Here is a 72089-nt window from a genome sequence, read left to right on the forward strand (position 1 = left end):
AAAATATTTGGCAGATGGTGGCAAGAGTGCCCCTTACCCCAGGATGTGCAACCAATTTAGAGGAATGACCACACTGTAGGACGGCTGGACGCACAGACTCGGGGATAAATAATAGCTCCTTAGAACAGCGTCGTGGTGTAGTGATATGAGTAAGAGATCGTTTGACTAGTCACTCGACTCCCCAGACAGTTGCTCCGACCACACAACCCCGAGGTAAAATCTCCTACTTGGTCGAAGCGCCTTCTGATGAGCCAAACTGACGTGAGAGGGCGTCAAGTTTAATGTTCTTAGAACGGGTCTGTATGAAATGGTGAAATCGAAACGACCAAAGAAAAGCGCCCAGCGTGCCTGAGCTTACAACCTCTTGGCTGACCGAATATACTCGAGATTTCTATGGTCAGTCCAAACTATGAACGGAACGGACGCAGGTCGCAGTTCCCCACATCATAATTGCGTTCTGTAACAAATACGACTTTGGGTAAATTTGAATTAGCTCAAGAATATAGGGAATTTTGGAAATATTAATAATTATGACTCATGGTCATAATTCATAAGTCGCATGTACATTTATTTTATCAATTATAGAGATTAACTTGTTCTGTAACTGATCTAATCGTTATTCGTCCAGCGAATAAAGGTGAGATTATCACAGTTAAGAAGGGGTATCTCTTTACAAACTCCAAGAAAGCTTAATCTCCTGGCCACGGACATCAAACCTTCTGAGTTTATTAATTAAAACTACTCACTGTAGTCTATCGAGCGTGTAGCAAGATCTTTCGTCTCATTGACTTTATAAAAGTGGGCTTTCAAATACAGAGACAGTTAAAAGGATATATGGATTTTAATAATTGTAAAACTAAAGATTATATGAGCTACAAATACAAACGTACGTAAAAATACAAACAATAAAACAAACACACATTTAACCAAACAAGAAAATACGTGATCAGGATAACATGAAATGAAAGAAAGAAAGAAAGGAAGAAAGAAAGGAAGAAAAGCTAGTAATTATTACATACAGAAACCTAGATTCACGAGACACCGGGAAAACAGCTTTTATCAACTCAATATACTTGCAGAATTCTGTGCTCTTTCTGATGAAGCTGAGGCAGGAAGCGGACAGCGTGGACGTGTCCTGTTCTGCTGGGTCTTCCAGTGCCGCGGAAGTTTGAAAGGCTTACTGACTGTAATGTTACCGAGAAAGTTCATCTCCCGGGACGGGAGAGGTTTAAAGTCTTTGTTGCAAGGGACGCAGCTGCGACTCGGACATGTGCTCGCTCGATAGAGAAGACTAAGGCCTTCTTCAGATGTTCCTTGGAGAAGCGCTGCGCCGGGGAGAAGAGGAGGAAGGGTGAGAGGTCAGGGATGAGAGCGTGCCTGGAGAAGAGAAGAGAAGGATCAGAGGGGGTTTCTGCCTTTTAACAGACCTCTGTTTACGCCTTCTCTCCGAGGCTCAGCAAATCAGATTGCCTTTCCTGAAGCGGGAAAAATTCTCTTTGTGTGAAGAAAAACACGCCTCCTTTGACCATGTGTTTTATGAGGGAAAGGATCATATTTAGAAATATGATATTTCCTGGAACAAATGCATATTATTGTACTTTGCAGTCAAGATTCGTCTCCGTGAGATGGAGAGGATTACAGAGATATCGCTTATGACAGATAAAGCTTGGGGAAACATAACGTTACATTTATATGCATAATTACACACAAATAAAGTTTGATTAAACACACAATAAAGTTGTCAGTGTTCCTGTTATGGCAAGTGATGACACTTTGAGAAACATAGGAATACATATCAAACATCTTAGGGGTACTTTTCTCTGAAAAGCTCCATGAATGTTGTGTGTGTGTGTGCGTGTGTGCGTGGAATGTGTGGAATGTCACGAGGCCAGCCGAACTGGCGCTGGCAAATTGCTCCTCGTGGGGCAATTATTAACCAGTACGGACACAAGACGATGTGTCTTCCCATATGATCACTTAATGCGAGAAGCAGATGTCATTGTTGCTACAGTTCTGAGGGCGAAAGTCGATGAGAGAAGAATGCGCAAGGATGAATCTTATCGTTGGATGAAGAGCATTGTGAAAGAACCGCCCCCACGCCTACTTCTGAAGCATCCACTTCTACAATAAATTGTCTTTTAGTGTCAGGAGTGATTAGAATAGGAGCGGTGGTGAATAGGGTTTTGAGACACTCAAAAGCAGTCTGGGCTACTTCTGACCAGACAAAACAAGACTTGGCTGAAGTGAGTGCTGTCAGAGGGGTGGGGAATATTCCTGGCTGAAATTTCGAATGAAGCGACGATAGAAATTGGCAAACCCCAAAAATCATTGGAGCGCGACTCGAGACTCGGGAACTGGCCAATTCGTGACAGCTCGTACTTTAGCAGGGTCCATACTGATCCCTTCCACCATCACGACTGAACCAAGGAACGTAACAGACTGGGCATGGAAGGTACATTTCTCCGCTTTAACGAAAAGGCGATTCTCCAAGAGACGTTGAAGAAAGCACCGAACGTGCTGAACGTGCGCCTGGAGAGAGAGTGAGAAAATTAGTATGTCATCTAGGTAAACGAAAACGAAGATAATAAGCATATCTCTCAAAACACTGTTTAAAAGAGCCTGGAAAACAGCAGGAGCGTTGACGAGCCCGAACGGTAAAACCCGATATTCAAAGTGCCCTAGAGGTGTGTTAAACGCTGTCTTCCACTCGTCTCCCTCCCTTATACGGACTAGATGATACACGTTGCAAAGATCCAACTTTGTGAAAATCTTTGCTCCCTGCAAGATCTCAAAGACTGATGACATAAGTGCCAAAGGATCCCGGTATAGGCTATAGGCATCATGCCCCGAGCACGACGTCGCAGTTCAAAACGTTTATCGAGGCGAATGGCCAATTCCCTGATCCTGGGTTCAGGGATACTGTGAGTCTTCTGGGAGGACGGTGGATCCAGGCGAAAGTGATGAAGCTGCGTGATGAAGTCAGTCACCTGGGCAGCCAGACTCTCCACAGCATGTCTGGCCGGAGACAATTTCTCCTCGTGTCTGCCCAGCATGGCTCCCTGAACTTCGACCGCTGAATGGAAAGGTGCGTCCTTCGCTGGGTCCATGATGGCCAGATTATTCTGTCAGGATGAACAGAGGACCCAAGAGCGAATGCAGGTACAAACAGTTTTAATGAAAAGAGAACAAAGGCAGTCAGCCGCCAGACAGGTGCAGAACTGGTTAACAGAAATATTCCTGACTTGGCTTAATGAAACAGAAACAGCAGGAGTCCCTGGGCTGGATAGCAGCGATCAGTGAGGGAAACTCAGTTCTGGACCAGTAGTTGCTGGACGGCAGGTTGAGGAGTAGTCGAAGGCCACGGGCAGCAGGATAGAATAGCAACAATAATCTGGCACTGAAACAGGGAGAAAGGTAGCTAGAAGTAGCAGGCAAAATCAGGAGGAAAGAGAAAACAGTTGTGGAGAAGATCAGCACGAATGCTGATTGCGATACGGATCAGCTGAGAGAGCGAGTGGGTGTGTGTGTGTGTGTGTATGTGTGCGTGAGCGTGTGAGAGTGTGAGAGAGAGAAAAAGGAGAAAGATCAATTCTGGTTCATGACATTTGGTCAATTTGAAATGGGAGGAAAATTTCTCCTCTTCTCCTCCCGCCGATGAAGGGAGAAGAGCCTCAGGTCTCCTGGCTAGGCTCACCAAAACTGTTGTGGAAATCCTCAATAAGAATACAACCAACTAAATCTGACTTCTTTAACACAGACAATTCAAACAACTTCCAGTTGTTAATATAATAAAATAATATACTACAGTACCTTGAGGTAATTCCCTGAATGCTTACTATATAATACAATATTCCCCTGAAGTATGGTGATGGAATCCTGATAAGTAGCTACTATCACTACCTCAATCACACATGAGCACACAGGTTTCACCATCCTTTTTAGGTGTATACCTTTAGCATATACCTGACACGACTCCCAAGTTGCTCTTTGTAGAAATGAAGTTTTATTCACGGCCGGGAGATCACTGGTCACAACAACCAAGCGAGTCTCCTGAACAGAAAGATACATGTACATTTAAATCTTACAGTTGAGTGAAAATCAATGTCACTCAAGTCTTCTTCACTGTGATTTTTTCTGGTGATTGGTTTGTTGTGATCTAATCGTATGTCTGGTAGTTCTACTGTGTTAAGCTCTTTTTGGGTAAGTCTACATGGTCTCTGACCTAATCCTTAGTCTGCATTATTTTTTGTTTTGTTTACATTTTATGTTGAAAATACCTTTTTGACCACTTTTGAGGCCATTACATAAAACATTTCTACCACAATCCCTTTACATTTACATTTACATTTAGTCATTTAGCAGACGCTTTTATCCAAAGCGACTTACAAATTCGGACTAAATTAAGCGAGTCATCATGAAGAGGCAAAAACAACAACAACGCAAGAAGTGCTCAAAATACGAAGTTCAGGCATTATTCAGAGTAGCATAAGCCTGATAAGTGATGTTTCAAAGGGAAAGGAATTTTTTTTTTTTTTTTTATGAGGTTAAGTACTCACGGAATAGATAGGTTTTCAGCTGTCTTTTGAATGTTGTCAGGGATTCTGCATTCCTTTAACATTTAAGGCATGCAACACTTCCTGGACTTTTACATTAAAAATCATTTATTCTTATACAAAGCACCATCATTCATGAGATACACTAAGAACTTAAATAAATGCAGAAAGAAAAACCTGCATAGGCAAAAACAAATAGTAAAATCAATTGCCCTCCATCCTTATTAGTAGGTTTTTAACTAATAGAATCAAGATCAATTCCCAGAATCAATTCCTTACGACATCAAAAAAGAGCTACAATAAATCATGTCTACATACAGACAACATCTTGTGTTTAAAGTTTTACTTTGAAATACAATCTCAGTATATCCCAGTATACCTCTATGCATTTATGACATCTGTGATGGAAATGCAGTTAATTGTACACAAAATATATCAAGTTACCAATCACACTGAATAGAGTAACAAACTATTTCTCACTATCAATGTACAGTGCTGATGTTAATTTACCAGGGAAATGGCTTTTCAGCTACATAGAACTTAAACATCTTCTCCACCTTAAATGTAATTTGCACTTAAAGACAGATATTGGACCATCTGCCTTGTCTATCCCAAACGTACATACGTTTGTCTATTTTTGTACAGTAATGTTATATGCAACAGGTCCTTTAAAAGTGAAGCCCAGGTAAAATGTGACATTCTCATTGTTATAGGGTACTGAGGATGAATGGAGAGCTGGGATATGAAATTTCATTCCTTTGGGACCCTCTAGAAAAACCTTCTCATCCTCCGTCCAGCCTGTGACACATCTCAGCAATTTAGAGATTTCTGGCATTTTCCATACCTCTCCACTAAACCATTTCAGGCGTTTTTCTGAAACAGACAGTAGTTTTGTGATTTCAACCTTGCTCTTGTGGACAAACTTTTCAAATCCAGTCCCATTGCTCAGGAAGAAATGAGTGTAGATCCTCTTTTTCCTTGGAGGGATGTCCTTCAGTTTCTTGTCATAGTTTCTCTGGAGATATTCAACAGCAGAGAGAACAGTTTCATACTTGTGTTCTTTCTCCACTTCTGTGTCATGCTCTTCTGGCCAGAAAAGTAAGACAAGTAAGAAAAGAGCACGTGGCAAGCATCTCTGTTTCTCTTTAGGAAATTGGTCACTCAGTCTTTGCAGATCCTGAAATTCAGCCAGCTTAGAAGACTGAGCTGAGAGGCAACTTAAAGCAAAGTGGGATACAATGTAGTTGACAAGGTCCGCTTGTGGCATTTGTGCCATCATAGGATTGCTTGGGTAAAGTGAAATAATGTGCTCCAGAACACTTACAGAGTTACCATCTTTCTGGTTTGTTAGGAGGGAAAAAATTGTTGTGATGTTTCCCCCACCATGATAATAAATCAACATGCGTTTCATGAGAGGACTTAACTTCTCTTGGTTTTGATCTGTAATAAGAGAAGCACCACTGAAGTATTTGCCATAAGCAGAAGTCTTATTCACTAGCCAGTGCATGGGATACTTTATGGTCCTCTCAACAGTGTCAGATGTCTTCTCCTCATCAGTGTTCAGGTCAGTCTGGAAGTAACTCAAGTCTTCCGAAATCCATTCCAGTGCTTCTAGCATTATTTTTTGGAGGTTTTTCAGCTTCCAATGAAAATGTGCCCATGGTTCTTCTATCTCAACAGGAATGTAGTCTGTAAGGAGGTATTTAATTAATTCTGAAGAGTTTCTTCTTGAGAACACATGAAGAGTGCGCATTAGATTCAGCAATGCACATCCTACCTCTACTACTCCAAAAAATCCAGCATTGTTGATGGTCTCTTTGTCCTCAACTGCTGCATTCTTACATTCCTGAAAACATTCAATGGCTTTTAGTGCCGTTTCCAAAGCATCTACTGTGTTTTCAGGTGTTTTTTCACCCTGCTCCATGGCTTTACATTTTGCTGCGAACCACTGCCTGTACACCTGACCTCTGGTATCAAGAATGTAGGAATTTTTTGGTATTTTCTCTACTGCAGTTTTTGCCCACTTTTCTGCTTCTTCAAATCTGTCATGTTTGTAATGGAGTCGAGCCAGTTGCTGAGCAAAAAATGCATCCTCATTAAAACGCTTGTAAGCCTCTTTTAGAAGCTCAATGGCTTTATCTGGACACTCTTTCTCTCTTACATGCTCAATTAGGGGAGAGAAAAAGCTGTCAAATTTATCACCTTTGCTGATACTGTGACGTGTCATGAACAGACCTCGCAAGAACTTCATGTAATGATCTTTACCAAACCTGTGCTCAAACAGCACATCGTTGTTGAGAAGATCCAAAGCAAGATCACTTTGTTGTTGTTTGTCACCCAGAAATTGTTGGAGGATTTCCTTTGCAACCAGTGGATGAATGATTCTGACGGAGTTAATGTAGGTGTTTTCATCCCTTAAGTGTATCAAGACCAATTTAGCTTGCTCACTTAGAGAAGTCTCAAAGACATGTCGTCGAAACCTATCCACAAAGATGGACAGAGCCAGGAGAGCTTCGCAATGTGACTGAGAGATGAATGAGTTCTGCACATAAGTGTTGAGCAATGCCACATACAGAACAAGCTTAGTAACCACAGACTTGTGGTCAATGTCTTGCAGTAAATGCTTGACAAACTTCTTCACATATTCAGCAATTTTGTGGCTCTCAAATTCCTCACTCATCAGGACAAATGTTAGAATGAATTCTGGCTTGAACTGCTTTTCAAGACTTTGTCGTTTTTTGGAAAACTGCTTTTTCTCAGTCTCTGAAAGTCTATGAGTAATAGAAACATTCTGTAGAGGTGATTCCTTGCACATCTTCTCTGGATTGTGCGATCGCCTACAACTTAGCAGAATGAAGCAGAGAGTTCCACGTGCTATTTTTTTGGTATTGACAGCCACTTCTAATTCATTCTTTACATCTTCTAAATACTCTTGATCACAGTCTTCAAACAGCAGGAGAACAGGGAGACATTTTTGGGGATCTTTTTCTTCGTATTCCCGAAGCCAAACGGCATCTTCTGAAACAACCGATGCAGATTTTGAATGATTTACAACGGCACACCTTAGATCCCTTCGGTTATTCCATAGTACCTGCCTTGCCACTGTACTGCCACCACTGCCAGGATGATGGTATATGTTGATGCAGCTGATGGGTTCCCGATCCAAACTCCAACAAAGACAGTCTTTCACCATACTGTTGACTTCATTATAAGCATCTCTTTGAATAACCTCCCCAATGATTTTTTTATCCGCAAGCCAGAGATTCATCCAAGTTAATTTTCCTCCATGGTAAAACTGCTGCTCAATCGTCTCCTTTTCAGATTCCATGACATCCGGACTAGTTTCTTCACAGTGGTTTAGACTCAGAATCTCCAATGAACATCTTGTTTCCTCCTCTCGAGTATCAAGGAAACACTCCCCTTTGACATTGATCGGTAATCGTTTGGTGGCCCTTGTAGTAGTAGGCTGGACCTGTTGGAGGGTTGCGTTTACCTGACTTATTGTCATCCCAACAACACTTGAACTGTATACTGTTTCCATGTCACAGGATCCTAAAGCAAACCTCTGCCAGTCGTTGAAATTCTCCTCTGATTCAGCAAGGCAGATAATGTCTTCATGTCCTTCCATGTCAGTGAAGAACTCATAGAACGTGTTTAGGAATGGTATGTCAACAGGGGAAGTAAGAAGGAAGATCACTTGAAAGGTTCCTTTTGGCAAGATATCTTTGCAGATCAGTGACACACAATCTTTTAGAAGGGTTCTTTTTGTTTTGACCCAGGTCTTCTCATCACAGGGAGGCTCGTTGCCTTTATAATCGCTCCGCCCATTGCAAAATATCCAGCTGGTTTGATCAAACAGACGCAGATGACTCTGGAAGTCTCGGATGCTCAAGCCACTGGGAATTTTGTAGTTCTGCATGAAATGGCGATTCACTACATGGTGCTTATTGTATTCATGGCATAACCCAGACACATTGGAATCTGGATCAAAGTCAAACACACAGAAGATCTTCATGTTCAGCAAAAAATGAATGTGTTGCAGATCCTTCTCCTGAAATCGATTGGTGACAAGTATGTGCCATTTTTCCTTGTCCATTATTTTATTTCCATCTGTTATGAGCATTTTGAGCTTTTTTCCCAGGTTCTGGCACAGTTTTGGTGCTGTGAAATTATCAGTTTTCTCTGCCTCTTCTCTCTGAGCATCCCTAAAATTGATCTGTTGGTAGAACTCATTCAGGTCAGCCACCGGTTCAGTTTTAGAACCCACTCTCCGATAAGCGGTTTTCTTCTCAAACTGAACTTTGTTTGCAGTCTCATTAAAATTTGGCAACCTAACAGAGAACACCTTATTCTTCACTATGCTCACTGCTGGCTTAATATCAACCTCCACAACATAGTGTTCCACACTGCTGTTTGAACAAACTACTTTAACAAACTGAGGGTCACCAATACATAGTCGTACAAGTTCGCTATCAGAGCTAGAGAAACTCCTCTCAATGTAATCTAATGAATCATAGTATACATCTTTTTCCTCGACAGGAACACCAATGATTTCACCATGTACATAACCAGTGGCACCTCTACTGTCCATGACACCAAAATGTATTGTGCCATTTGTACGAACATTCATACAACCAGTAGCAAACTTCAGCACTTCGTTTCCAAACTTGGCCTGTAGTCTTTGGCGGTCCAGTGTTGCAGCAGTGGCCAATGACTTGTACTCATGACATGGACTAATAAAATCACTAACCCCTGATTCTGGTAAGAGTACACTGTTCTTAACATATGTAAAATCAACACCTTTCATTTCAAAAGGTCGTGGTTTGGAATCTTTCTTTGTAAGTACAGAATCTTCTTCTTTGTTATTCTCTTCATTGACATCGGCTCTTGTGTCAATACTTTTAATTGCACTTGCTCCATGGTCATTTTTTCCAGAAGACTGTTTGTGTAAATGATCATGTTGTTGTTGGGCTTTTTGTGAATTAATTACTAACTCATCTCTTTTTTTGATTATCAAAAGCGCAGGCCCGGATTTCATTCCAGTCTCTTTTTTCAGATATTCTTCTGATAGTTCACGTAGAATCCGACCATCTACTTCCTCTTCATGAAGTTTTTCGATGTATGTTTCTTTAATTCCTATTGATCTTAACCAGATGCTCACCATAGACTCAGTCCATGTCTCCAGTGGAGGATCCTCTGGCATTTCTGCAAACCAAAAAACAGCCCAAGGTGAGATATTTTACTTCAAAACAATGACTGGTAAGTGTTATAAAACAACATTATACTTGCCCATTGTTTAATGTCTTCTAAAGATCATTCACAGTGCAAATACAGACACCTTTACATTGCAGACCTTGAAGAACAGAAATTGCATTGTTAAAGCAGAGACATTTTAAAGCCATCAACAATACATTTATCTATCAAAAACTGGGATGCATTTCAGATTAATTTCATTATTAAATAAATGCACAACAAGGGGTTTACACATAGACAGGTGCATTCATTAAATTTTACAGTTTATTGCTATTGTATCACATCTACATTAACAAAGTGCATGCTATAGATGCATAAATAGGCATAACAATAAACAGGAGCATGGAGAAAGTTTAGGTTACGTCTAGGGTACGGGGACATTACGTCAGAACTGAACTGACGAATTGGGATCTCGTCTGAGAGCCCAGTCACCTTTGAGTGTAAACAAAACAAACCAATGGACATTGGCGAGTGAGATTGGCGAGTGAGACCATTCAGCGGAAATACAGCAATTTTGGTGTTGGGATGTAACGTCTCTGTTCCCTCCTTCAGGGGGGACTCCTACTGAACTGACGAACTGCAAACCTGACCAAAAGGCCACAATTGCTGACCCTTCAAGCGCCCCAAGTAAGCCTCCTCTACCCCCTCACCTGTTGCGACGGAAAAAGGGACAGGGCTTTACTCTGAGATAGCCAGTCACTGCTGTTCCTTTGACCCGCACAGTGAGACTATTGGATAACATTGGGAAAGTGTGCCTATTCCAAATGGAAAGAGATGCTATGGAGACCACATCCTGCACGTAGAGAGGTAACATGTGGAGATTACACATATGGACAGACCATTGGGGCAGTGCTACATATGGAAGGTCTCTGGGGTAGAGCAAGCCTCGCTAAGGGTGGAAGTCAATACCGGCAGAGCAAACTCTGCCAAGGGAAAGACACGGGCTCACCGACAGGGAAGCCATACCGTGGAAGAATACACATGTGGGATCACCCATGGGGAATCACAAGACATGGCCACCTAGTCTAGTACAGGGACTGGCCTTCTGGACATACACATGACTGCTAGAGCTAGCGCTAGATGCTTTTGCAGTGTCTAACTGCAGAGGGTGCTGGAGGAACACTACCAGGCTTCACCAGGTGGGGAACTCAACCGGGAGCAATATAGGCGTTTGTATCCTGTCCTTGGAGGGGAATGGCACAGCAAGTAAGACACAGAGTGAGTCCCCTCCTCTACTAGCTACTTGAAACCAGTACATGGGATGAAACCGGCTCTACACAGAGATTGTAATACCTCGCAAACATGTTAGGTGTCGCCCAGCCTGCAGCTCTACAAATGTCTGCCAGCGAGGCTGCGCCAACGCCCAGAAGGAGGCAACACTCTTAGTGGAGTGAGCCCTCACTCCGAGGGGGCACGGCTTGTCTTGATCCTGATACGCTAAGACAATGGCATTCACTATCCAGTGGGCCAACCTCTGCTTGGAGATCTTTCCCTTCTGCTGGCCTCTGTAACAGACAAAGAGCTGGTCTGAGGTTCTGAAGCTCTACGTGTGGAAGCTGATTCGTAACGTGTGCAATATCTCACGATCTCCCGAGTGTCCGAACTCGCACCGTGTATAATTATTTACATAATTATCTAATTTCAACACTGCATCAATGTTACTTTTACTGTTTGTAGTGTGGACACTACAGGACTTCCCTGTGGGGTTGAAAGGGTTATTTAACAAGCGGTGACTGTGTAGTTGCTGATGAATAAGTTCACAGTAATAATATGCTCACATTATTAGTGCATTATAAATATTAGTTTATAAATTTAAGTTTTAAGTTAGGTCGAGATAAATCGAGTTTTAATTTAATGCATGGTATTTTAACAGTAACATACTGTAAATTACAGTAAATAACTACAATTAACAGTAAATTAATGGCAACAGTGTTGCAAGTATTTACCATTCATTTGCGGGACAATGTTTTACAGTGTGGGTTGCGTGTGTCTTGGTCCAGACTTGACTGACGGGGTTTGCAACAAGTCTCAGGGTGTATTCACACCTGACTTGTTTGGTACGATTGAATCGAACTCAAGTTCGTTTCCCCCCTTGGTGCGGATCTTTTGGGCAGATGTGAATACAGCAATCGCACTCGGTTGCGGACCAAACAACCAAACCGAGACCCAGCTGAAGAGGTGGTCTCGGTACGGTTCCAAACGAACTCTGGTACGGTTCGTTTAAGGTGTGAACATGAACCGACCCAATTGCAAAAAGCACTCCACCTTTTTTGACAGGGTCAGATTTTTACTATGTAATTTGGGGTGATGAAATGCCTATAGGCTACATTAATCTGTAGTGAGAGAGAGGCACGTTTCAGACAGCGCTCGAACATCGAATTGATTCTTCTTTTGCATTTCCTTGCCCTTGAATGGACACACATGCACACAGAATTATGTTAAAAACTCGTCTAACCGTCTCGGCAAGTATTTTCTCGGTAATATGTCATAGTTGATGTTTGTAATTTTTTTTCGGTCCATGCATTCGGTCTTAAAGTGACAGCAGACACCCAATATTCCTACTGTTGTCTGTGTCATTTTTAATATTAATAAAATAACAAAATACAACTTTAAGAAAGATAAAACTATATTTCATTTCTTCAGTGAACAAATAGTGTTATTTTACATTTAGGCTTAATAATTTCTGTAGCCTACCTGAATACTACTGTTAGACTTTTTATGTTATGTGGATGAAGGTAGATGAACCCAAAAGCAGACAGAATGCTCACACTAGATTTATTGTAGACAATAACAGGGAAAACAAAGCCCACGAGGGGGCAAAACAAGACAAGACTGGACTACGAGTGACTTAACTAGACTATGACTTGACAAAACTAGACTACAAATAAACAACTAATACAGGAACAGAACTCTCTCTTGACAGGGTACTCACAGTGAACAAAGTTTCACAATGAATGATAGCAGATAACATGAAACACTCAGGAAGGAATCACAATGAACCGACACAAGACAGCAGACAAGAGGGGATTAAATAGGGAACTAATGATACACAACAGGTGACAAAGGTGAAGCAATAATGACAAAACAGGGATAACAAGGGGGGCGGGGCTAAGTGACGAGACAACACAAGCACATGGCCCAAACAAATGGCCATGTGCTTGCACATAAAACATGGGCCTGTCATGATCCTGCCTCAAGACCAGGGAAAATCAGAGACAAGGCGGCAGAATCATGACAGAACCCCTCCCTTAAGGAGCGGCTTCCAGACGCTCCCTAAGGGAACACTAAACACGTGACATGACAGACTGAGACAAGGACACAAACCAACAAAACATGACAAACAACAACAACGGCAAACATGAATAAACAATGACAGGATTGGGGTGACATAAAAATAATAAACAGGGCAGAGGAGGTGGGGGAAACACAAAGTCCTTGGGGGGCAGTCCAGGGTGGATCGGAGGACTGGGGGGAAACAAAAAGTCCTTAGGGGGCAGTCCAGGGTGGATAGGAGGACTGGGGGTCTTGGGTCTCCATGACGAGGACTGAGGACGGGGAATCCGGGGGAACTTGGTTGGAGACATATGAGGAGATGACTTGGGGGAAACAGTCCGAGGCTGGGAAATGACAGGGGTGCTATCTGACAGAGGAACAGAAACAGAAAGCGGCGGGACAGGAATCTTGACGGGGGACACAGGAGGCGACAAGACAGGGGATGCTGCGGGTGACTGTGGAGCAGAAGCTAGAACTGAGCTCCCCGAAGACGGCTCAGTATCAACGCTCCCCATCTCTGAATCGGGGAGATCGTCGTCTGCAGCTGACTGGGGTACGGCGCTCACGGCAGCTGACTGGGGTACGGCGCTCACGGCAGCTGACTGGGGTACGGCGCTCACGGCAGCTGACTGGGGTACGGCGCTCACGGCAGCTGACTGGGGTACGGCGCTCACGGCAGCTGACTGGGGTACGGCGCTCACGGCAGCTGACTGGGGTACGGCGCTCACGGCAGCTGACTGGGGTACGGCGCTCACGGCAGCTGACTGGGGTACGGCGCTCACGGCAGCTGACTGGGGTACGGCGCTCACGGCAGCTGACTGGGGTACGGCGCTCTTAGACTCAGTGGACACAGGACTAGACATGACTGACTTGACGGGGACTTCAAGAATTTGGACAAGACGTTTGAGGTATTCTGATAATGTCTCGGCAGCGACGAGGACAGGCATCTTTTGATGAGCTGAAACCGAGCGCAAGACAGCTTCAGCAGCTGAATCGGCCGCGACCCTCTCTGCAGTGCTCACGACAGAAGACTCTGGAACCGTGCCTTCAATAGCTGGTTCCGGGACAGCGCTTGCAGTAGCGGGCTCCGGGACAGCGCCTGGGACAGCGCTTGCAGTGGCGGGCTCTGGGACGGCGCCTGGGACAGCGCTTGCAGTAGCGGGCACTGGGACAGCGCCTGGGACTGTGCTTGCAGTAGCAGGCTCTAGGACGGCGCCTGGGACAGCGCTTGCAGTAGCGGGCTCTGGGACGGCGCCTGGGACAGCGCTTGCAGTAGCGGGCTCTGGGACGGTGCCTGGGACAGCGCCTAGGACAGCGCTTGCAGTAGGAGCGGGCTCTGGGACAGCGCTTGCAGTGGGAGAGTGCTCTGGGACAGGTAGAGATGAAGGATGAGAGGAACCCTTCCTCCTCTTCTTTCTCCTAGGTCGCGGTGCAGAAGTGATAGCCGGACTAGTGACCGGTTGGAGAAGCTCAGCGGGATCTGTGACTTGAGTAGAAAGGGCAGTCTCAGGCAGCGCTGACTCGGTCGAGGATGACTCCGACGGAGAATCCCACGAAGTCCGTCTCCCTCGTTTGCCACGAAGATCAACGGGAGTGGATGAGACCTCGGGAGAAGTGGAGTGAGCCTGCTCCCCTTGAGAAACAACAGCCAGGACCCGACCCTCCAGGATCACGGGCAGCTTGGCTGGTGGCGACATCACGGCGGGACCCTGCGGCTCCTTTTGACATAGACAGTTCACCATGTCCCGGAACGGGCAGTGGACCAGCTTCTCCCGTTCAGACAGAGGTGGGGGAACCTTGAGGCCAGCAAGGAAGTAGCGATTTAGGAGGATGTCAGGTAAGAAAAACCTCCTTTCTTCTGCGACTTGAGCGTACTCTTTTAGCAGCAGCTCACCCTGAGGGGGAATTGGGAGCTTGCCCCCCCTCGAATCAGAAATGGTCTTAAGCCACCAATCTTTAAGAAGATCCAATTGCTGATCGCCAGGGGAAGGCAAACTGTCTGCTGGGTTCTGCTTTGGTCGGTTCATTCTGTTATGTGGATGAAGGTAGATGAACCCAAAAGCAGACAGAATGCTCACACTAGATTTATTGTAGACAATAACAGGGAAAACAAAGCCCACGAGGGGGCAAAACAAGACAAGACTGGACTACGAGTGACTTAACTAGACTATGACTTGACAAAACTAGACTACAAATAAACAACTAATACAGGAACAGAACTCTCTCTTGACAGGGTACTCACAGTGAACAAAGTTTCACAATGAATGATAGCAGATAACATGAAACACTCAGGAAGGAATCACAATGAACCGACACAAGACAGCAGACAAGAGGGGATTAAATAGGGAACTAATGATACACAACAGGTGACAAAGGTGAAGCAATAATGACAAAACGGGGATAACAAGGGGGGCGGGGCTAAGTGACGAGACAACACAAGCACATGGCCCAAACAAATGGCCATGTGCTTGCACATAAAACATGGGCCTGTCATGATCCTGCCTCAAGACCAGGGAAAATCAGAGACAAGGCGGCAGAATCATGACATTTTAACTTTGTTATTTAGTATTTATCTCTGCTTGTAATTTGTGTATTTGTTCTTATTTTATTACTGACTGTTCACTTGTTTTTAATAATGTTTGAACTTTATCAGTTAAGAGCGTGCTCTCTCCACCAGAACCGTCTTGCAGCACATCTTCGTTTTCGCAAAATCCTAATTACAAAAAATCAGTAAAAGAACAAATATTGCATTACGAAATATATGAGCCTGTTTTTGCACTTTGCACTGCTTTTCCCTGCTTGAGAATTCCTGTCCAATTAATAGACGACCTTAGTGGTTTTGTTTACAAATTTTGGTTCACTTGCAAAAAGAGCAGTGTGAAAGCAAACCATACCAAACAAAAAAAATCAACATTGTATTTGGTCCGGACCAAAGCAAGTGAACTATCAGACTTTCCTGGTGTGAATACACCCTCAGTTTTCGAGGGTCGAAAACTCCGGAGTAGTGTGGACGCCAGGCGACTTATTTCCACAGTCTGATTGGAAACTTATGCCCTTGAGCCAAATATGGTTCTTTCACTGAGTACCTAATGGCTCAAAGGTAGTGTCAATTCAATTAAAAATAAACATATTGATTATTTTAAAATATTATGTCAGCTCCAGTTTAAATCCAGCCTCTTATGAAGACTTTAGATGCTCCAAGAGACAGCGCCGACAACTGCAAAGACTTTCTATCTTGATCATTTTCAACAATCATATATTCATTACTTCAATGGGCTCATTGTTTCTGCCTTAAATTAATATTAACATTGTTTAAATCAATATATTATTAGCCAACTATGTGATTTGTATATGTATATTTCTGAAATACATCACTTCTGATAACAGATCACTCAATATGTATTGTGAAAAGTACTATACAAATAAATGTGAATTTAATTCAGTTTAATCAAAATATTATTCATTGATAGTCAACAACAACAAGTTTTAATTTTACTGGACAATGTGAAGTGGAGCGGTAATTTTCCAGTAATTCATAAATCGGTTAAAAATCACATGGACAGACAAATTTACATAAAGCGATCTGAATCTGCGTCGTTGAAACAATGGATGTTAATTGAATACAAAGCACTACACAAAACCAGAACCAAAAGGCGCATTAATGGTTTAATATTCAAGTTGTATTTTGCCTGTTTATTGATACACCGTTTACCATTTGATCAAACTATCATAGTTGGTTAAATTAAGCCCAGGCGCCACCTACAGGCCTATTATGTGAAGTGTAGGCGGACAACAACACATGAAATGGTGATGTAGAAGGACTTTATATTACCATTTTTGACAATTATGTAGCAATAGTATATATATAATAGTACAGTGACGGTCAAAATTTGGACAAATTACTATTTTTTATGTTTTTTTTTGTCTCTTATGTGCATCAAGCCTGCATTTATTTGATCAAAAATACAGGATTTGTTTTTTAAACAATGCTTTTTTAAGTTTTTTTTTATATACGTTAAAATATAATTAATGGGTGCTTGCCAAAGGCAAGGCACTCGCTATTGTTCTTCTCCATATTTATTTATTTTTTTATTATTTCGCCGAAAGTTTGACGCGCTACTCCTGCCGCGGCTTTTGTCACAGACTCACGAATGAGGCATCAAACCGTGCGGATTATTCGGGAATGGTGTGCTATGACTTTAATAAGCGATCGGGTGTACGGTGTTCGCCCCAGGGGCGAAAAAGCGGTCGAAAAATCCCATATACTTAACATTCCGACAAACTTTGACGAGTCATAGCTCCGAGCGTGGATTTCGCAGAAACGTGTGATTTACCACATTTGAAGAGGCTTGCAGGCTCTGTAAGAACGTAACCTCACAATGGGGTAAAAGTTGCACCCCTGGGGGGCAGGAGCAGCCCAAAGTTTCCCATTGACTTACTATGGTGTAGGACGGCCCATGAAACCCATGTGTTTTTCCTACTATGGTAAATTGCATAGGGATTTTGTATTGAACATAGCTCTGGATCACAGTGTCATAGAGACAAGGGGGCGGGCTCATTTTACTCAAACGACCAATCAGTCTCTCAGGATCATTCATAGGTGTGATTGGCAAAGGACAAAAAAGCAGGAAAATATACGGCGCACCTACCATGACACCCCCCCCCACACACACACACACACAGTGACATAATTTATATACATTTAATGAAATACAGTGCAAACTAGCAAAATATTATATTATATTATATTTTATAACGTCCTATAATGGTAGTCTAATGCAATGTTGGTATTGCGCCAAAGGGATATCTCTGTATAGAAGTGTCATAGAAACACGAGGGTGGTCTTGTTTGAATCAGGGCAGCAAACAGCCAATCATGAATCACCTCACCACTTTCTGGCCATGGGCTAATCATGCTAGCATTATGCTAGCTACATGCTAATCATGCTAGCATCTTGTTAAAAACATGTTAGCAACATGCTAATCATGCTAGTATCTTGCTAAAACATGCTAGCATCATGCTAACAACATGCTAATCGTGTTAACTTCTTGTTAAAAGAATGCTAACAACTTGCTAATCATGCTAGCATTATGCTAACCACATGTTACTCATGCTATCATAATGCTAATTTTGTAACCATCTTGATAAAAACTAGCTAACCGCACCCTAGCAACCGAGTGGTGAGTTTTGCCACTGCAAGCACCTACTCACATTTTCTTCAGGAAATGTACATTCTAGTTTATTTTTTTGTGATGCAAAGCTGAATTTTTTAGCATCATTACTCCAGTCTTCATTATCACATGATCCTTCAGAAATCATTCTAATATGCTGATTTATTATCAATGTCAAAAACAGTTGTGCTGCTTAACCCACCTGTGATGCTTTTCTAAGGATTCACTGATGAATAAAAAGTTAAAAAGAACAGCATTTATTCAAAATAGAAATTCTTTTATGTCTTTACTATCACATTTTATCAATTTAGCACATCATTGCTGAATAAAAGTACTAATTTCTTTAAAAAAAAAGAAAGAAAAGAAAATTACTGACCCCAATTTTTTTAACGGTAATGTTACAAAAAAATTGTTCAAAAGAATTCTATTTTAAATAAATGCTGTTCTTTTTTTCTTTTCTTTTTTAAAAAACGTATTATTCATCAAAGAACCCTGAAAAAAGTAGACAAGTTTATAAGTATATTAAAATAGAAACCCAATATTTTAAATTGTAGTAGCTAATATTTCACAATATCACAGTTTTTTCTGTATTTTGATCAAATAAATGTATGTGTCCAAATTTTTGACCAGAACAAGATCAAGCAACTTTTTCAGGCCATTCAGATTCAGACGTTTCTTTATCTGAAATATGCTTGTTTATAATTTGGCATGGATAACCAAAACTTCCCTACAAAGTTCACCACAAATCGCATGACAGACTTATTTGGCAAAAAAAAAAATTGGTCATTTAACATTTCTATCCTAAAACAGCGGTCAAAAGGGATTTAGGTTTAGTTTAGCTACTTACATTTTAACTCGCAATGACCGTTAACTGGAATTCACGCTCAGCACAGCAGATTGTGTGTAATTAAAGCCCTCCTACTTTGATTTGATTGGTCATCTCAACTATTTTGACATTGAAGAGCGGTGACAGACCAATGAGGGAGCTCAGATGACACGCTCTTGTGCTGTGTAGTACCAGAGCCATATAGAGAGAGATTCTGCTGTGTACTATTTATAGGCTATTTCACAACATTATATACACCACGGCATATACAACGTCCTTGGAATACGAAGCTTGCTAAACTGTATTTTAGGATATATTTTGGGATTAAACAAACAAAGTTGTCGAGTCTCTCCTGCACTGACCGGAGTTCAGCCGTCTGTCTCCTCTTTACATCCATAAAAGACGCATCTTCCAAAGGGACAAACCTTTGAACAATGTAAAGCAATGTGTGATATAAGTGTAAATAAAATATATCTTAGACATTTTTTAGATTATTTGCACATCACAAGATTTACCCAATAATCGACGAGCGTGAGAGTGCAGTGAAATGCAAGACTCTGTTTCAGCAACAGCAACAGCTGCGTGTGTGTGTGTGTGTGTCGCAGGGCGGAATTTCTGCTGGAAAAAAAACGGTCTTAACTTTCGATTTCCTGAGAATCAAAGGAAACGTTTCCTGTATGGGCTATACACTAAACATATAACATATAACTATAAAATATAAAATATTAAAAAACCGAACAGAACATGAAACATAGTAAAATGTAAAAAAAAAAAAAAAAAAAAAAAACAATAAAAAAAAAACACCCAACCATAAAGCATTGTTAGCATTTTTGTTAATTTAGAAGTTTTGGTTACACTTTATTTTATAGTGTAATATTATGCAGGCCTACTACAGGGTTAGGATAGGCTAGTTGCATTTAATATGCATAATTGACTGTTATTACTATAGTAAGTGCATGTAATGTGTAACAAGGGCGCACTGTAAAATAAATTATGACCCAAGTTTTCATCACAATAATTTCTCAGCTTTCAAATGTGTGCAGTCCTAATCCATACATGACATTATCACCAAAACATGGTTTTCCAGGTTAATATTGTGCATATGGACTCTCTATTTATAAAAATGGCAATCAATTAAAAAACATAATTGCATAATAAACAGATTAAACAAAACACAAATAATCACATGCATTAAAATTTGCTTGAGAAGGGTCTCCAAATGAAGATAACTCAAAAAACATTATATTATTGCAGATAATTGATAGGAAAATGCTTTATTATTGATTCTATTAAATTGCTTATCCACAAAATTACAAATCCCACAATTACTAAATTCATAAATATGAATCAAGTTACCAGATAATTTCTTTAGGGAAAGCAAAGAAATATTTAGCTATTTTTTTACAGAAATAAAATTGCATAAAGTGTTTTATACTCCAAGTATAGTGAAGAATAAGTGAATTGATTGCATTGTTTTCCACCACACCAGAATATTGTGCATTGCGAGTGTATCTATCAGAGTGAATATATATTGATCATCATCACTGTTACAACATCTAAAATATGATGTATGTTAATAACATATTTGTAGTAAAATGTCAGCAAATGACTTGACCCTTGTGCAACCTTAAGGACACTTTTGTCTTTTTCAGTTATTTATTTATCATTTTGCTTGTGTTAATGTCAACTGCATAGATTTTGGCACAGGTGTGTATTTTTATTGGAATTTTACTATTTCAACCCCATTTCCTTTAATAAATCTATTTTACACTAGTAACACAAAATACTTTTGGACAAAAATATCACCATTGAAGCCCATTAAAACGGTATTTTTGAATCACAGGGCCAATAAACTATAAAATGATGCAATCTTTGTTAAGAGGCTTTCATTCTTTTGGTAAGGCTTCAAAATTTAAATTTTTACTATTTTTTTAACAGATGGTGCCATTTTTTCAGGCTTGGCCTATAAAGCAATTTATCGCTTTATTCCTGTTTTCTGTTTCTGCATATTATAGAGCCAACTGGATAAATTATGAAGCTATAATTGTGTGTGTGTGTGTGTGTGTGTGTTGGTATGGATGTCAGATTGTGGTTTGTATGCGTGTAATAAAACATTGTGTGTGTGTGTGTGTGTGTGTGTGCATGTAATATTTGAGAGAGAAAAATTCAACTGTAAATCCCAAATCCAGCCACTGTGTCCCAGTGAGATTTGCTGCATCTAATGGGGAAAATCTGGTTCTGCGCCAAAACTAACTCTCACTGAAAGCTCATTTCCTGAGATATCAACCTCAAACTTGAAACACAACTTATTCAGATTTTCTAGTCGTTTTAGAGTTCAACGTGTTTCATACATTATGTATTTTATAAAAAATATTGTTCATAAATCATTTTCATAAACTTAAACCTTTTTTTTTTGGTTTCACTTTTTAAACTTTTTTTACTTCAACAATAATCTGTCAAGGGTCTTCTTTAAAATTAGACCAAACTTAAGTCTGTGCTCCTGAGCTTCACATTTTGATGACAGTTTTTTGGCAGACATTTTTGTCCTCTATGGACCTATGTGTAACTTTTTTTAATTGATGCACAAGGGTTAATTTGTTTCACTATAGTACTTTCTAGATATTTACTTCCCTGCCCTTACCTTCCATTCCCATTGGACAAAGACCAGAAATGCTCCAGCAGAACTGAACAGAAGAGAAAGAAGGATCCCCATCGAGTCATATGATCATTTCCAATTTGGACAATTAATCTACAGGGCATGTTTCAGAAAACAGGAAAGAATGGGTCACTTGTGTCAGCTTGTTTGTTACACTCAATGGCATAGTTAACTTATCAACCAAATAACCCATATGGTGTTTGAGTTTTGCTAGAATAAGCTAAATTTTGAAGTTTTGGAGCGGTCTCTGCAGTGATCATAGAAAATGTGGCACCTGTGCCCAGCTAATGAAAGTCCTTCAACTTTTTTTGGGTTGTCGGTTATTTGTAGTTGTTTTGGTTGAGTGTCTCCCGCCTTATCCTATTCATGGTCTCTGACATTTGATGATGGAAACCAACGGCTGTTAGAGGGAAGGAGGAGATGGTTCATGTGTGAGATATTTTCTCTCTGGTGGACAATCCTTGGCCCAATGTTCTCTTTCACCACAGATGCGACATTGGCTATGTTTACATGCAACCAAATAATCCGTTAGTAATCGGATTGAAGGCTCAATCGGACTGAAAAGCCTTCATGTAAACACCTTAACTGATCCGACTGAGCTCGATCCGAACGAAACTTCGATCGATCAGGTTGAAAGGGCAGGTTTATTCCTTTTCTAATCCGATCGAGAGAACATGTAAACACTTGATCGGATTGAAAACCGAAACTGGAAGGACTGGCGTTGAAATAGTGCAATGGCTGCGTTCATATGCTCATAGTCTCCAAATTATGACCAGAAATGGATAAATATTAAGTCTGCTGTTTAAAACAAATAAAGAACCAATATAGGAGAATAGTTATTATGTGCAATAACAGCAGGAAACTCTGTATATTCGTGCAGTGTGCGCATGTCAAAAAAATCTATTGAAGCTTGTGACATATCAACGCACACTTCAACCCGATCACGTTTAGCGTTCATGTAAACACTACTTTCGGATTCAGCAATCGGAATGAATTCAGTCTGATTGAAACAAAAGTTGTGCATGTAAACGTAGCCTCTGATCGGCAGCAGTTTTCCACTGATATGATGTTCCTTGATGGTCTCTTGGTAATGGCATACTGTCGGTCTTTTTGACTGTTTTTACCTCCTCTTCTTTTCCCAGTCCAGCGACCTCGGCCTTGGCCTTTGACCTCTGTTCCTCTAAGTATCAAGGTTGCTCACCCATATTTCCTTCTCCAGGAAAACTGAAGCATCGGCAGGTTGAGGGCTTCTTGACTCCCCAGTTTGTCCTTGGATCTTGTTGTTATGTTTCTCATCAAGGTTCCTCACTGTGACTCCTTTTTATCTGAAAAGAATGGATAAAACGAAGGTCTGGACACTTTGATCAGTCAAAAGTCTGTAGGTAGGTGGGCAATGACTTGTGCAGGCCATATCTTCCTCTTCCGGTTTCTGCTTTGTAGTTTGTACAGCATTAAGGACTTCAGGTCCTGTGGAAGATTTTCTTTGCTGTTTTTTTGTTGCTCTGCCCCTCTCTACCACTTGTTGAACAGGATCCAGTCTACCCGCTTTTGCTTCTTCGAACTGCTTTCTGGTTTCTTCTAGAATTGAAACACTCAGAGAAGCGCATGAGTCAAAATTTGTCAATTTTGACCACCATTGTATCTGTTCAATTTGTTCATTACTCAAATTCCCACTTTTTTTTCAAGGTTCCCTTCAATTCAGGGACTGGTTTACATCTGGTTTACCACAGCAGTTCCCCATTCTATTTAAGCAATTCTTCTTTGCAAAAAGGAAAAAGATAGAATCTTATTTTTGAGATTAAAAATAATCTTATTTTCACAATCTTATTTTTTTCAGAGTGTGAGAGTAAGCAAGTTGCTCTGTGCAAGATGCAGAAAAAGAAAGATACTCACAATTTTAGAATGATTGTGAAAGCAAGTAAATTCTGTTTTGCAAAATGTAGAAAAATTAGTAGTGATAGTGATAATGAAAAGCAATGCCTTTTCAATGCCTCAATGTATTTCCACAATTCTCCTGATTCCCATATTTTATGTTTTTTTTCCTGGTCACCCAACTTCAGACATTAAATACAATTCATACTCTGTGATACATCAATATATAAAACAATATTAAACTGTAATTTAGATAATATTTTCTTAGGATACGGGATATTTCTTACTATATTTAATTCATATAATCCTATTTCTGAGATCTTAGTTCTGATATTACAGAATTGTTGTTATTATTATTATTTTATTCAAACAAAGAGCAAGTTGTAGTCTGTCTTACCTTACAAGTACTTCGAGGCCGTGGAAGGATTTGGTATCAGGATGAACAGAGGACCCAAGAGCGAATGCGGGTACAAACAGGGTTTTAATGAAAAGAGAACAAAGGCAGTCAGCCGCCAGACAGGCGCAGAACTGGTTAACAGAAATATTCCTGACTTGGCTTAATGAAACGGAAACAGCAGGAGCCAGTTGCACCAACAGGGCTTTACTAAGCCTGGTCCTAACTGCTAAGTAGGTCTTAGTTAAGACCAGTCTTTAGAGTTGACCTAACGTCTGTTGCACCAACCAAACTTAAGCCTAGGCTTAACTACGCCTGGTCTTAGCGTTGCGCGTTCATGTGTTGTTGACCAGCAGCGCGCGTTGCTAGGTTACGCTGTAAACTATCTTCCGCTGTTTGGTTAACTTGTAACATTAGCCGTATCAATGGAGGAGCAAAGAAAAAGAAAAGGAAATTTCACAGACATTGAAATACTAAAGTTAATAGAGCAGTACAGTCAGCACAGACACGCACTGACTGCCAAGCAATCAAATACAATAACAAACAAGAAAAAACAAACAACATGGAGACAGATAACAGAGGCGATTAACAATTGCTCTGACTCCGGCTGCCTTCGGACTGAGAGCGATATAAGAAAAAAGTGGAAAGACCTCCTGAGCAAAGCAAAAAAAGATTTGTCTGCAAAAAATTTGCTTTTATTTTTATGCTTTTATTGGTTTGGTCGGTGCGGAAAGTGGCGGTACCGACATGGAAGAAACCTCTGTCTCTCCAGAGATGGATGTTGATCATTCAAGCGAGAGTGTGATTTGTGAAGGTGTGTAGCCTATATATTAGAGTAACGTTAGCCTAGAATAACAGTTTTAGTAGTTGTCAGATAACAATAGGCCTATGACAGATTATCTGTATTTTTTTAGACTCGATGGAGGACCCAGTCACTCCACAAAGTTCTCACGAACACAGCAGCGGTGCACCGCCGGTGAAACGGATGAGGAGGCTGGATAATCTGCAGCAGACACTTCTTGAGAAGGAAATTGTTAGAGTGGAGATTGAAACAAAAAAATTACAGACCGAGCAGGAAAAGTTGGAACTTGAAAAACAAAAAATATGTTTAGAAATACAGTTGCTCCAACAACAGATAAACAGGTCATCTTCGCCTATTTCTGAAGAGGATGGGTGGTCTTTTGTATTTCTGTAAATAAACCTAATGGCAAATTGTGTACAATGAATCAATGACAATTATATATGTAAATTTAAAAAAAAGTTTATTATAGACCTACTGGACTTTCTTTGTGGCTTATTTTTATGGTTTACAACCTGCAGATAATTGGCAGAAATATTGTAACATTTATAAAGCATTAATAATGCGTGTACGGACTAGTCGTCCACCGACATCTTCATGCCCTGCATGGTCCATAGGGTCGACACCTTCCTCTGGCACCGGCTGATGGTGTTGCCTAGGGAGAGGGATCATCTTGGTGACACAGATGTTGTGGAGGACAGTGCACGCTGCTATTACGGTGCAGACTCGCTCAGGGTGCATCCGCATCTCTCCATGAAGACAATGAAACCTAGAAAAAAAGTCAATGATTAATGTAAAACCTAAATGTGTCACTTTTTTACTATTAATAGATGAGCAAAACTTGGCCACTAAATATGTAATATTCAACTTTAAAAAAAAATTTTTTTGACGATCGCCATATTCGTAGTGAACGCGCCTATACAGAGAAATGCACATGGATTACATAATCAGAGAGTAGCCTATGTTTTTTCGTTTTGAATTATTTCGTTTAAAGACATTTCAAGCTTTGTGTATTTGATGTATTTCTCATGTCTGTGTGAGGCATACGCTGAGTTTCGTTAACTTATAGGATGAGACGCGCTCCCGTTAACGTGCAGTGCAAGTGACCGCGCGGGCGCCTCCATGATTGTCTGCTATATACTTCTTATTTATTAAATAGGCTACAGGCAATTGTATGCTGAAAAATTTATTAAAATTAAGATACAATTTATCCAAAACGAAATTCACTTTAAAGAAAGGCTTTCTACAAAACAAAATCATGTCTGACCCGCTCCATGTCTCTCGATATAGCTTATTGATATATCTTATTCGTGCTTTTCACTTTTCATAATCAACAAAGATAAAAAAATAACATTATAATATTTTAACAAATATGAAGCAACTGCTAGCCCACCCTAGCGCCGCCCATAGTTTTTAGTGATCTAGTGACCGCACTACATCAGCACCATGGATAGGCATACAGAGTCAGACACTGTGGAAAGGATTTTACCTGCGCTTGAGGACTCCGATGCACCGCTCAACGAGTGACCTAGTGGTGGTGTGGATGGTGTTATACCGTCGTTCTTGCTCAGTCCTCGGAGCAATTATAGGCGTCATCAGCCAGTGTTTCAGTGGGTATCCACTGTCGCCGAGAAGGAGCCCGTTTACTCGTCCAGCCTCGAAATCCTGGTATAACGCACTCTCCCGGAGGATGCGTGCATCATGGGTAGATCCAGGCCATCTTGCCACCAAATTAAAGATCTTATAATTGGCGTCACAAGCAATCTGCACATTTATTGAATGGTATCCCTTGCGGTTGACATACAGATACTCATGCTCAGATGGTGCCTGGATCCGGACGTGAGTCCCATCGATGCAGCCCACAATACCAGGAATGCCAGAGGCCCGGCGGAATCGGCGTTTCATCACCGCAGACTCGGCCTCAGTGGGGAGGTGAGCAGATCGCGGAAGGCGACGGCTCAGTGCCAGTGACACTCTGCGGATGGCCCGACATGCGGTGGATTTGTGGACATTAATCATATCTCCAACAGTGTTTTGAAATGCACCATTTGCATAAAAACGTAGCGTTATTAATAGCTGTAATGCTGGTGTCAATGCTGCGTTGTGGTCCGATACATACTGTAAGTCGGGTGACAGCTCTTCAACAAGTTCATATATATCCCTCCGACAGAATCGAAACCTCTCTATCAGCTCCTCATCATTGTAAAGGTCCAATGGATTGCTTCTGTCCCGAATAACTCTCTCCCGTCTAAAAGCCCGCTCATTGTAAAGTCTGTGTATAAGGCGCGCCATGTCTTTACTACTGTATTTACTTATGTGGTTACGAAGTGGTTACTATAGAAACATTATCTATCGGATAACGGCTATTAACGCTATTATATGCCTAGATTTTGCATTTACGCCTGCTACTGACTAGGCGTAAGATTTACGCCCGGTCTTAGCGAGAAGAGGACTTAAGCCTGGACGGTGCAACGGTCGTAACTTTTAGGTTGGACTTAGAATGCTGAGTTAAGACCTACTTACCTTAAGACCAGGCGTACGCCCTGTTGGTGCAACTGGCCCCAGGAGTCCCTGGGCTGGATAGCAGCGATCAGCGAGGGAAACTCAGTTCTGGACCAGTAGTTGCTGGACGGCAGGTTGAGGAGTAGTCGAAGGCCACGGGCAGCAGGATAGAATAGCAACAATAATCTGGCACTGAAACAGGGAGAAAGGTAGCTAGAAGTAGCAGGCAAAATCAGGAGGAAAGAGAAAACAGGTGTGGAGAAGATCAGCGCGACTGCTGATTGTGATACGGATCAGCTGAGAGAGCGAGTGTGTGTGTGAGAATGTGTGCACGTGAGCGTGTGAGAGAGAGAAAAATGAGAAAGATCAATTCTGGTGCATGACAGTACCCCCCTCCCTCGACGAGTGCCTCCTGGCCCTCCCAAGGGTGGAGTCTGTCCAGTACGGTAGAAATCCTTGATGAGCAAGTGGTCCAGGATGTCCCGGGATGGAATCCAGCTTCTCTCAACAGGACCATACCCCTCCCAATTGACCAGGAACTGATGCCCATGACCCCGGGGATGGACATCCAGCAGTCTCCGGACTTTATAAACAGGGGAACCTTCGACAAGAATGGGAGGAGGGGAGGGATGGGAGGGCATCCGAAATCACAGGTATGATGCATGATACACAAAGTGAACGCATCGTAGATCGCGAGACAACTTGACTTCCACAGTAACCAGACTAAGAACCTTAACGATGCAAAAGGGTCCGATAAAACGGGGTGCTAATTAACGGGAACTTGACTGAAGAGGTAAGTTAAGGGTCGTAAGCCACACCTTCTGGCCGCAAACATATCTAGGGGCCTTGACGGTGACGTCGATTGGCGGCTAGACGTGTACGTGCTCTGGAGCGACAAAGAGCAGATCTTACGTTGCGTTGGATAAACGCAGGAATCTGGAATTCTCAGGAATTCTGAGACGGAGTAGAGGAGGTTGGTAACCAACAGTGAAACGGGTATAGCCCTGTAGCGGAAGATGGTAGAGAATTATGCGCATGCTTGGCCCAAGGTAACTGTTCGGACCAGGATGCGGGATTCTGGAATGCCTGACTACGGAGCATGCGACTCAGAATTTGATTGGCTCGTTCGGCTTGACCGTTGGGTTGTGGGTGGATTCCTGACGACTAGCGGATGCTCCAATTAGTTGACAGAATTCCCTCAAAAACTGAGAGGCAAATTGGGGCCCCCTATCCAAAACAACATCAGAGGGGAGCTCATGGAATTTAAAAACATGATTGAACACAGTCTGAGCCATTTCTATGGCGGAAGGCAGCTTAGAAAGCGGAATAAAGTGAACTGCTTTAGAGAAACGATCGATGACAGTCAGGATTATAGTATTCCCAGCCATCAGAGGAAGTCCTGTAACAAAATCTAGGGCGATGTGAGACCACGGACGAGACCGAATAGGACGAGGTCTGAGAAGAACAGCAGGTGGAGAGTTACTAGACTTGGTCTGAGCGCAGACAGAACAGGATGCAACAAAACAACGGATATCACGTTCTCTTGTAGGCCACCAAAATCTTTGGCGGATGGTGGCAAGAGTGCCCCTTACCCCGGGATGAGCAACCAATTTAGAGGAATGACCCCACTGGAGGACGGCTGGACGCACAGACTCGGAGACAAATAATAGCTCCTTAGGACAGCGTCGTGGTGTAGTGATACGAGTAAGAGATCGTTTGACTAGTCACTCGACTACCCAGACAGTCGCTCCAACCACACAACCCCGAGGTAAAATCTCCTCCTTGGTCGAAGCGCCTTCTGATGAGCCAAACTGACGCGAGAGGGCATCAGGTTTAACGTTCTTAGAACCGGGTCTGTATGAAATCGTGAAATTGAAACAACCAAAGAAAAGCACCCAGCGTGCCTGAGCATTCAACCTCTTGGCTGACCGAATATACTCGAGATTTCTATGGTCAGTCCAAACTATGAACAGAACGGACACCCCTTCTAACCACTGATGCCACTCCCCCAAGGCCAAGCGGATAGCCAGCAGTTTGCGGTTCCCCACATCATAATTGCGTTCTGAGGGCGAAAGTCGATGAGAGAAGAACGCGCAAGGATGAATCTTATCGTCGTACGAAGAGCATTGTGAAAGAACCGCCCTCACGCCTACTTCTGAAGCATCCACCTCTACAATGAATTGTCTTTTAGTGTCAGGAGTGATTAAAATAGGAGCGGTGGTGAACAGGGTTTTGAGACGCTCAAAAGCAGTCTGGGCTACTTCTGACCAGACAAAACAAGACTTGACTGAAGTGAGTGCTGTCAGGGGGGCGGCGACCTGGCTGGAACTTTGAATAGAAATTGACAAACCCCAAAAATCATTGGAGCGCGACTCGAGACTCAGGAACTGGCCAATCCGTGACAGCTCGTACTTTAGCAGGGTCCATACTGATCCCTTCTGCTGACACGACCGAACAAAGGAACGTAACAGACTGGGCATGGAAGGTACATTTCTCCGCTTTAACGAAAAAGCGATTCTCTAAGAGACGTTGAAGAATGCGCCGAACGTGCTGAACGTGCACCTGGAGAGAGGGTGAGAAAATTAGTATGTTTTCTAGGTAAACGAAAATATTAAGCATATACAATATTATACCAATATTAAGCAATACCCCCCAGCTGCATGGGCTCCAATTCCAGACCACTCATTGGAGAAGAAGTAACAGTGGCTGGGGTTGTTTGCTGCTCGGTCATTATGCCCCGAGCGCAACGTCGCAGTTCAAAACGTTTATCGAGGCGAATGGCCAATTCGATCAGTTGATCCAGATGGGCTGGAGGTTCGCGGGAGAAAATCTCATCCTTGAAATCCGCATTCAGCCCTTCGAGGAAACGTGTGACTAAAGCCGGTTCATTCCAGCTGCATGTAGTAGCCAGAGTGCGGAATTCAATGGAGAAGTCAGCAACAGACTTCTTCCCCTGACGCAGTGCAGCAAGTAGGCGTGAAGCTTCGTGACAGTAGACCGAATGGTCGAACACCCTGATCATCTCCTCCTTAAACAGTACATATTGGTGGCAGCAGTCAACCCGCGAATCCCAGATGGCCGTTCCCCACTCACGTGTTCGACCAAACCACAAAAGCAACTCTGGCGTGATCCTCAGCGTAGGTGATGGGCTGAAGAGAAAACACAACTTCACATTGTGTTAACAAAGAGCGGCATTCGGTGGGCTCACCGGCATAACAAGGTGGATTATTGATCCTGGGTTCGAGTCTTCTGGGAGGACGGTGGATCCAAGTGAAAGTGAGACAATTCCTCCTCGTGTCTGTCCAGCATGGCTCCCTGAACTTCGACCGCTGAATGGAAAGGTGCCTCCTTCGCTGGGTCCATGATGGCAAGATTATTCTGTCAGGATGAACAGAGGACCCAAGAGCGAATGCAGGTACAAACAGAGTTTTAATGAAAAGAGAACAAAGGCAGTCAGCCGCCAGACAGGCGCAGAACTGGTTAACAGAAATATTCCTGACTTGGCTTAATGAAACGGAAACAGCAGGAGTCCCTGGGCTGGATAGCAGCGATCAGCGAGGGAAACTCAGTTCTGGACCAGTAGTTGCTGGACGGCAGGTTGAGGAGTAGTCGAAGGCCACGGGCAGCAGGATAGAATAGCAACAATAATCTGTCACTGAAACAGGGAGAAAGGTAGCTAGAAGTAACAGGCAAAATCAGGAGGAAAGAGAAAACAGGTGTGGAGAAGATCAGCGTGAATGCTGATTGCGATACGGATCAGCTGAGAGAGCGAGTGGGTGTGTGTGTGTGTATGTGTGTGAATGTGTGCATGAGCGTGTAAGAGAGAGAAAAAGGAGAAAGATCAATTCTGGTTCATGACATTTGGTCAATTTGAAATGGGAGGAAAATGTCTCCTTTAAAATGGGATTTTAAATCAGTGATAAGAGAGGGAAAAAAAAGTCCCTTTCCCACCGATAAAGGGAGGAGATCCTTAGGCCTCCTGGCTAGGCTCACCAAAACTGTTGTGGAAATCCTCAATAAGAATACAACCAACTAAATCTGAATTCTTTAACATGGACAATTCAAACAACTTCCAGTTGTTAATATAATAAAATAATATAATATACTACAGTACCTTGAGGTAATTCCCTGAATGCTTACTATATAATACAATATTCCCCTGAAGTATGGTGACGGCATCCTGATAAGAAGCTACTATCACTACCTCAATCACACATGAGCACACACATCTTTAGCATCTATATACTCTCCGTCCGTTTTAGGTGTATGCTGGCCCGACACAGGATAATTAATACTAACTGAGAGTATTAGTATTACAGCCTCACCCTAGAGAAGGGCTTCTCTATAGTCTTCCAACACTATCACTGTCTCTGCGGTGGTCTTTTGAGCGTAGGAACATTAGTACTTCTATTCCTCAGCTGCGCAGCATATACCTCCCAAGTTGCTCTTTGCAGGAATGAAATTTTATTCACGGCTGGGAGATCACTGGTCACAACAACCAAGTGAGTCTCCTGAACAGAAAGATACATGTACATTTAAATCACACAGCTGAGTGAAAATCAATGTCACTCAAGTCTTCTTCACTGTAATTTGTTTGTTATGATCTAATCATATGTCTGGTAGTTCTATTGTGTTAAGCTCTTTTTGGGTAAGTCTACATGGTCTCTGACCTGAGCATCCTTAGTCTGCATTATTTTTTGTTTTGTTTACATTTTATGTTTAAAATACCTTTTTGACCACTTGTGAGGCCATTACATAAAACATTTCTACCACAATCCCTTTAACATTTAAGGCATGCAACACTTCCTGAACTTTTAAATATAAAATCCTTTATTCTTATACAAAGCACCATCATCCATGAGATACAATAAGATCTTAAATTTAAAACAAAAGTTAAAAAATAACATTCAATTTTTTTAAACAAATACCTGCACAGACGAAAACAAATAGTAAAATCAACTGCCCTCAATCCTTATTAGTAGGTTTCTAATTTCCCCAGAAACAATTCTATACAATATTAAAAAAGAGCTACAAAAAATATTGCAATAAATCAACAACATCTTGCATTTAAAGTTTCACTTTGGAATACAAATCTCAGTGTATTTATGATATCTGTGAGGGAAATACAGTAAATTATACACAAAATATATCAAGTTACCAATCACATTGAATAATTGAATAACAAACTAATTCTCACTATCAATGTACAGTGCTGATGTTAATATACCAGGGAAAATGGCTTTTCAGCTACTCAGGACTTAAACATCTTCTCCAACTTAAATGTAATTTGCACCTAAAGACAGATATTGGGCCATCTGCCTTGTCTATCCCAAACGTATGTCTATTTTTGTACAGTAATGTTGTATGCAACAGGTCCTTTAAAAGTGAAGCCCAGATAAAATGTGACATTCTCATTGTTATAGGGTACTGAGGATGAATGGAGAGCTGGGATATGAAATTTCATTCCTTTGGGACCCTCTAGAAAAACCTTCTCATCATCCGTCCAGCCTGTGACACATCTCAGCAATTTAGAGATTTCTGGCATTTTCCATACCGCTCCACTAAACCATTTCAGGCGTTTTCAGGCGAACCACAACAGACAGTAATTTTGTGATTTCAACCTTGCTCTTGTGGACAAACTTTTTAAATCCAGTTCCATTGCTCAGGAAGAAATGAGTGTAGATCCTCTTTTTCCTTGGAGGGATGTCCTTCAGTTTCTTGTCATAATTTCTCTGGAGATGTTCAACAGCAGAGAGAACAGTTTCATACTTGTGTTCTTTCTCCTCTTCTGTGTCATGCTCTTCTGGCCAGAAAAGTAAGACAAGCAAGAAAAGAGCACTTGGCAAGCATCTCTGTTTCTCTTTAGGAAATTGGTGACTCAGTGTTTGTAGATCCTGAAATGCAGCCAGCTTAGAAGACTGAGTTGAGAGGCAACTTAAAGCAAAGTGGGATGCTATGTAGTTGACAAGGTCCGCTTGTGGCATTTGTGCCCTCATAGGATTGCTTGGGTAAAGTGAAATAATGTGCTCCAGAACACTCACAGGGTTGCTATCTTTCTGGTTTGTTAGGAGGGAAAAAATTGTTGTGATGTTTCCGCCACCATAATAATAAATCAACATGCGTTTCATGAGAGGACTTAAGTTATCTTGTTTTTGATCTGTAATAAGAGAAGCACCACTGAAGTATTTGCCATAAGCAAAAGACTTATTCACCAGCCAGTGCATGGGATGCTTTATGGTCCTCTCAACAGTGTCAGATGTCTTCTCCTCATCGGTGTTCAGGTCAGTCTGGAAGTAACTCAAGTCTTCCGAAATCCAGAAATCCAGCTTCCAGCATTATTTTTTGGAGGTTTTTCAGCTTCCAATGATAATGTTCCCATGGTTCTTCTATCTCAACAGGAATGTAATCTGTAAGGAGGTATCTAGTTAATTCTGAATTGCTTTTTGAGAACACATGAAGAGTGCGCATTAGCTTCAGCAATGCACATCCTACCTCTACTAATCCAACAAATCCAGCATTGTTCATGATCTCATTGTCCTCAACTGCTACATTCTTGCATTCCTGGAAACATTCAATGGCTTTTAGTGCCGTTTCCAAAGCATCTACTGTGTTTTCAGGTGTTTTTTCACCCTGCTCCATGGCTTTACATTTTGCTGCGAACCACTGCCTGTACACCTGACCTCTGGTATCAAGAATGTAGGAATTCTTTGGCCTTTTCTCTACTGCAGTTTTTGCCCACTTTTCTGCTTCTTCAAATCTGTCATGTTTGTAATTGAGTCGAGCCAGTTGCTGAGCAAAAAATGCATTCTTATTAAAACGCTTGTAAGCCGCTTTTAGAAGCTCAATGGCTTTATCTGGACACTCTTTCTCTCTCACATGCTCAATTAGGGGAGAGAAAAAGCTGTCAAATTTATCACCTTTGCTGATCCTGTGGCGTGTCATGAACAGATCTCGCAAGAACTTCATGTACTGATCTTTAGCAAACCTGTGCTCAAACAGCACATCGTTGTTGAGAAGATCCAAAGCAAGATCACTTTGTTGTTGTTTGTCACCCAGAAATTGTTGAAGGATTTCCTTTGCGACTAGTGGATGAATGATTCTGACGGAGTTAACGTAGGTGTTTTCATCCCTCAAATGTATCAAGACCAATTTAGCTTGTTCACTAAGAGAAGACTCAAAGGCATGTCGTCGAAACCTATCCACACAGATGGACAGAGCCAGGAGAGCTTCGCAATGTGACTGAGAGATGAATGAGTTATGCACATAAGTGTTGAGCAATGCCACATACAGAACAAGCTTAGTAACCACAGACTTGTGGTCAATGTCTTGCAGTAAATGCTTGACAAACATCTTCACATATTCAGCAATTTTGTGGCTCTCGAATTCCTCACTCATCAGGACAAATGTTAGAATGAATTCTGGCTTTAACTGCTTTTCAAGTCTTAGTCGTTTTTTGGAAAACTGCTTTTTCTCAGTCTCTGAAAGTTTATGAGTAATAGAAACATTCTGTTGAGGTGATTCCTTGCACATCTTCTCTGGATTGTGCGATCGCCTACAACTTAGCAGAATGAAGCAGAGAGTTCCACGTGCTATTTTCTTGGTATTGACAGCCACTTCCAATTCATTCTTTACATCTTCTAAATACTCTTGATCACAGTCTTCAAACAGCAGGAGAACAGGGAGGCATTTTTGGGGATCTTTTTCTTCGTGTTCCCGAAGCCAAACGGCATCTTCTGAAACAACCGATGCAGATTTTGAATGTTTTACAACAGCACACCTTAGATCCCTTCGGTTATTCCATAGTACCTGCCTTGCCACTGTACTGCCGCCACTGCCAGGATGATGGTATATGTTGATGCAGCTGATGGGTTCCCGATCCAAACTCCAACAGAGACAGTCTTTCACCATACTGTTGACTTCATTGTAAGCATCTCTTTGAATAACCTCCCCAATAATTTTTTTATCTGCAAGACAGAGATTCATCCAAGTTACTTTTCCTCCACGGTAAAACTGCTGCTCAATCTTCTCCTTTTCAGATTCCATGACATCGGGACTAGTTTCTTCACAGTGGTTTAGACTCAGAATCTCCAATGAACATCTTGTTTCCTCCTCTCGAGTATCAAGGAAACACTCCCCTTTGACATGGATCGGTAATCGTTTGGTGGCCCGTGTTGTGATAGGTTGGACCTGTTGGAGGGTTGCATTTACCTGACTTATTGTCATCCCAACAACACTTGAACTATTTACTGTTTCCATGTCACAGAATCCTAGAGCAAACCTCTGCCAGTCCTTAAAATTCTCCTCTGATTCAGCAAGGCAGATAATGTCTTCATGTCCTTCCATGTCAGTGAAGAACTCAAAGAACGTGTTTAGGAATGGTATGTCAACAGAGGAAGTAAGAAGGAAGATCACTTGAAAGGTTCCTTTTGGCAAGATATCTTTGCAGATCAGTGACACACAATCTTTTAGAAGGGTTCTTTTTGTTTTGACCCAGGTCTTCTCATCACAGGGAGGCGCATTGCCTTTATAATCGCTCTGGCCATTGCAAAATATCCAGCTGGTTTGATCAAACAAACGCACATGACTCTCGAAGTCTCGGATGCTCAAGCCGCTGGGAATTTTGAATTTCTCCATGAAATGGCGGTTCACTATATGGTGATTACTGTATTCATGGCATAACCCAGACACATTGGAATCTGGATCAAAGTCAAACACACAGAATATCTTCATGTTCAACAAAAAATCTATGTGTTGCAGATCCTTCTCCTGAAATCGATTGGTGACAAGTATCTGCCATTTTTCCTTGTCCATTATTTTTTTCCCACCTCTTATGAGTATTTTGAGCTTTTTTCCCAGGTTCTGGCACAGTTTTGGTGCTGTGAAATTATCAGTTTTCTCTGCCTCTTCTCTCTGAGCATCCCTAAAATTGATCTGTTGGTAGAACTCATTCAGGTCAGCCACTGGTTCAGTTTTAGAACCCACTCTCCGATAAGTGGTTTTCTTCTCAAACTGAACTTTGTTTGCAGTCTCATTAAAATTCGGCAACCTAACAGAGAACACCTTATTTTTCACTATGCTCACTGCTGGCTTAATATCAACCTCCACAACATAGTGTTCCACATCGCTGTTTGAACAAACTACTTTAACAAACTGAGGTTCACCAACACATAGTCGTACAAGTGCACTATCAGAGCTAGAGAAACTCCTCTCAATGTAATCTAATGAATCATAGTATACATCTTTTTCCTTGACAGGAACACCAATGATTTCACCATGTATATAACCAGTGTCACCTCTACTGTCCATGACACCAAAATGTATTGTGCCATTTGTACGAACATTCATACAACCAGTAGCAAACTTCAGCACTTCCTTTGCGAACTTGGCCTGTAGTCTAGTATGATCCAGTGTTGCAGCAGTGGCAAATGACTTGTACTCATGACATGGAATAATAAAATCACTAACCCCTGATTCTGGTAAGAGTACACTGTTCTTAACATATGTAAAATCAGCACCTTTCATATCAAAAGGTCGTAGTTTTGAATCTCTCTTTGTTGTTTCCACACGTACAGAATCTTCTTCCTTGTTATTCTCTCCATTTTCACCGGCTTTTGTGTCAATACTTTTAATTGGAAAAGTATTCAATTTCTCCAGTGGAGGATCCTCTGGCTTTTCTGCAAACCAAAAAATAGCTCAAGGTGAGATATTTTACTTTAAAACAATGGCTGGTAAGTGCTGTAAAACAACATTATACTTGCCCATTGTTTAATGGCTTCTAAAGATCTTTCACAGGACAAATGTAGACACCTTTACATTGAAGACCTTGAAGAATAGAAATGACATTATTAAAACAGAGACATTTTGAAGCAGTCAACAATACATTCATCTGTATTTTGTATTTCATCATTAAATAAATGTATAACAAGGTGAGTAAACACAAAAAGTTGCATTAATTTATTTAACTGTTTATCGCTAATCACATCTACAGGTGCTGGTCATAAAATTAGAATATCATCAAAAAGTTGATTTATTTCAGTAATTCCGTTAAAAAGGTGAAACTTATATATTATATAGACTCATTACATGCAAAGTGAGATATCTCAAGCCTTTATTTGTTATAATTTTGATGATTATGGCTTACAGCTTGTGAAAACCACAAAATCAAAATCCCAGAAAATTAGAATATTACATGAAATCACACAGTAATTACACAGTGATACCATGGTCATTGAACCAGGTTTTGGTTCTTTTGGCAGTGTGGGCAGGTGCAAATCCTGCTGGAAAATGAAGGAAGCATGAAGTGCTCTGGAAATGTCCTGGTAGACGGCTGCGTTGACTCTGGATTTAATAAAGCACAGTGGACCAAAGTCCTCTTTTCTGATGAGAGCAAATTTTGCATCTCATTTGGAAACCAAGGTCCCAGAGTCTGGAGGAAGAATGGAGAGGCACACAATCCAAGATGCTTGAAGTCCAGTGTGAAGTTTCCACAGTCTGTGTTGGTTTGGGGAGCCATGTCATCGGCTGGTGTTGGTCCACTGTGCCGTCCACTCAACGCAGCCGTCTACCAGGACATTTCCAGAGCACTTCATGCTTCCTTCAGCAGACAAGCTTTATGGAGATGCTGACTTCATTTTCCAGCAGGATTTGCACCGGCCCACACTGCCAAAAGAACCAAAACCTGGTTCAATGACCATGGGATTACTGTGTAATTACTGTGTGATTTCATGTAATATTCTAATTTTCTGGGATTTTGATTTTGTGGTTTTCACAAGCTGTAAACCATAATCATCAAAATTATAACAAATAAAGGCTTGAGATATCTCACTTTGCATGTAATGAGTCTATATAATATACAAGTTTCACTTTTTGAAATAAATCAACTTTTTGATGATATTCTAATTTTATGACCAGCACCTGTATATGAACAAAGTACATGCTATAGATTCATAAATAGTCATAACCATAAACAGAAATCATAAACAAAGTATGAAAATGATAGATTTTCAATATCAATTATTCAGGTGATTGGAGAACTGAACACAGGAGCATGGAGAACTTCTGTCAGAGATGCTACTTCAAGAAGTGAAATAAAGTAGTAGTAATTGCTAGATGACTGGGTCAGAGCATCTCCAAAATGGCAAGTCTTGTGGGTTGTCCAGTGGTTAGTACCTACTAAAAGTGGTGCCAAGGAAGGACAACTGGTGAACCATCGTCAGGGTAATGGGTGCCAAAGGCTTACTGATGCATGTGGAGAGCAAAGGCTCACCTGTCTGGTCCGATCACACAGAAGAGCTAATGTAGCTCAAATTGCTAAAAAAATGTAACCATGTTGAAGGATTCATATGAAACCATGCTTTATTAAGTCAACACATCCGTCTACCAGGACATTTTAGAGCACTTAATGCTTCCTTCAGCAGACAAGCTTTATAGAGATGCTGACTTCATTTTCCAACAGGACTTGGTCCCTGCCCACACTGCCAAAACAACCAAAACCTGGTTCAATGTGTCACATGCCTGTCCTGTCTTGTGCTGCACATGGGTGTTTTGTTATTTTGGGCCATGTGCTCATGTCATTGTCTGATCCCTCCCACTTGTTATCTGATTATTGTTTGAGTTCTCCCACCTGTTCCCTCTTGATTAGTTCCCTTTATTAGTCCCCTCTTGTTTGCAGTCTGTGTCGGTTCATTGTCTTTTGTTTCCTGTTTCCCCGAGATCTTCCAGAGTGTTTAGTCTGTTAGTATTTTGTATTTACTTAGTTCTGTTTTCCCCCTCGTGGGTTTTGTTTTGTGTTTTTATTTAATAAATACTTATTTCTCCAGCTTTTGAGTCCTCACACCTTTTTGTTTGTAGTCAGCCGTCACAGAATGAACCGACCATTTATGAGGACTCAGCGGAGGAAGGATTTGCCCAAACCACCGGCTTCTCCTGTGCCATGCCCTCAATATGAACGCATATTGAAGTTCAGAGACTTGACTTCTCTTCGCCAACAGGGGACCAACGTGAGGGAGTTTGCCCAGAGATTCAGTGCTGCGGCAGAGGGACTGAGACTTGGTGATGCGGCTCTGAAGGATTTATTTAGTTATGCCCTTGATGAGCCAATATCATTCGAAGTAATGAGAGGACTGTCATTTTTGACATTTGAGGGGTTTGTGAGACTCCTTGATCGTCACGACAACTCTCCAGCTAAGGAGGTTAGAGTTTCTCCAGAAGTGGCAGCATCTCCAGAGGAGGTTATTCTCACACAACCTCAACCTCGAAAGCACAGGAGAAGGGGGGCTACTGTTGCTTCTCCTGATTCAGAGGCCCCTAGTCTGGTGGTCCCAGTTCCGGTGGTCCCAGTTCCGGTGGTCCCAGGTCCGGTGGTCCCGGGTTTAGTGGTCTCGAGTCGGGTGGTCCGGAGAGGGAGGAAGCAGGCGTCCTCTGTTCCTCAAGACATGGAGGTCGTCACGTCTGCCGAGCCAGAGACTGTTCACGTCACGTCTGCCCAGCCAGAGACTGTTCACGTCACGTCTGCCCAGCCAGAGACTGTTCACGTCACGTCTGCCCAGCCAGAGACTGTTCACGTCACGTCTGCCCAGCCAGAGACGGTTCACGTCACGTCTGCCCAGCCAGAGACTGTTCACGTCACGTCTGCCCAGCCAGAGACTGTTCACGTCACGTCTGTCCAGCCAGAGACGGTTCACGTCACGTCTGCCCAGCCAGAGACTGTTCACGTCACGTCTGCCCAGCCAGAGACTGTTCACGTCACGTCTGCCCAGCCAGAGACTGTTCACGTCACGTCTGCCCAGCCAGAGACTGTTCACGTCACGTCTGCCCAGCCAGAGACTGTTCACGTCACGTCTGCCCAGTCAGAGACTGTTCATGTCAAGTCTGCCGAGCCGGTGTCTTCGGACAGGATGGCCGCCGCCGAGGGTGTTCCCATCACATCTGCTGAGCCTGTGTCTTCGGACAAGATGGCCACCGCTGAACCTGTTCACGTTACGCCTGTCGAGCCTGTGTCTTCGGACAAGATGGCCGCCGCCGAGAGTGTTCCCGTCACGTCTGCCAAGCCTGTGTCTTCGGACAAGATGGCCACCACTGAACCTGTTCACGTTACGCCTGTTGAGCCTGTGTCTTCGGACAAGATGGTCGCCGCCGAGAGTGTTCCCGTCACGTCTGCTGAGCCTGTGTCTTCGGACAAGATGGCCACCACTGAACCTGTTCACGTTACGCCTGTCAAGCCTGTGTCTTCGGACAAGAAGGTCACTACCAAGACTGGGTCTTCGGACAAGATGGCCGCCGTCGAGCCTGTGTCTGGGCTGGTGGTGTCTGTTCCTGAGCCTGAGCCCTCAGTGACCGCGACACTGGCCATTATAGCCACAGCCATGTGGTGTGTGTGGGCTACACACACGCTTGAGCCGGTGGCGTCTGTTCCTGAGCCGGTGGTGTCTGTTCCCGAGCCGGTGGTGTCTGTTCCTGAGCCGGAGCCCGTGTCTGTCCCTGAGCCGGAGCCCGTGTCTGTCCCTGAGCCGGAGCCCGTGTCTGTTCCTGAGCCGGAGCCAGTGTCTGTTCCTGAGCCGGAGCCAGTGTCTGTTCCTGAGCCGGAGCCAGTGTCTGTTCCTGAGCCGGAGCCAGTGTCTGTTCCTGAACAGGAGCCAGTGTCTGTTCCAGTGTCTGTTCCAGTGTCTGTTCCAGTGTCTGTTCCAGTGTCTGTTCCAGTGTCTGTTCCTGAGCCGGAGCCAGAGTCTGTTCCTGAGCCGGAGCCAGTGTCTGTTCCTGAGCCGGAGCCAGTGTCTGTTCCTGAGCCGGAGCCAGTGTCTGTTCCTGAGCCGGAGCCAGTGTCTGTTCCTGAGCCGGAGCCAGTGTCTGTTCCTGAGCCGGAGCCAGTGTCTGTTCCTGAGCCGGAGCCAGTGTCTGTTCCTGAGCCGGAGCCAGTGTCTGTTCCTGAACAGGAGCCAGTGTCTGTTCCAGTGTCTGTTCCAGTGTCTGTTCCAGTGTCTGTTCCAGTGTCTGTTCCAGTGTCTGTTCCTGAGCCGGAGCCAGAGTCTGTTCCTGAGCCGGAGCCAGTGTCTGTTCCTGAGCCGGAGCCAGTGTCTGTTCCTGAGCCGGAGCCAGTGTCTGTTCCTGAGCCGGAGCCAGTGTCTGTTCCTGAGCCGGAGCCAGTGTCTGTTCCTGAGCCGGAGCCAGTGTCTGTTCCTGAGCCGGAGCCAGTGTCTGTTCCTGAGCCGGAGCCAGTGTCTGTTCCTGAGCCGGAGCCAGTGTCTGTTCCTGAGCCGGAGCCAGTGTCTGTTCCTGAGCCGGAGCCAGTGTCTGTTCCTGAGCCGGAGCCAGTGTCTGTTCCTGAACCTGTTCCTGAACCTGTTCCTGAGCCTGTTCCTGAGCCTGTTCCTGTGTCTATGTCTGTTCCTGGGCCGGTGGGGCCAGTTCCAGTGCCGGTTCCAGTGCCCGAGCCGGTGGTGCCGGTTCCAGTGCCCGAGCCGGTGGTGCCGGTTCCAGTGCCCGAGCCGGTGGTGCCGGTTCCAGTGCCCGAGCCGGTGGTGCCGGTTCCAGTGCCCGAGCCGGTGGTGCCGGTTCCAGTGCCCGAGCCGGTGGTGCCGGTTCCTGTGCCTGAGCCCTGGCCGCCCGAGGGGTCGTCTCCGCCGTGGCCGCCCGAGGGGTCGTCTCCGCCGTGGCCGCCCGAGGGGTCGTCTCCGCCGTGGCCGCCCGAGGGAAAGTCTCCGCCCTGGCCGCCCGAGGGAAGGTCTCCTCCCTGGCCGCCCGAGGGAAAGTCTCCGCCCTGGCCGCCCGAGGGGTCTTCTCCGCCCTGGCCCCCCGAGGGGTCTTCTCCGCCCTGGCCGCCCGAGGGGTCTTCTCCGCCCTGGCCGCCCGAGGGGTGTTCTCCGCCCTGGCCGCCCGAGGGGTCTTCTCCGCCCTGGCCGCCCGAGGGGTCTTCTCCGCCCTGGCCGCCCGATGGACTCTCTGTTCCGCCCTGGCCGTCCGATGGACTCTCGGCTCCACCCTGGACTCCAGAACTGTTTATTTCCCATGCCCCACCCTGGTCTGTCTCTCTTGTTCCCCCTGTCCCACCCTGGTCTGTCTTTGCTGTTCCCCCTGTCCCCCCCTGGTCTGTCCCTCCCGTCCCGCCCTGGTCTGTCCCTCCCGTCCCGCCCTGGTCTGTCCCTCCCGTCCCGCCCTGGTCTGTCCCTCCCGTCCCGCAATGGTCTGTCCCTCCCGTCCCGCCCTGGTCTGTCCCTCCCGTCCCGTCCCGTTCCGCCCCGCCCCGCCCTGGTCTATCCTCCCGTCCCGCCCTTGTCTGATGGAGCGTCTGGTAGCCGCTCCGTAGGGAGGGGGTAATGTCACATGCCTGTCCTGTCTTGTGCTGCACATGGGTGTTTTGTTATTTTGGGCCATGTGCTCATGTCATTGTCTGATCCCTCCCACTTGTTATCTGATTATTGTTTGAGTTCTCCCACCTGTTCCCTCTTGATTAGTTCCCTTTATTAGTCCCCTCTTGTTTGCAGTCTGTGTCGGTTCATTGTCTTTTGTTTCCTGTTTCCCCGAGATCTTCCAGAGTGTTTAGTCTGTTAGTATTTTGTATTTACTTAGTTCTGTTTTCCCCCTCGTGGGTTTTGTTTTGTGTTTTTATTTAATAAATACTTATTTCTCCAGCTTTTGAGTCCTCACACCTTTTTGTTTGTAGTCAGCCGTCACACAATGACCATGGGATTACTGTGCTTAATTGGCCAGCAAACTCGCCTGACCTTAACCCCATAGAGAATCTATGGGGCATTACCAAGAGAAAGATGGGGGGGGGGGGGGGGGGCTTGTCTGAAGTTTAAAATCATTTGTTACCCGTAAGCCAATCACATACGTTTGGTTATGGCGTGTGTTGTGCGCATGCTCAGCCGCATCTAACTTCCGCTGTAAACACATGTGTGATGCGAAAACAAAACCATCGAGCGAAATACCGGAGTAAACATGGCTGTGAACGACTTTTGCAGATTATGTGAAGTAAATCTACGCATCCACGGTACAATCAGCATCTACGTCACGGCTCTCAGCCCGCCCTCTGTTCGTTGATTGGCCGGCTGTTTTCAGACCGGAGAAAAACGGAAAGCTCTGACGCTGTCTCAGACTGAGTACAGAAGCGAAATGAAATTGAGCGGAAGTAGGAAGTCTGACGTAGTCAGGCTAATAATCATCAAAATTAAAAGAAATAAAGGCTTGAAATATCTCACTTTGCATGTAATAAGTCTATATAATATATTATTTTCACCTTTTAACTTGAATTACTGAAATAAATGAACTTTTGCACAATATTCAAATTTTTCGAGTTTCACCTGTATAATTTGCTTGTCTCGTTGCACACCGCTGTGAAGGAAACGAAGTTGCGCTAGACAGAATGTGGCTATAGATTTTAATGGTTTTTAATGGTTTAGATCCAGAACCATCATAGGCCCAGTTGACCAACTCTTGCATCTTAAGCAGAGTAACCAATCAACAGAGGAATATGTCTAGCAGTTTTGTGAGTTGTCATTTCAGGTACCATTTGATAAAATTGCACTAAAGGACATTTTCCGCTATGGACTTAACAAACCAATTAAGTTATGACTCCTGGGAGGGGAGATTAACTACCCATTACAAATATATATGGATTATGCACTGATGTTGAGTGGCTCCCCTTTTACTGTAGGAGTGGTGAAGGATGATACAGAACCCCTAAAAGATTTTATGGGGAGGGGCTATTTGTCACCAGATCCAGGGGCCATGGAGCTGGGTTTATCCTTGTCCTAACCTGCACCAGCCTTCATGGCCGCCACACCAGAGTCTCCAGCTGTCATGGCCACCACACCAGAGTCTCCAGCTGTTCTGGCCGCCACGGCAGAGTCTCCAGGTGTCCTGGCCGCCACGGCAGAGTCTCCAGCTGTCCTGGCCACCACACCAGAGTCTCCAGCTGTGCTGGCCGCTACGGCAGAGTCTCCAGGTGTCCTGGCCGCCACGGCAGAGTCTCCAGCTGTCCTGGCCGCCACACCAGAGTCTCCAGCTGTCCTGGCCGCCACGGCAGAGTCTCCAGGTGTCCTGGCCGCCACACCAGAGTCTCCAGCTGTCCTGGCCACCACACTGTCCTGGCCGCCACGGCAGAGTCTCCAGCTGTCATGGCCGCCACACCAGAGTCTCCAGCTGTCATGGCCGCCACACCAGAGTCTCCAGCTGTCATGGCCACCACACCAGAGTCTCCAGCTGTCATGGCCGCCACACTGTCCTGGCCGCCACACCAGAGTCTCCAGCTGTCCTGGCCGCCACACTGTCCTGGCCGCCACACCAGAGTCCCCAGCTGTCCTGGCCACCACACTGTCCTGGCCGCCACACCAGAGTCTCCAGCTGTCCTGGCCGCCACACTGTCCTGGCCGCCACGGCAGAGTCTCCAGCTATCATGGCCGCCACACTGTCCTGGCTGCCACACCAGAGTCCCCAGCTGTCATGGCCACCACACTGTCCTGGCCACCACACCAGAGTCCCCAGCTGTCCTGGCCGCCACACTGTCCTGGCCGCCACACCAGAGTCTCCAGCTGTCATGGCCGCCACGCCAGAGTCTCCAGCTGTCATGGCCGCCACGCCAGAGTCTCCAGCTGTCATGGCCGCCACACTGTCCTGGCCACCACACCAGAGTCCCCAGCTGTCCTGGCCGCCACACTGTCCTGGCCGCCACACCAGAGTCTCCAGCTGTCATGGCCGCCACGCCAGAGTCTCCAGCTGTCATGGCCGCCACGCCAGAGTCTCCAGCTGTCCTGGCCGCCACACTGTCCTGGCCACCACACCAGCTACACCACAACAGCTGGTCCTCAGCTACACTGTGGTGGTCTTTAGTTCTGCCGTGGTGGTCTTCAGCTACACCTTGGTAGTCCTCAGCTACACCGTGGTGGTCTTCAGCTCTGCCGTGGTGGTCCTCAGCTATACCTTGGTGGTCTCCAGCTCTGCCGTGGTGGTCCTCAGCTACACCGTGGTGGTCTTCAGCTACACTGTGGTGGTCTTCAGCTACACTGTAGCGGTCCTCAGCTACACCGTGGTGGTCTTCAGCTCTGCCGTGGTGGTCCTCAGCTACACCGTGGTGGTCCTCAGCTACACTGTAGTGGTCCTCAGCTACACCGTAGTGGTCCTCAGCTACACCTCAGCTACACTGTAGTGGTCCTCAGCTACACCATAGTGGTCCTCAGCTACACCTTGGTGGTCCTCAGCTACACCGTGGTGGTCCACAGCTACACTGTAGTGGTCCTCAGCTACACCATAGTGGTCCTCAGCTACACCTTGGTGGTCCTCAGCTACACCGTGGTGGTCAAATCAAGTCACTTTTATTTATATAGCACTTTTTACAATGCAGATTGTATCAAAGCAGCTTCACATTGATAAAATGAAAATAATACAACAAAGTTTGTTTCTAGAAGAAAATTGCATCATTGTCCACCCTAATTAGGCAGATCAATAATATCGTTGAATATTAAATGTCCCCAACTAAGCAAGCCAAAGCCAAGCCAAAGCCGTGGTGTAGCTGGTCCTCAGCTACACCTTGGTGGTCCTCAGCTACACCTTGGTGGTCCTCAGCTACACCTTGGTGGTCTTCAGCTACACCGTGGTAGTCTTCAGCTCTGCCGTGTTGGTCCTCAGCTACACCGTAGTGGTCCTCAGCTACACCTTGGTGGTCTTCAGCTACACCGTGGTGGTCTTCAGCTCTGCCGTGGTAGTCCTCAGCTACACCGTGGTGGTCCTCAGCTACACCTTGGTGGTCCTCAGCTACACCGTGGTGGTCCTCAGCTACACCGTGGTGGTCTTCAGCTACACCGTGGTGGTCCTCAGCTACACCTTGGTGGTCCTCAGCTACACCGTGGTGGTCTTCAGCTACACCGTGGTGGTCTTCAGCTCTGCCGTGGTGGTCCTCAGCTACACCTTGGTGGTCTTCAGCTTCGGGGGGGTATGATACATCCATCAGCTGGAGTGCCTTGATTTCTACAAGAGGGCACTCTTCTTAACTCCTGTACTATCTCCTCACAAACTTTATTTCCCATTACCCAATGCCCTGGACTCATTATGTCTGTGTTTCATTATCCTTGTTAACCCGGCCAATGTAAGCCCTGTGTTTTCTGTCATTCTTTGTAAAAAGTTTTGATCTTCTGCCTGGTGTTTATTGTCTGGATTATCTGCACTGTGTTATGACCAATTGCCTGTTACATGGATTATGATTCTGGATTGCTCAATAAAGCTGCATTTGGATCTTTACCTTGGAGCAGTCCGTAACAGCAGGATTCTCATCTGTGGTACACACACACACACACACACACACACACACACACACACACAAACCTATTTGTTTACAGTTAGCCACCTTATCTAAAACTTTGTTCGACTATAAACTGGCAAAACTATCATTACATCATCAGCAGTCTTTGTCTTAGTTCTTGTATCCTTTGTTCTCATGTCTAAATTTTTCTATTATCATAATTTTTTAGAATAAAATTAAAGTGCTGCAATTGGATCCACCTCTTCATCTTTCTCGCCTAGCTGCCGTAACAGTTAACCCTCTGGGGACCAAAAACGCGCCCGTGCGTTTTGCTCGGTTTTTTTTTTAGCAATGTAAATTAAGTTCATAATGCTTTCATTTTCGTGTTATACATCAATCGATCCTGTTCAGTTTCTATTTTTTTTCTGTGTACTCACAATAAAAATAAAGTGTTTTGCTTTTTGCCAAATAAAGAAAAATTAACATGATGCGAGTTCTGCTTTCTCTCTGTCCGTGAACTCCAATTTAAAACGCGTTCGAAAATGATCTGTAACTCCGCGAAAATTCAGTCAAACAGGCAAACATACCCACGGGCATAAAGCTTGAGATCTCATCTTTTAAATGAAGTAATTTATATAAAAAACAAATATTCTCTGCTTCTGTAATCTGTATGAAAAGAGAGTGATTCCAGTCGAGCTCATTACGAGCTCATTCAAATGTAATGTGACCACGCCCCGGAGAGCGCGCGGTATTCAAAAGCAAATTCTGAGAACCATTTCAGTCCTGTGAAACGCCCATCAGCTTTAAACACAGTGCGCCGCGAGTGATGCATAATATAGCCTACATAACAAACAGTGAGCAAGATCCCGCTGAGGAGTGAGGTAGGCCAAGTTATCTTTTCTCAAGTGTTAATGTGGAATAACGTTATGGAATAACGTTAGTGTAGGCCTATGTAATCGCGTTTCTGTGAGATGAATGAAGGGTACATATTTGTAAAGATATGTTTCCTTCAGGTTCTCAGAATTTGCGTTTGAATACCGCGAATGAATGCCTGTTTGAAACAGAATGTTTGCCTGTTTGACCTAAATATGAATCGCGTGTCTGTGTGTGAAAGAATAAACCACTTTAATCAACTAAAATGCTTGGCTATACTGAGATGAGTAAAAATCGACTGAAATATGTTGAAATAAAATGTCTGTATAAGCAACATATTAAACTGCAAATTAACATTTATATGCCCTAATATTTCATAAAAACAACGTTATAGTCAGGCGAAATATGAAAGACAACATTTTGTTGACTAGATTTGGGTACAGTTTTTACTGTAGAATATACTGCCACATCAAATATATGTATATATATATATATATATATATATATATATATATATATATATATATATATATACTATTTTTGTCAAAAATAAAGTCATCAACTAAGATGTTAGATGTTCCAATGTTGGCTATATTCAAACTAATGAATACATATGATAAAATGTAGGCCTATAATAATTTTTTTTTTTTTTACAAAGAAAGAGTACACTTGAAATATTGTTGAAATTGTAATTATTCTTGTAATTGTAACCTTTTTAATAAAATAGCAAAAGATATTTACAAGATAGATGTAATCAAAATCTTAAATGGTCAATATAAGTCTTCTTCTAAATATATCTTTTGTCCTTGCATTGTGGCTCAGTCAGTGTCACACCTGAATGAATGGCTCATTATGCAGAGTGGGTGGGACATTGTATTCTAAGGTGTAAACCACTCCTCATTCAACCCCCCCTCACATATTGGTTTTACTCAATTTAAATCAATGTATTGTTTTATGTGAACGATAAAGCAAGACTATTTTCACATAATTTTGAAGCCAGAACTCGAAGCGATAACATCCATTAGTCAAAAGTCTTGTGAACATATATTTAGTATGTGTTTTGTGGTCTTATTTCAGCAACTTTCATTTTTATTTTTTTCAATAACCACGCATAAACATTATTCTCTTAAAAATACAAACATCTACATACACAATGCTTACATATTATCGTAGTCCTGTTTGTGCTATATAGAGTGAATTTACACCTTTGCCATTATCATGTTTATAAATAACTGAAAAAAGCACAAATGTCAGGGCATGTCAGAACATTTCAAGGGCCCCAAAAACACCCTAGACCCCAGAGGGTTAAGGAGAGACTGTCACAAAATGTTATTTCAATATTATGGGGGCTCAGCACCCAATGAGGGTATGATTTTAAAATAATAATTTAATATACTGTTTGTATACTAGGGTAGGCATAAACAATACAGTAGTTTTTACACAACCTATGTTTGTCACGTTTGGTTTGGCTTCATGTTTATGTTTTATGTCTTTTATTTTGAAGTTTAGTCACAAGGTATGTTCAACATCGGCTGCAGCTGGATGTAACTGAACGGTGAGAGCTGCCGCATGCAGTCAGGGAGGAGCTGGAAACGGAGATGTGAAGTTTAAACTTTTACGCTTATTCACTTTCTGCTTCCCATAGTGACACTCGTGCTGTGTTTGCATTCTTTACCACAGTTTAAGTGAAATAAATCGCATATCGACCGCAAAGAAGGTGCTCACAAACACTTCTGAAACCTAAAATGACAATTGGGACCTCATTTGGTCTGCGGCCTCATGAACTTAAAGGGATAGTTCACCCAAAAATGAAAATTCTGTGATCATATACTCACCCTCAAGTTGTTCCAAACCTGTATGACTTTCTTTCTTCTGCTAAACACAAAAGAAGATATTTTGAAGAAAGTCGGTAACCAAACGACTGATGGACCCCATTGACTTCCATAGTAGGAAAAAAAAAAAAACTATGGAAGTCAATGGGGACCAGTAACTGTTTAATTACCAACCTTCTTTAAAATATCTTCTTTTGTGTTCAGCAGAAGAAAGGAAATCATACAGGTTTGGAACAACTTGAGGGTGAGTATATGATGACAACATTTTCATTTTTGGGTGAACTATCCCTTTAACGAACACACACATGTAGCACCCATTGTAAGTAGGGTTGCCAACCGTTCCATAAAATGGAATCGTCCCGTATTTAAAGGCACAATATGTAACTTTTTTGCTTTAAAAATAGCAAAAATCACTATATCTATGTTATATATTTTTTTTAATTGTGTACTTACATTATCCCGACTGTTTCCAACGACTTTCAAACCAGGAGAAACTTTTATTTAATTCAAAGACACGGCACGTTTCTTTATTTCCGTTTTGTAGCAGTTAATGGCGTCATATCCGCGTTGTCCCTGGTTTCCGCTCGTGCTGCCATGGCAACCAGAGCCGTCTGATAGTAACCAAAGCGACAGACGCAGACAACTGTGTAGTTCGCAATGTCTATTTGCACGCTGTTGTTGTTTCGTTCAAACATTATGGACCATGGCAAGCAGACTTTGGATAAAAAAGGAGAACTAAAACGAGAATCAATATCAGCGTGGTGTTTTCGAGATGCCGAGAGCTCCCATAGTAACGAGAGCTCCACGTCCGAGACTTCGACCGCTCCTACATGTACTTTATTAAACAGGTGAGCACATTTACATAAAAAGAATCAACGTTATATAGTTCAACAATGATAAAATGTCAGAATATGATCTGTATGTTATTCTAATGTTGATCTAGCTTACTGCTAGTCTCATACAGACAAACTAACACACATACATTTCAACACATTCAAATGCAGTTTAGTGTGATAGTGTAATGTTAGACCAAGTGAAACAGCGCTGCGTTACCTCACAAGTTTAATTTGTCTAATAAACTGACCTGTGAGTAGTAATACTGCATGTAGTTCGGTAGAATGAAATGTCCGTATTCCTTTTATATCCGCGGGACTCGCATTGCGTGTGGAGCTGATAGCTGTCTCTTAGCAATCCCGAACTGCTTCATATCACAGTCATGATAAAAACATTGATGTATTCAGTCATCCATAAACATTATTAGATCGGTCGGCTTGATGTTGACGACAAGATCTATAATTCTTAGCAAATGTTGCGTCATCAAACTACGCCTTTGTTATTGTAAATAGGTTAGCGACCCCTAGTGGAGAAAAGATTCCATACTGTACGTTTAAGGCATCAATGAAGCATTTCATATGAAAGCCATACAGAACACAGTTTGTCCCGCTGTAGAAAATAGGTAAAATTCAACAACCTGAACATGGACCCACATTATATGGGATTGAACCATATAGGGCCTTTAAAATGATTACAAAACAAAAGTTTATTAAGAATGAGAATAGAGAAGGCTATTGAGATATCTTTACAGGCACACAAACTTTGGACACACTCAGGTATGTTCAGTTGTGTTGAAAAATAAGATACATTTTCAACATTATTTGTTGCAATATTTGTTTTTTGAACTTTCACCATTGCAATATAATGAAACAAATATTGTTTAAATCAAAAGGTTTCACTATCTACTATCTCTGTGTAAAAATAAAATAATGATGCTGGTCTAAAGTAATTTTTAGCCCTGTAATCGGACTCTAAATCTCAGGTGAAAACAGATGATCATTCTGACCCCCTTCAACAAAACAGTAAATTACTGTTACACATCCATCACATTAATATTTTGGCTTTCTTTCATTTCGGCTTTTCTTTCTTTCATTGTCTTGTCTTCAGAATTTTTCTTTTAACAAAATAAAAAAAATTTAGCCTAGAAAAACTTCTGAAATTTTGATTTTGACACAGATGACCCAAATGTGTTTATGTCTGAGAACCTTTTATACACATACTTAACCGCAGATACTTTAATGACATGCACTGTGTGGTACAGAACAAATATTTTAAGTGTCCCTTATTTTCATTTTCATATAAATAACCACTGTTGTCCCTTATTTTCCTTTCCAGAAATTGGCAACCCTAATTGAAAGTCCACAAGACTGTATACTGTTAAGTGCATAGGAAGTTTGCCATTTGGGACAAGGACCAAAAACAAAGCAGGAGAGAGAGATCCAACCCAAATCCTGATAACAACCATATTAGGAAGATAAATCACAATGAGTCCTGTATGGACAACCTGACATTGCTAATACAGTACATGTGGCTTATGTAAATTTCAGAAAACTCCTTGCTCACAAATATTACATGCAAATAAATTTTGCATAACCCTGCCCAGCTTACCTTGTATGGCTATGTCTGTTCTAAACTAGTCGGAGTCAGCTGGGTTTTAAATTTAAGAGTTAATTCTTTGTCAAAACACAAAAGTGTGAAGTTGTTACGGCGTCCTGTCATCTTTGTTTAGACGTGTTTCCTTCTTAAATGCGTCATAGATAGCGATTTAACCATTTCAGCTAGTTGGAATCCGGATATTGGCACGAAGAAAACGTTAAATGTTAGAAAATTGTATTATTTGAAATAAATAAATAATGTATTTCCCTGGGTCTGACGGTGTGCAAGCTGTCAATAGGCCCACCTGTAGATCCGCCCCTGCAATTTGAACAATTGCAAGACAGAAATAATGACTGTGTGGTTGAAAAGCCTGTTTGTGAAGCTAGTTCATACTATAGGCTACATGACAACTGCTTTTTTCAATGGCAGCGCAAAATGCATATCTGAAAGTTTGAATGTGTGATCATCGGCCTACTTGTCAAAGGTTTAATAGACACAGTTGAATTTTTGTCATTTAGGAATAAGATGTGTATTTGTGTGTGTATTTGAATCGAGATTGCGATCTTGGGATTAAACAAACAAATAAACAAACAAACTCACAGTTGTCGAGTCTCTTCTGCACGGTCTGAGGTTCAGCCGCCGCCCTTGAATCGAGAAAAGACCAATTTTCCAAAGGGACAAACCATTGAACAATGTGCAAATACCATGTAAATTAAATATATTACACAAAATTGTTAAAATTGTTTTACCCGATAAATGAAGAGTGTCACAGTGTGTGCGTTGCGCAGCAGTAAAATGCGAGACTCACTGCCTTCAGCTCTCTACCCAGCAGCAACACTGTGTGATATACAGGTAATATAGCCCAGCCTACCTGTTATGCAAGGTCTTAACTTTCGATTTCCTGAAAATGAAAGGAAAAGTTTCCTGTAACTATAGGCTATGTATATTAACATCAATGTAAAATAATAAAGATGATATTTAAGTAACCGAACAGAATAGATAATTAAACATAGAGAAAAAAAGCGCCCAAGTTTATTTTACGGTGTAATATTAATTAACAGCATGCAGGTCTTACTATAGGGTTAGGTTTGGGGTTCTGTTTAGGCTAGTTGCATATAATTATGCATAATTTACTGTTATTAGGCTACTAGCTACAGTAAGCAGCGTTGGGGAAACTTTTTATTAAGAATGTCAATATTATTGCGAAACTAATATTATTATTGTAAAATATTGTGTCACTACCTAAAAAGTAACTAATTTAGTTAGTAATTTTTTATGGAAAGCAATGCGTTATTTTGTGTTACTGTCACGTTTTGGGTTTGTTTGTCATGTTTCCATGTCTGTCATGTGATTCCCTGTTTGTCATGTGATCCTGCCATGTGTCTTGTCATTGGTTAATTGTCTGATCATTGTTCACAGGTGTCCCTTATCTTGTCATTAGTCTGTGTATTTAAGCCCTCTTGTTCGCCATGTGTCTTTGTCAAGTATTGTTTCCCGTAGTTCTGCTGTCATGCAAGTTCATGTTCATGCTTTGGTTTTTGTTCTCTTACGAGAGGTTCTCTCGTATTGCGTAAGGAACTTACGCTACGGGAAAAGTCATCTTTTCTCGAGATACTGAAGCCAAAAAATTATCCTAATTTTTCATATTTTGTCAACGCAGTGCAGCAGGCGGCACAGCAGAGCTAGAGCGGGCAATACTGCGTGCTCATTGGCTGCCGCGCGGCAACTGCTTAAGCCTACCAGTGAGCCCCGCGTGACGTCACGCCCAATCAGGGCGCGCGCGCCCTCGCGCGTCACAGCCCGCCAGAAGGGGCGGCGTCAGAGCGTATAAAAACAGGGCTCGGAGGCTTAATTCTCTGATTTCTGTCTCTTCAGCGAAGCTCTTCGCATCGCTGCACTCTGAGAGAAGCCGTCGCCGTCGAAACCAGCAACGAGCCAGCCTAGGACAGCCTGAGGAAGCCGGTCGAATCTTCGCCGCCTTCAGCCTGCCGTGCCAGCTCAGCTATCCGGCGATATATCCTTTCTCGCTTGCCTTGTGTGTGTTTTTCTTGCAGCACTCACTAAAAGAGCAAGGCGTTTGTTTCAAAATGCCTCGAGTTTCATGCGGTTCATGCCGCTTTCCGCTCAGCGACAGAGACCGCCACGTGATCTGCGCTCTCTGCCTGGGAAGTGACCATGCAGCCGTAGCCTTGTCTACGGGCGGCTGCGAATTCTGCGAGGAACTGCCGATGTCGACCCTGCGGGCTCGACTCGCCTTGTTCAATGCAGAACCCGCTCCAACTGTCTCCGGGCCGCGTAAGAAGAAACGCCGCTCGCAGAGACCACCGGAGCCGGAGATTCGAGTCAGGCCCTCGCCGGAGCACCTCCCGCGAGCCTCGCTCTCTCCCTCGCCTCCCCCGTTTCCCGACGCGCAGCCGCCAGCTATGGCCCGCGATGCCGTCGCCTCTGAGAATGAAGCGGAAGTGGACGCGCTTCTGGACAGCTGCTCTCTTCTGGTGTCAGACAGCGAAGAGTGGTCCGGTTCACTCCGCTCCGCCTCGTCTTCAAGAGTGTCTGGCAGGACCCATACCGGTGTGGACGCCGAGCTTCTCCGCCTCCTCACGATGGCAGTCGAGCGCTTAGGCCTCGAGTGGTCCCCGCCTGCGGTGCCTCCACCGAACAGGCTCGATGGATGCTTCCTGCCCAACCGCCGCCAGTCTACAGCGTCCAGACCAGCGCCTTTTCTGCCCGAGCTCCACGAGGAACTCTCCAAAGCGTGGAACGCTCCGGTTTCGGCCAGGATCCGCTCTTCAGCTTCAGCTGCTCTCTCCCAGGTGGACAGAGCCGCGGAGAAGGGATACAACAACATCCCTCCGGTCGAACAGGCGGTCGCAGCGCACCTTTGCCCCCCATCCGCGAGATGGCGCTCAAAGTCTGCCCTCCCGTCCAAGGCCTGCAGGACTACTTCGGCGTTCGTCCACCGCGCCTTCTCGGCTAACGGACAGGCCGCTTCAGCCCTGCACACGATGGCGGTCCTTCAGGTCCTTCAGGCCGACCTCCTTCGCCAGCTGGACGAGAAGGGCCCCGACCAGACCACCTTGACCGACCTGCGCAGCGCGACAGATCTCTCTCTCCGCGCTACCAAGGTAGCTGCACAAGCTATCGGTCGCTCAATGGCCTCGCTCACCGTCACAGAGCGCCACCTGTGGCTGACGCTAGCCGATATGGGAGAATCAGAGCGGTCCGTCTTCCTTAACGCCCCGCTCTCCCCCACCGGCCTCTTCGGACCAGCAGTGAGTGGCCTCGTGGACCGGTTTACGGAGGTGCAGAAGGCATCACAGGCTATGAGCCTCTTCCTGCCTCGCCGCTCGAGCTCCGCTGCAGGCCGCTCTAGCACAGAGCCTCCTGCACGCAGCTCTGCCCAGCGCTCTTCCCGCCCTCCGACCACACAGCAGCGCCAGCGCGGCCGCCCTAGGTCCCGCTCAACCAGCCAGCGCAGGCCGCCGCCCCCGCGAGGGCCTCGGCCTCGAGTCTCGCTGAAGCCCGAGCCTGCGAAGTCCTCCTAGCACTCGTCGGGAGGAAAAGACGGCCGGGTCCCGCTGCGGCCGGACCGCCGTCAAAACTCATCTGTCTTCCTCTGCCAGTCCCCTTAAGAAAGGCTACTGCAGTAGTGTTTTCAGCAGCCAACGAGCCAGTCTGTCGACTCACTCGCCTGCACTCAAACGCCGTTTTTACGGCGACCCAGATAAATCACAAGATGAGCATAATATCTGGCCGTTCGGCTCAGGCCGACAGTGTTATGAGTGTAGTGAATATGCCCACAACCAAGTGTTCATTTCTACACACAAGCACAAATCCCCCTGTGTACCCTACAGAGCACACTCGCATAAAGCGCGCTCTTGCCGCTCGAGCGATAAGTGTAGGAAATGTGCCCGCTCACGAGTGCTCACAACTACACACTGCTCGCTCTGTCTCACACATTCGGGGTTCAAATATCGCCACCGCCACCGGCCGTGTTTTAATAAAGAGTCCTGTGCCCGCTCCCCCGCGTTCACACTCTGCTGTAAACACTCACGCGCGCTCTCCCAGCGCAGTTCGGCCGGTCACTGCTATCAGCGAGTCCCCATCTCGCGGCACTGTCTCAGCGCGCAGTGCGCGCCCGCCACTGCAGATTCCTCGTCCCGCGCTATGCGACGGACGGGACTCAGAGGCCATTCGACCCCTAGCTATGAGTGCGAATGCATGGAAGGCTATTCCGGGTGTGTCGACATGGGTGCTGGACACGGTAATACAGGGCTATTCGCTACAGTTCAGTCGTCGGCCTCCGCGCTTTCTAGCCCGGACCGAAACGAAAAGTGAACGCAGAAGCGGCCCATCTGCTGCATGCAGAGATAGCGAAGCTGCTGCGAAAAAAGGCGATAGAGAGAGTTCCTCCTTCTCTGACCGAGGCGGGCTTTTACAGCCGTTATTTCCTCGTGCCCAAGAAGGACGGCGGGCTCAGACCCATATTAGATCTGAGACATTTGAACAGAGCCCTCATGAGACGGCCGTTCAAAATGCTTACGACCAGGCAGATCCTCGCGCTAATTCGCCCGAGGGACTGGTTTATATCTCTCGATCTGAAAGACGCGTATTTTCAAATCCAGATTATACCCCATCACAGGCCATTCTTGAGATTCGCCTTCGACGGCCAGGTGTATCAATATACCGTCCTGCCGTTCGGCCTGTCCATAGCACCCCGCACATTTACGAAGTGCATGGACTCAGCTCTCGCTCCCCTGAGAAAACAGGGCATGCGAATCCTGAACTATCTGGACGATTGGCTCATTCAAGCGCAGTCAAAAGAGGAACTCATCTCTCACAAGATAGCGCTTCTCAGTCATCTGGAAAGCCTGGGTCTTTCGGTGAACTGGGACAAGAGCTCACTTATCCCCAGTCAGTTTATTTCCTTCCTAGGAATAGAACTGGACTCGGTGGCGATGACTGCCAGGCTGTCAGAACAGCGCGCGCGCTGTGTTCGACACCTCGCCACATCCGTCCAAAAGGGCAGATACCTCCCTCTGAAACGCTTCCAAAGGCTGTTAGGCCATATGGCATCAGCCGCAGCGGTCCTACGGCTGGGTTTACTTCGTATGCGCCCGCTACAATGCTGGCTGAAATCGAAAGTACCCCGCGGAGCGTGGGTTTCGGGCAGCGCTCGAATCAGCGTGACTCAGGTCTGTGTCTCAGCCCTGCAGCCCTGGCTAGCGCCCGAATGGTACCGTCAGGGAGTGACAATGGGAGCCATCTCACACCGCAAAGTGGTCTCGACAGACGCGTCCAACATGGGTTGGGGAGCGCTTTACGAGGGCAGACCAATCTGCGGCCCCTGGTCGGGCCCAGAGCGGAACCTCCACATAAACTGTCTGGAGATGTTAGCGGTCGAGAAAGCTTTGAAGCATTTTCTCCCATACTTGCGGGGACACCACGTGCTAGTTCGCTCAGACAACATGTCAGTGGTGTCCTACGTGAACCGCCAGGGCGGACTCAGATCCAGAGCCCTGCGCGCTCTAACAGAGCGCCTTTTGGTCTGGGCTCAGGGCTCGCTGCGCTCGCTGAGAGCCGCGCACGTGCCCGGGCACCTGAACGACGGCCCGGACAAACTGTCCAGGGACAATGTTCCCCCAGGGGAATGGGCGTTACACAGCCAGACGATACAGGCGTTGTGGCTCCGCTTCGGCGAAGCGAAATTGGACCTTTTTGCCACAAGCGAGAACGCTCAGTGCGAAAGGTTCTTTTCGAAGAGCGAGGACGCGCTGGGCCAGACCTGGCCCAGTGTCCCGTTGTACGCTTTCCTCCCGATCTCTAAGCTGCCTCAGGTATTAGCGAAGATCAGGGAAACGCGCTGCGCAGTGCTCCTCATAGCCCCGCACTGGGAGAACCAACCCTGGTTCCCGGAGCTGGTGAACATGTCAGACACAGCCCCGTGGCCGATTCCGGTGAGGAGAGACCTTCTCTCTCAAGCCCGAGGGTCAATTCTGCATCCCCATCCAGAGCACTGGTCTCTGCATGCGTGGGTAATCAACGAATATTCGTTGATCTGCCAGAAGGGGTAGTTAACACGATCTCGCAGTCCAGAGCCCCCTCGACGAGGCGGCTCTATGCGTCTAAATGGTCAGTGTTTAATAAATGGTGTACAGGGAAGAGTTTGAACTCTCAGTCCTGTGAGGTTCCACAGGTTCTGAACTTCCTCCAAGAGCTCTTGGACGCGGGCAGGTCCCCCTCCACGCTCAAGGTGTATGTTGCGGCGATTGCTGCGTTCGCCGACTCGGCGCGCGGCCGCGCACTTGGAAGAAACGAACTCGTTACCCGTTTCCTGCGAGGCGCCAGGAGGCTGAACCCTCCGCGGCCGCCTTCGGTTCCGATATGGGATCTGTCTTTGGTCCTGGAGGCCCTTAAAGCTTTTCCCTTCGAGCCGCTAGACTCTGTGGGTCTCAAATACCTCACTTTCAAAAACGTTTTTCTGCTGGCTCTCGCCTCAGTAAAACGCGTGGGTGACTTACATGCGCTATCAGTTAGCGCGTCGTGTCTCGAGTTTGGACCTAACGACTCGTTAGTCATTCTCAAACCCAGACATGGCTATGTCCCTAAAGTGTTGGGTACTCCTTTCAGAGCACAGGTTATCTCCCTCTCAGCCCTGTCGCCGGCAGCCAACGAGGTCGATAATAATCTCCTTTGCCCTGTCAGGGCGTTAAGGCTTTATATTACGCGCTCTGTAGCCTTCAGGCTCTCAGAGCAGCTCTTTGTTTCGTTTGGTGGGCGCACCAAAGGTCTCGCCGCCTCGAAACAGGCGTTATCCAGATGGATAGTGGATGCTATCGCGACAGCATATGCGTCCAAAGACCTGCAGTGCCCTCTGGGCATACGGGCTCATTCCACCAGAGGCGTTGCCTCATCGTGGGCATGGTCCAGTGGGATTTCCATTTATGACATTTGTACGGCAGCAGGCTGGGCCTCCCCGTCTACATTTGTTAGGTTTTATAACCTGGAAGTTCCCGCCCTGCAGGCTAAACTTCTTGCAGTCTAAAATCATGTTCATGCCCTGCTCTTCGCAGGCTGGATATTAGATTTGACTCTTCTGGTCGAGCCGTACTTTCAGGGAAAGCTCTTATACAGACCGGCTGTGCCGCTCTGTTTCTCCCTATGGGTGCTTATGTACATGTGTTGGCCCGCATTGCTGGCCACCTCTCTTCCCACTCTTCACTCCCCGGGTCCCCTCCCCCTGGAGTTGTGTGTGGATGCATGGCGCGCACGGCGTTGACAAAGGGTTCCCGTAGCGTAAGTTCCTTACGCAATACGAGAGAACCTCTCGTAAGAGAACGATACTTGGTTACTCACGTAACCTCAGTTCTCTCTAGAGAGGGAACGAGTATTGCGTTCCCTGCCGTGCTTGCGCCCCGAGCTCATGTCGCTTCATTCGACAGAAACCAGAGAATTAAGCCTCCGAGCCCTGTTTTTATACGCTCTGACGCCGCCCCTTCTGGCGGGCTGTGACGCGCGAGGGCGCGCGCGCCCTGATTGGGCGTGACGTCACGCGGGGCTCACTGGTAGGCTTAAGCAGTTGCCGCGCGGCAGCCAATGAGCACGCAGTATTGCCCGCTCTAGCTCTGCTGTGCCACCTGCTGCACTGCGTTGACAAAATATGAAAAATTAGGATAATTTTTTGGCTTCAGTATCTCGAGAAAAGATGACTTTTCCCGTAGCGTAAGTTCCTTACGCAATACTCGTTCCCTCTCTAGAGAGAACCGAGGTTACGTGAGTAACCAAGTATCGTTTTCATGCCTTGGTTTTTGTTTTCATGCCATACCATGTTTTTGTTTGTTTTGTTTTATTCATAATAAACGACACTTGGGTTCTGTATAACTTGCCTCCAGTGGACCCCTCATGACAGTTACTTATTTGTTTTTTAATAACATCAGAAAAAGTTATATTTTGGTCAATGTAGGCTAAATATCACATCAAAAGTGAAATGAATAACTAATAAGCCTCAGACTGAAAGAAATGCAAATTCACGAAATGCAAAAAAAACAAAACCTTTGCTTGTTAGTATGGTTGAATTGGATCATCGAAGGTCAGCAGCAAAGACGTTGGTTAATAAAAGAAGCTTAAATTCATAAAGTATATTTGTGTAATTTAATATATTTAATTATTGCAGGTTTGCATAATATTCTGAGATTTTATTGCACTGTTTTTATTAATTGTGAGGAATTCTGAATCTTTTTTTTTTTTTTCAAGTGAGTAAATGCTCACATCTAGTCAGAACTACAATAACCATGTTATTGGTTATTACAACACACAACGCCTCCGCACTTAAGATTTCTCTCAACATGGAGACAGGAGAGCTGTCAGTCAAGAAATGGAAAAAGAAAGTAACATCTTGGCTACTAACGTAACCTTGGTTCCCTCAGAGAAGGGAACGAGTATTGCGTAAGTAGCTTACGCTATGGGAAAATCGAGAATATTGAAGCCAAATTTTTAAAACGCAGTGCAGATGGACAGCAGACACATAGCTGAGCGTCTAGCGGGGTCATTGGCTGTGCAGCGGCAACTGCACGAACCTATGGCGAGGCGGTTCAGGCGCATGAACCAATCAGGCTGCTTCGCTCCAAGGCGTGTCAGAGCCCGCCAGAATGGGCGTGGCTTATAGCTATATAAGCCCCCATTTTTGCCATAGAATCAGGTTTAAATACCCAGACCAGAACAAAAGGCTTGTACAAATATTTAGAGTTGTTTTGGGTCTATTCATTTACCCCAGGGGGTAACACCTGGTCTCTCTATATTGAAGAGACACCACCCAAAAAGGATAACACAATTCTCCAAAGTTTTCAGTCTCTCTCATAATACCAATGACTGCAATGAAATTAAGACCAATTGAGACATTTAAAATAACAAACATGAAAGGGAATTAAACAATAGATTCACAAGATACATCATACATACATAACTTTTACCCACCGGCCAATTTGGCTACTAAATGAAGTTACCAGCCATTCAGAACTTCTACTTCACGAACACACACGGGAAACAGGAAGATCCAATAGCAGTGGGTTTTAATTAGGGTAATCCAAAAGCGTAGTCTCCAGGCAGGGGTCAATATCAAACAAGCAGTCCAAAACAATAAACCAAAAAAGACAAGACTCGGAAACAGACCTCAGAAGTGTCATGACATACAACAAGTACTCCGTAACAAACACTGAAACAGACAGGGTATAAATAGACAGAAACTAACAAGGTGACGGGAAACAGCTGTGTGTAATGATCAATGAGTGACAGAACAGGATGATGGGAAATGTAGTATGAGTGAAAGACGCCGTGGGGGAAGAGGACCTCTAGTGGTTACCAGGGAAACACAAACCAGACAATGTGACATAACCCCCCCTCTACGGAGCGGCTACCAGACGCTCCAAGACGTACAAAAAACAACTAACACAAGAGTCCAGGAGGGAGGGGGAATGGTGGAGGATCAGGGGGAGGGATGGGGGGCCAGGTCCATGGAAGGGAACGGAAACAGGGGGTGACGGTTTAGCCGGCGGCCAGGGCGAAGCAGATAGTCCATCGGGTGGCCAGGGCGAAGCAGATGATCCATCGGGCGGCCAGGGCGGAGCAGACAGTTCATCGGGCAGCCACGGCGGGACCTCCCCTCAGGTGGCCAGGGCGGAGCAGATAGTCCATCAACCGGCCAGGGCGGAGACTTTCCATCGGGCGGCCGCGGCGGAGACGACCCCTCAGAACAGGGGAACAGACTCCGGCTCAGGAGCAGACTCCGGCTCGGCGGCAGACATCTTGTCAGGAGACACAGGCTTGGCGGTGGCCATCTTGTCAGGAGACACTGGCTCAGCAAAAGTGACCTGAACAGTCTCTGGATCGGCAGACAGGACCTTAACAGTCTCTGGATCGGCAGACGTGACCTGAACAGTCTCTGGATCGGCAGACGGGACCTGAACAGTCTCTGGATCGGCAGACGGGACCTGAACAGTCTCTGGATCGGCAGACGGGACCTGAACAGTCTCTGGATTAGCAGATTGCACTTGTGGAACTGGTAGGGCGAGACACTGGGATGGTGCTGGCAGAGCAAGGCGCTGGGGCGGTGCCGGCAAAGCAAGCTGCTGAAGCGGTGCCAGCAGGGCGAGATGTTGGAGCGGCGCCGGCAGGGCGAGACGCTGGGGCGGCACCGGCAGGGCGAGGCGCTGGAGAGGTGCAGGCAGAGCAAGCTGCTTCGAGACGGCCTCCGGGACAACAGCAGGCTGTACGGGGAAGACCTCCGGAACCACAGCGGGCAGCACGGGGACTACCTCCGGGACCACCGTGGCCTGCACAGGGACGACCTCTGGGACAACAGCGGGCTGCACGGGCACGGCCTCCGGGAAAACAGCGCCTGCATGGGGGCGGCCACCGGGATGGCCTCTGGTTCATTGGGGAGGCAGGAAGTCTTCCTCCTCCGCCGTCTCCGATGGCGATGTGCAGGCTCATTTATTATATGTAAATACAGATTGTTTATGACAATCAAAAGCAGCGAAAGTACAGATACCTGTGTAAAAAAGTATTTCTCTTAGGTCTCTCTTGTTCGTTTTTTTTTTTAAATAAAAAAAAAGTGTTATACCACATTCATTGTCATTATTCATTTAGCATGTAAGGAGGTAAGAAAAGTTATAGCTTGTTTATGCTGAAATGGTAAAGGAAAGGCATTTATCGTTTCAAAATATTTATTCCAACATGACAAAAATACTCGGCTTTCCTGTGACCTGCAGCTGACTCCGACTGTGGATGCGCGTTCATGTTTGTGGGGGCGTAGCTTTGGACTGAGTACTGACGGGAGGGGGTGGAGCTTAGAAGAGGTGCCGCTTTCAAATCTTGCTAGCTCTCCCAACATTACCTACAATAGCTTTAAGCATTAGACGATCTGCAAATCCGTCGATCTGGGCTTTGTTTATAAAAAAATCATCTCGAAATGCAGGGAACAAACAGTCTCGCACAACTCCGTTTTTGGCCCGGAAAAACAATCTGCATCCACTTTTCCCTTAACGCTGGGTTCTTTAGGAATCTGTGCAGGGTTGTCTTGCCCTGGTGACCAAAAACACACTTCTTTGGTGAGCTGACCAGAGCGCTTTGATGAGGTAACGTACTGCTTTCGCTCTCTCTCTCTCTCTCTCTCTCTCTCTCTGTCTGTCTGGTCTACGAGTGCGCGCGCGCGGTCTTCCGGCAGAAGTGCCCTTAGGACCCATATAAGGAAATTCCGCCCCATCTTACATGACACAGACCCATACTCGAAAAAAACTTCCGAAACTTGTGACAAACCGGAAGGACAATTTTTGGCACAGAAATACTCCTTCAAATGTACAATTTAATTTTTGAAACTTTGTCCATGAGTTTATTACACTGTTAAAGAGCATGGGAATCCAACTCTTTAACAGTGTAAAAAACTCAGTATGCATGAAATAGCAATTCACCCCCCCCCTTTAATTCTAGAGCATTTGATGTTTTGTATTTATTATCTTTGAACTGATTATGAAATTGGCATGATACATTTACCTGGCATAATAAATTGTTACATTTGATTTATTCCGACTGACTCTGAAATTATTTTCCCAAGTAGATTAAACAGATTCATATGTTACCGCAAGTTTTGCGTCAGATTAGTGACGACTGATATTTGGTACTGATTCAAGTGTATTTGGTTTGCAAAGACAAGAAGTGAATTTTCCGTTTAGGGCAGCAAATGCTGCTTGACCAATCTAAATTTGTGTGTGTCTTAGCTCTGTTTTAATTTAATGTTACTTTAGATAAGTGTACGTGGGAAACCATGGCATGGCCAATCCAAAGCTATTATAAGAGAAGTAATGTTGGTCAGCTTATATCTGTATTAGTGGCCATTCCTCTACTGAAGTAAACGTTAAGTTAAATTAAAGTGTATGCAATTCCATGGGGGCTATACTAAAGTATCTTTGATTGTGTAAACATGAATGTGACCTTTGTTTGGTGACAAAAACTGATGGGCTTGTGAACATGAGACCTGCGTTAAAAAGAAGGTGTGAGGACCTCATAGTTTCCTAATTTGGAACGGGTAAAATATACTTAAAGAGTTACAAAGAATAATCAAACATTCGCTCACTTTTAATGATGCTCGGATATCATTAAAAACTTTTTCATTGATGGAATCAGATAATACATATTGTTTTGTGTAAAAGGAAAGACAGTAACGCGCAGAGACCTTCACCCGTCTTAGTGGAAACCCCCATTTGGACTGTTATACGGGCTTACACCTGACACGACTGTCCCTTCCCTTTCAGTCGCTCACGTTCGATGTAACGTCGACGTGACAATGTAATTGGGATCCCATTGGAAAATGCCACGGTTGCTGCCACATCCAGTGCCCTACTCAAGACTCTCAGACCCCCAACTGGCTGGGGCAGAAGACCAGCGTAGAGGGAGTTCAACTGCTGTTCCGTTATACCCCACACAGTGGAACTCTTGGATAACACTGGGAAAGTGTGCCTTTCCAGGGGAGAAGAACGCTGCGGAAGCCACATCCTGCCCAAAGGGAGGTACCATGTGAAGAGAATACACATATGGACTGGACAGTTAGGAGCAGTGCAACATATGGAATCTCACTGGGGTGGCTCCAGCCTGAGAAGGGGGAGGCTACACCAGACAGTGACGGCAGAGCGAACTCTGCCAAGGGAAATACACGGGCTCACCGCAGGGAGCTGGTCATGGAAGAATACACATATGGGATCGCCGCAGGGATCACCACATTCAGCACAAGTTACACAAGCATACGAGCACTAGGCCTGGCGCCGGACGCTCCGCAACATCTGACTGCCGAAGGGGTGTGGAGGAACTCTACAGGGTTCGCCAAGTGGGGAACTCGACTGGAGCCAAAAAGCGCACGTATCCGCTCCATGTGGAAGGGAGCGCAAGATGTACTGCTAGCAACTCGAGGCAGTTGATGTGCCAATGAAGTTGAGGCCCCGTCCACAGACCTGAAGCTGCATGCCCATTGTATGTGGCCCCCCAGCCGGTGACAGAGGCATCCGTGGAGACCACAGAATGCCTGGACACTTGTTCTAGGGGAACACCTGCTCGCAGGAACGAAAGTCCGACCACAAGCTGAGAGTTTGGCGACAGTGCAGGGTCACTTGGACCCGGCACGAGCAGCTCTGCCACGCCCATCTCGGGACTCGATCGTGGAGCCAGTGTTGGAGTGGCCTCATGTGAAGCAATCCGAGCGGCGTTACCGCGGCTGCAGATGCCATATGCCCCAGGAGCCTCTGAAACAACTTCAGTAGTGCCGCTGTCCTGCGGCTGAGCGGGCTCACACAGTTCAACACTGACTGGACACGGGCCTTCTAGAAAAGAGATCCTCTGCCCGGGGATGAGTTTGCTCTTTTCCCAGTTGACCCGAAGCCCTAGGTGGCTGAGGTGACTGAGCACCATGTCCCTGTGTTCGCACAACTGCTCTCTCGACTGGGCCAGAATGAGACAGTTGTTGAGGTAGTTGAGAATGCGAACACCACGTTTGCACATGGGAGCAATGGCTGCTTCCGCGACTTTCTTGAAGACACGGGGCGACAGGGCCAGCCCGAAGGGTAAGACATTGTACTGATATGCCTGTCCCTTGAACGCAAAGTGAAGAAACGGTCTTTGTCGAGGGAGAATCGAGACATGAAGTACGTGTCCTTCAGGTCGATCGCTGCAAACCAATCTTGGGGACGAATGCATTTGAAAATACGTTTCTGCGCAAGCATCTTGAACGGCAGCCAGAACGGAACGGTTCAGGACACGCAGGTCCAAGATAGGCTCGTTTTAATACTCTCGAAGTAGATTGGTCTCTCAGGGTGATCCCAATTACATTGTCACGTCGACGTCACGTCGAACGTGAGCGACTGAAAGGGAATCAATGTCACTCAAGTCTTCTTCACTGTGATTTGTTCTAGTGATTAGTTTGTTATGATCTAATCATATGACTGGTAGTTCTACTGTGTTAAGCACTTTTTGGGTAAGTCTACATGGTCTCTGACCTGAGCATCCTTAGTCTACTTTTTTTTTTTTTTTTTTTACATTTTATGTTGAATATTCATTTTTGACCACTTCTGAGGCCATTACATAAAATATTTATATCACAATCCCTTTAACATTTAAGGCATTTAACACTTCCTTTATTCTTATACAAAGCACTATCATTCATGAGATACACTAAGAACTTAATTTTTTTTTAAGTTAAAAAATAACATTAAAAATTTAGAAACCAAAACCTGCACAGACGAAAACAAATAGTAAAAACAATTGTCCTCCATCCTTATTAGTAGGTTTTTAATTTCCCCAGAATCAATTCCTTACGATATCATAAAAGAGCAACAATAAATCATTTGCAGTGTCTACAGACAACATCTTGCATTTAAAGTTTTACTTTGAAATACAAATCTCAGTATATCTATATGCAGTGGTTAAAGTGGGATTTGGCAGGTGGGGGAACCCTCAAATTTTGTGTAGGTGGAACAGGGAAAAATGACTCACCGTGGGACTACATATTGTGTATCGTGGTATAGCAATACTTTTTGGGACAAGAATGTCACTGTGGCACCAAGTATCACATTACTTATTTAATACTTATTTTAATGTTTTTATTTTGGTCCATCTACATCACAGGTGTCAAACTCAGTTCCTGGAGGGCCACAGCCCTACACAGTTTTGTTCCAACCCTGCTTCAACACACACACACCTGCAGTTTCCAAATAAGCCTGAATGACTTGATTAGCTGATCAGGTGTGTTTAATTAGGGTTGAAGCTAAACTCTGCAGAGCTGTGGCCCTCCGGGGGTCTGTACCATGAAGCCGGATTAGGTGGCTAGCCAGCTATGTTTCAGCTTAGTTTCCGCCAACCCTGGGTTTTAGGTACTATGAAAGTAGCTCGGCTTTAATCGGTGTTCGTTGCCATGGTATCTTACGCTGCACGGCTAACCTGCTCCGGGGCAGGTTATGTTCTGGATTCGAGATCTCAGACTGAAGTTTGACCATTCAGCTGAGAGCAAAGAAACATATAGGTGACGTAACTTATTCCAAGTGTCTGTTGCAATGACTTCACCTTTTCTTCCAAACCCGGTGGACATCTCAGCGCAAATTGTTAGACGAGCACTTCGTAGAGAAAGAGTTTTTAGCCAGACAAAATCCCCTTGCCTTAACTGATAGTTACTTGTATGAAAGATACAGATTTTCCGCGGAAGGAATGTCTTATCTTTGCGAACTTCTTGAGCCGCACATAAAGAATTTAACACGTCGAATTCATGCACTTACTGTACCGCAAATTGTATTGCGTTGCGGTTTTTTTTTGCAAGTGGTACATACTTGCACGGTGGGTGACGCACAGAAGCTAGGGGAAAACATATGTTTGTTGAACCATTCGCAAGGTGGTCCTCGCTCTGCAGGAGTACATGAAAAGTTTCATTAATAGTGTTCCCCGGACATTTATTGACCATGTCCATAAAAGAGGGCTTTTATAAAATTGCCAGTAAGATATATAGGGTGACATCACATGAACACTTTTTTTTTTTCAAAAAGCAAATTTCACAAATGTACTATACAATATAATACATGTTAAGAATTATTTTGAATCTTTTTTATTATTCTTCTGTTAATCTTATGGATTCCCAAGTCATTGCAACATGTATGCAGTCTATTGCTCCAATCTCCACTGCTCTAGGGAACATGAGGCAGATTATGTTAATAGGAAGTCCTATCACAGCCATAATGTTCAGGTAGAGATGATGTGAATATGTGAGATGATTATTTTCTGTTAGATGAATCTTTAAATTAATAGTAACTTTAACAGATATAACAATGATCTACTAAACATTTCATCTGCAGACGACTTGTGGTCATGAACATATGATCAAGTTTGGATGCCAAATGGCCTGGCTCCAGTGCTTGTCTTACAAATTTTCCATGAGTCTGTGTTGTGTCAGCACTTTGAGGAAAGCAAGTTAAATTTGGTACAGTACAAAACACTGTTAATTTGAACTGAGCTAGAAAAACCTACACAATAACCCCCTATCATGACCCTCAGACAGGGCCACAGCACCGCTTCAATGTGGCCCTCAGTAAAACCAGAGTGAAGATAGAGATGACCTTTGGCATCCTAAAGGCACATTTGAACTGTGTTCGGCGCTTAAGAGTCACCAGAGCGGGCATCACAGATAGTGGCTGCATGGGCCATTCTGCACAATATAGCCACCAGTAGAAAGAAGCGAGAAACACCACAAAACCAGCTTCTCCCCGATGAAACTGACCCGATCACACTTGACCACCCAGCTGGTGCAGATGTAGATGCAATCACCATACAATAATACAATATTACACTTAATAAAAGCACATTGAAACTGCAGATAGGTCTCAAACTGTTTTATTGGTTTTATGGGATGGGAGGGAGAAAGAGAGCAAGACAAAGTTGCATTAATAAATATTCATACTAAAGTGTTACTTGGTTAAATAAGTTATACTAATAAATATATATATTTATTGAGATCAGTTTTATCCAGCTGTTTGATTCTGTTTGGAGCCTCCTCAGCTCACAGTCAGCTCCTTTAGTAAACAGTCTAGTTCAAGTCTCCTTTAGTGTGCAGTCTAGACTCCTTTTGTACAGGGCCCTGACTGAGTCTGTTTCCACCTGAAACATAATTCCACCACAAACATGATCATTACAAGTTTTCTGGAGGCTCATCAAAATCACAAAAAGTTCCTTGACTTCCTACAAACACAGGACTGACTGTAATTTATGTCAAGGGTTTTAAATCCTTACACATTTCTTCTGAAGCCCATTGAGGTAGAGGCCTCCGTTTCTGGGGCAGGTTGTGAAAAATCCTACAATAAAAGAGATGTGTAAGGGCCAGTCCCTTTTTTATGCCACACATTCAAATGTTTGCCATAATAAAAAGCCCAGTGCATTCACATCAGCAACTGTCTGAGAACACACAGACAGAGTGTCTTCATTTCCTCCACCCTAATAAATAAAATTGGCCAATGTAAAGCATAACTGTTGTAAAGCAGGTTAGTTTGGTGTTCTGTCTGCTGCATACTGACCTCTGTGTGGGAGACTGTGTGTATGTGTGCTGGCTTCAACAGAGACATTGTATTTCCCTCTACTGCAGAACATAGTCAGCTATATTTAAAACTTAAAAGTAGTAATGGATTGCACACGTACCCAGTGTTACTTGCTTAGAGGAGCCAGCACCAGGGTCAGACTGTACAGCACCTGTAATCCCATCCAATCGGCCGTCCCTTATTGCCTACTCAGAGCCAACTCCTCCGCCACAGTGTATTCTGGTTTTCTGAATTTAATTCTTTATTTCTGTTTGCTGCAAACAAGTGTTTGTGATAAAATGTTCACAAATGTAATAAAAGGTTGTGGTAAATACTCACCACTTTGAATTATATTTTTATATTTTGTCTTTATCTGCTGCCAAGAACATTTGGAGTTGGGGTTGCATCTAAAAATCTAAAAATCAATGAATATTAATCTTTCTTAGTACATACATGCACATTTTTTATATATTATAAAAATAGGCTATAGGCTATATTACACATAGGCTACACATACATATATATATAATTTTACATAAATATAGAACGTATTTGTTTAACTTACGCATTAACAATCAGCAATCTTTCTCCAACAGTCTTCTCTTGCTTTGGCAGCAGAGAACGTATTGTTTCAAGCTTGAAATACATATAAATTCATCGTAATTCTGAATAATTATCTCTTGCTTCTCCGCGGAAAAATATAACGCTCTCGCTACCCGCGATTGGCTGTTCAGTGTCGACGTCACTCTTTTATGTGCACGCGCATTAAATAATCATAGCTTAAGGATCAAAGCCTGAGTTGACAGAGAAAGTTGATGAGCTGCATCATGGTACCAATAAAGCCTGATTGCATCGGTTTGGTTTTGTCAATTCAAAACTAATCCTGTAACCCCGAGTTTGTTCAGCTACCTTCATGGTACAGGCCCCAGGAACTGAGTTTGACACCCCTGATCTACATCTACACTGATATGATGACGATACTATGTTAAAATTGCTGAACACAACGATATTGAACACAACCTTGTTTTTCACAATGTAAATTAAAACCTAAAAATGGGAAGTCCAAAACTGACTGAAATGTGCGGTAGTTAGGGGGGTTCGGGGGCATGGCCCCCCGAGAAAATTTGGATTTCTCTGACCAACATATGTGCAATTTAGGGCTTTTGAAGGCCAAAAATAAATAAATAAATAAAAAAATTTGATAAGAAATAGCTTAAAACTTGGTCATTAGATTATTTGTCAATACCTGCTCACTCCTCATCTTCATCTTTCTTTTTCTCTCAGTCTCCTTCTGCCCTAATTCTTCCCCTCCTAAAGCTGAACTTTGACTGATAGTCTTTTCATTTTCGTCTGTGTCAGTGAAGAAAGTAAACAGGCTCAACTGATATTTATATGTTTTATGAATCATTTTCTGAGACAAGTTAATTTACACAAGGCTTCCAGGAAAGCTGTAGCCTAAGTCAGTATTGCCAATAGGAACCTTCTACAAGCTTTGAAGTTTGAAAACGTCTGTTTTTAAATGTTAAAAGTAATTTTAAATAATACAAATTATAGTCTACGTTTAATGCAGTTGGTGGAATTGGCAGACGTTCCCTAAGCATCATGCGCTGTGGAAACGCGTCAAAGCATTCTCGGTTATAAATATAATATGTAATATAATAAAATATATTACAACTAACAAGGGAAAACAAATGTCCGGCGAATATCGAACCTAAAACTAACTTTACCGCGCTCAACCCCCGTGAGTGCATTCACGCATTAGTAACCGCTGGCGTTCAGCGGGGAGGGGAGGCGTGAACCGGTGTAGATGCACTAATCAGACAGGAGAACCGTGAGAACACAACGTCGGGAAGCGTGTTTGTGAATGCGGGGCCAGGCGGTGATATTCAGTTTTGATATGATGAATAATGAGAATCATTGAATTTGCTTAGAATGATTTGATTTGAATCTATTTATTTATTAATTTATCTGAGGTGCCGGAACGCAGTTCCGGACCGTTCCGGCCCACTTTAACCCCTGTCTATATGTATTTATTATATCTGTGAGGGAAATACAGTAAATTATACACAAAATATATCAAGTTAGCAGTCACATTGAATAGAGTAACAAACTAATTCTCACTATCAATGTACAGTGCTGATGTTAATTGTTACGTTCAGGTGTGTGTTGGTTGAGGCACAGATGAAGCAAGATCCAGTTGCAGCACACTTTATTAATTAGATTCTAAACTTGAACAAACAAGGACTCAGGACAACCGAACAACAGCGTAACTGTAGACACAAAACAGTCAAACAACAACTCACAAATACAGGGCTGAAACACAGGGCTTAAATACAGGGGTAAACGAGCTAGACAGGATAACAAGGGGGCGTGGTTAATGGGAAACACCTGGGATGACTAATAGACAGACAGGGAACCACTAAACATGACAGGACACAAAACCACATCGTGACATAGCCCCCCCTCTATGGGCGGCTCCTGACGCCCCTCAAAACAAAACAATAGTTCAGGAGGGTGGTGGAAAGGAGGGCGGGATGGAGGGCCAGGCCCATGGAGCGGCAGAAGGCCTGGAGACTGCGGCAGGACGGGAGGCCAGGGCAGATCAGGCTGTGCAGGTGACCAGGGCGGAGCAGGCTGTGCAGGCGACCAGGGCGGAGCAGGCAGTGCAGGCGACCGGGGCGGAGCAGGCAGTGCAGGCGGCCAGGGCGGAGCAGGCTTTGCAGGCGGCCAGGGCGGACCAGGCTTTGCAGGAGGAGACGACCCTTCAGGCGGCCAGGGCGGAGATGACCCTTCAGGCGGCCAAGGCGGAGACGACCCTTCAGGCGGCCAGGGCGGAGACGACCCTTCAGGCGGCCAGGGCGGAGACGACCCTTCAGGCGGCCAGGGCGGAGACGACCCTTCAGGCGGCCAGGGCGGAGACGACCCTTCGGGCGGCCATGGCAGAGCTGGCTGAAGAGGCGACCATGGCGACGCGGCCTCCATGGTCCATTCGTAGGACCTACTGCCCCCCCCCCCAAATTTTCTTGGGGACAGCTACGGAGACATAGGCTGGAGCAGGCGCCGGCTCAGGAACAGACACCGGCTCAAGAACAAGCACATCGGCAGCCATCTCTGGTGAGGGCTGAGGTTCTGGCATGCCGGCGGCCATCTCTGGTGAGGGCTGAGGTTCTGGGATGGAGACAGGCTTAGGACTGGGCAGAACCAGCAGCGGAAAAGTCTCTGTGCTGGACGGGACCAGCGGCGAAGGAAGCTCTGGGCTGGACAGGACCAGCGGCGAAGGAAGCTCTGGACTGGACGAGACCAGCGGCGAAGGGGGCTCTGGACTGGATGGAAC

The 72089-nt window shown here is 44.5% G+C and overlaps 1 protein-coding gene, 1 long non-coding RNA gene and 1 pseudogene across 4 annotated transcripts; all 3 read right to left on the minus strand.

Moving 5' to 3' along the window:
- Nucleotides 1-4608: 4608 nt before the first annotated feature.
- LOC311079436 (sterile alpha motif domain-containing protein 9-like) lies at nucleotides 4609-19153 on the minus strand. Of its 2 annotated transcripts, none has more exons than XM_084108853.1 (3): nucleotides 19098-19153; nucleotides 9843-9906; nucleotides 4609-9758 (listed from the first exon to the last, which is right to left on the minus strand). In XM_084108853.1, exons 2-3 carry the CDS (start codon nucleotides 9844-9846, stop codon nucleotides 5185-5187), a joined length of 4578 nt encoding a protein of 1525 aa, XP_083964979.1. In that variant the 5' UTR covers nucleotides 9847-9906; nucleotides 19098-19153; the 3' UTR covers nucleotides 4609-5184. The 2 variants fall into 2 exon arrangements, with proteins under 2 accessions (XP_083964979.1, XP_083964980.1); XM_084108854.1 differs by lacking the exon at nucleotides 19098-19153 and adding an exon at nucleotides 11100-11234 and having other exon boundaries at nucleotides 5035-9758.
- Nucleotides 19154-32640: 13487 nt separating this feature from the next.
- On the minus strand, nucleotides 32641-36847 carry LOC311079442 (sterile alpha motif domain-containing protein 9-like; annotated as a pseudogene). Its single transcript has one exon. The product of its transcript is annotated as a sterile alpha motif domain-containing protein 9-like (transcript).
- Nucleotides 36848-68063: 31216 nt separating this feature from the next.
- Nucleotides 68064-69007, minus strand: LOC311079544. The gene is made up of 3 exons (XR_014605419.1): nucleotides 68877-69007; nucleotides 68475-68536; nucleotides 68064-68342 (listed from the first exon to the last, which is right to left on the minus strand). It is a non-coding gene; the product is annotated as an uncharacterized lncRNA (long non-coding RNA).
- Nucleotides 69008-72089: the final 3082 nt, after the last annotated feature.

Source organism: Abramis brama (genome assembly GCF_963993115.1).
Source record: "Abramis brama genome assembly, chromosome: 1".
Classification (NCBI taxonomy): domain Eukaryota; kingdom Metazoa; phylum Chordata; class Actinopteri; order Cypriniformes; family Leuciscidae; genus Abramis; species Abramis brama.